Source organism: Tamandua tetradactyla, chromosome 11 (assembly GCF_023851605.1).
Source record: "Tamandua tetradactyla isolate mTamTet1 chromosome 11, mTamTet1.pri, whole genome shotgun sequence".
Classification (NCBI taxonomy): Eukaryota; Metazoa; Chordata; class Mammalia; order Pilosa; family Myrmecophagidae; genus Tamandua; species Tamandua tetradactyla.
This window is the reverse complement of record NC_135337.1, coordinates 97,696,295-97,768,383: the sequence shown is the minus strand read 5'-3', so window position 1 is coordinate 97,768,383 and position 72,089 is coordinate 97,696,295. Positions and strand designations below refer to the sequence as shown.

The 72,089-nt window shown below is 35.8% G+C and overlaps 1 protein-coding gene and 4 pseudogenes across 1 annotated transcript; 3 read left to right on the top strand and 2 right to left on the bottom strand.

The window, feature by feature from the left end:
• The first annotated feature begins 13,385 nt into the window (after positions 1-13,385).
• Positions 13,386-14,330, top strand: LOC143649300 (olfactory receptor 5L1-like; annotated as a pseudogene).
• A 4,067-nt stretch (positions 14,331-18,397) lies between these two features.
• Positions 18,398-22,287, top strand: LOC143649299 (olfactory receptor 5L1-like). The gene is made up of 2 exons (XM_077119430.1): positions 18,398-18,421; positions 21,100-22,287. Exons 1-2 carry the CDS (start codon positions 18,398-18,400, stop codon positions 22,030-22,032), a joined length of 957 nt encoding a protein of 318 aa, XP_076975545.1. The 3' UTR covers positions 22,033-22,287.
• Positions 22,288-33,322: 11,035 nt separating this feature from the next.
• On the top strand, positions 33,323-34,305 carry LOC143649298 (olfactory receptor 5AP2-like; annotated as a pseudogene).
• A 3,241-nt stretch (positions 34,306-37,546) lies between these two features.
• LOC143649297 (olfactory receptor 5W2-like) lies at positions 37,547-60,323 on the bottom strand (annotated as a pseudogene).
• A 239-nt stretch (positions 60,324-60,562) lies between these two features.
• Positions 60,563-61,325, bottom strand: LOC143649729 (olfactory receptor-like protein OLF1; annotated as a pseudogene).
• Between the last annotated feature and the right edge of the window lie 10,764 nt (positions 61,326-72,089).

Sequence of the window (72,089 nt, the reverse complement as noted above, 5' to 3'; positions counted from 1 at the left end):
ATAGTCAATGTATATAATATCTGACATTTCTTTAGCCTTGTGCTCTTTGTATGCATAAGGATAGGCAAAATTAATTCATAGCTGGTATGGAAATATAGAAATTATTTCCTTGTTTTCAAACCAAAATCCACCACTAAGAGATAACTAACTAGCTCATACTCCAGATATAAGTTTATATTTAGTTTCAAATCTTCATTAGATTCCATTCTTACATTCTTATATTAGATTCCACTCTTACATGAAAACAGAATCTGCTTTCATAGTTCTACCACTAAAAATGGCCTTAATAGAACTGGGGAATCTCCACAGAGTTCATTCACTATTTACTCTGAAGATAACTACTGTAGAAAAAGTTGCAATGCAATTCCTGATAAAGTTTCTGAAAATTGATATTTCTAGGCAATAAATGTACATTGTTAAATGAAACAATAACAATCCCTACCTTCATTGGGCTAAGATTCCCTTAGATAAGTGCAAAAATAAGCAAAATGAGAAATGGAGTATACAGCATGTGAACATAATGATTTATAAGAAAATGACAGAAAACAAGTAGTGAGAATGTGAGACAAACTTTAATAAGCTAGTCCAGAGAGAACTCTGAGAATACAGCAGTCACAAGAAATTGAATGATTGGTTAGATATGTATTAAGAAAAATGTTAGTGTAATAGCTCTTAAGTGATAGTATGACTATACGTTGAGGAAGAACAGAATCAAAGGTTTTTTGTGGCTGGGGACATGACAAGTAAAATATAGGTGATGATAATATATTTTAATGCTAGACTTCACTACGTAAGACTATGCAGGTCATTGTAAAATTTGTTATTTATTCTGATTGGAAAAAATAACCTTAGAAGTATTTTGAGCTAGGAAGAGTTCTGATATATCCTCAGTTACCATCCTGCTACAGCTACTGTGGAAATAATGGGCTATAGAGGACGAAGATGAGAAAATGGAAAAACATTGAGGGGTATTCATTCTATTTTCAAGAGACTGTGGATACAAAGGCCATAATAGAAGCAATCGGGTTGTGAGAAGTGATCATACTATCAACATGCTTTAAAGAAAATATCAATAGTTGCTGTTAATATATTTTGGGATGTAAGTTATTACAAGTGGATTAATGAATAGAAAATAATGGAAATACTAAATCCAGAATGCTCCTCAAGATATGCAGAGTAATCAACAACACTTCAAACTAATCAGAAATATTAAAAACCCTCTTTAGTCTTACAACTGAAATAAGAATTTAAAAACTAAGCCTAAATATTTGATAAATGGATAGTCATTATAAACCACGGACCCTAGGAGCTAAAGGGAACTTTCCATTCTTTATGGAGGGCAACTGAGATGAAACTTATGAATGAATAAATTTACTTACTGCATTAAGATATTTTCCAAACCACCTTGGGAATGGGGGAACACAATCAAAGCCAAACAGAAACCCTAAATCATTAGTCAGAAGAATAATGAACTTGTAGATTTAGTAACAGAAAATACCCAAAATCAAACACAGAGGGCAAAAATAATTAAAATCACATAAAGAGCAATAATGAGCTTTGTAACAACATCCGTCAGCCACATGTATACATAAATGCAGTTCCTAAATGAAGTGGTTATAAATTGTTTAAATGAGTAATAGCTGAAAGTTTTCCAAATGCAAAAATAAACATTAGATTAACAAACTCCAGAAATATGAAATTTATAGAAAACATATTTTGATGCATGCTTTAATCAGATTGTACAGATCCATTGGGGGAAAACTTAGAAAGCAAAAAGGAAAAATGCACTTTGTATGACTAGGACAAAAGATAATTATGATATAAAATTTTTGATCAGAGGCAAAGCAATTGTGAAGATTATGGAGTAACATCACTAAACTACTGAAAAGAATAACCGTAAATTTTGAATTCAATGTCCAGGGATGATATATCTCATGAAGGGTTGCAGAATAATGGCATTTCAGATACACAATGCCAAAAGAATCCATCACTTGCAGGCATTAAGGTAAGATATACTGAACATTGCCCATCCAGAATAAATAAATTGATACCAGATAGAAATATGGATCTAAGCAAAAAGAATGAAGAATACCAGAAAGGATAACTAAACATATGATATTTTAATTAACTATTTCCCTTTTAAAGATAATTAACTGCTTAAGTAAAAATAAAAATATAACAAAAATTGTATGTGGAAATGATATAATTGCCACTAAATGTGGACTGTGACAAGTAAAAGATCTATAGCATCTGTATCAGTAATCCTAAAGCAATTACTAAAAAATACAAAAAATATAGTTTGCAAAGCCACAATAAAAAGACACCATGGAGGGGTGGTGCGATGGTGCCTCAGGGGCAAATTCTCCCCTGCCATGCCAGAGACCCAGGTTCAATTCCTGGTGCGTGTCCATGCAAAAAATAATCACAAAAAAAGATATTATGGAGGCATAAAAAAATGATCAATTAATAAAAAAATAATAATGAAAGAAGAAAAGACAAGAAAACTCCATAAGCTGAATCGAAAGCAAATAATGAGATAGAGGACTTAAACCTAATTTTAAAAATAACATTAAATATGAATAGTCCACATAACCAGAAAAAGTCATAAATTGTTAAATCAGATTTTAAAAAGTAATATCAAACTATATGCTGCCTATAAGACAAAATTTAAATAAAGGGACCATGAATAGAATTAAATAATGGTGAATATATCTCATGCTAATACTTTTCAACAGAAAGCTGCAATAGTAATGTTACTGTCAGACTAGATCAATTTCAAATAAAGAATAACATAGAGGATAAGAAAGGACAATTCCTAATAAAAATTGGTAAGTTAATGAAGAAAACATAGTAGTAATAATTGCCAGTGTTTCTAATAACAGAACTTCAAAAAGCATGAATGAAAATCTGATAGAACTGCCAGTACAAATTGATATACAAAATTACAGTAGAAATTCCAAAAACCCTCTCTTGATAATAGAGAGAAAATAGTCTGTAATTCAGAATGTTTTTAGCAGAGTTGCTCAGTGTTATTAACCAACTTGACATAACTGACATTTAAAGAGCCTTCTACTAAACAACAGCAAGTACATATTCTGTTTGTAAGAGCAAACTACTTAGGTAGCCCAAATTCTGGCATATAATCCTGAATGCATGTTGTTCTGGTTTGAAAGGATGTATGGACCCTAGAAAAGCCATGTTTTTATCAAAATCCCATTATAAAGGCAGAATAATCCCTACTCAATACTATATGTTTGAATCTGTAATTAGATCATCTGCTTGGAGATGTAACCCAATCAAGAGTGGTTGTTAAACTGGATTAGGGGAGATATGTCTCCACCCAGTTGGGTAGGTCTTGACTGGTTTACTGGAGTCCTATAAAAGTGGAAACATTTTGGAGAATGAGAGATTCAGAGAGAGCAGAGAATGCTGCAGCACCACGAAGCAGAGACCATCAGCCAGCGACCTTTGGAAATGAAAAGAAAAACACCTCCCAGGGAGCCTCATGAAACAAGAAGCCAGCAGAGAAAGTTAGCAGATGATGCCATGTTCGCAATGTGCCCTTCCAGCTGAAAGAGAAACCCTGACTGTGTTTGCCATGTGCCTTCTCACTAGAGAGATAGACCCTGAATTTCATTGGCCTGCTTGAATCAAGGTATCTTTCCATGGATGTCTTTCAGATTGGACCTATCTATAGATTTGCTTTAATTGGGACATTTTCTTGGCCTTAGAGCTGTAAACTAGCAACTTATTAAATTCCCCTTCTTAAAAGCCATTCTGTCTCTGGTATATTGCATTCTGGCAGTTAGCAAACTAGAACATATGTACAACCTCTCAACAGAGGGTCTGCATATGTAAGATTAAAAAAACACATAAAACTGCAAGAAGAAATTGAAAAATCCATTATTACAGTTGGAAATTTAACACTTCTCTACCAATTATTGATACATCCAGTAGGCAGAAAATCAACCAGTACATAGTTGAACTTAAAAGAATAATCAGACAACTGAAAGTTGATATTTTTACAAAACTTCATCCAAATCAAGTAGATTGCACACACTTCTGACTCTGTGTTGATAGGTGCACGTATATTAAGGATTATTAGATCTTCTGGGAGAACTGATCTTTTTATCACTATATAATTCCTCACTTTATCCTTCACAATTTTCTTTGTTCTGAAATCTGCTTTTTCTGAAATTAATATAGCTAATCTAGTTCTTTTGATCAGTGTTAGCATGGCATATCATTTTATATCCCTTTAATTTTTGAATTTTTACCTTTTAAATTTTTTATTAGAGAAGGTGTGGGTTTGAAGAATAATCTTGTGTTAAAAAATGGAACTCCTATACGTCACCCCACCACCAACACCTTGCATTGAAAATAAATAAATGCATCCAAGTTAATAGAATATTTAATCTCTGAACAAGGAACAGAGAGTGAAATTTTCCTCTTTATCATTCCCATTTTTTGTTCAATGTTAAAATGATTTATTATTTTTCTTTTTATTGCATCATTTTATCAAATACACAGTATTTTGTGGGCCCATTGTTATCTTGCATTTTACAGTCAATCTATAATGCAGAAAAATAAACTCAAGGAGCAGATAATAAACTAATTACAACTTGTATTAAAACTTGTTTTAATACAAGTCTTAAAACACATGGAAATAGAATATATGGCACAGCAGTCTCAGAAAAATATAAAAGATTTCTACTTTTCATCACTCTAATTCAGTTCATGTACAAAAACCAAAATGTTTATGTTCATCCAAATATAACATATGGTAAAATTTTTCACATATGATGTTCTTACGCTAGATAGGGTTTTATAAAATTGCCTTTATTATGAACCATAAAATCAAATGAACTTCTGGCATTTCTATTTAATGTGCTCAGCACCCAGAATGTTAGAAAAAAATGTAATTGCCTTAAAAGTGGCACTACTTCCCAAGGACTTGATAGTTATATGAAACATCTATGTGCATGTAAAATGCTTCCAACAGAGAGTAGGTTGAAAAGTAGGCATGACATGTAAAGTGAAGTTAGGGGTTAGTAATAAATAATAGTTATGGCATTTCTTGTCAGGTAAGAAATAAACTGAGACTGAGAGCTATTTGTCTCAGATCAGTGAGTCTATTTCTAACTGGTTATGAATAAAGAGAATACTGAGAGCCAAAAAAGCTAAATATATAATGGATATTTCTGGCTTCAACATACAGAATAGGCAATAATTTGATTATATCAGCCTTTAGGCTCCTTATGTTATTGAGTTATTCTATTGACTGATTGATTTTTATTTATGATAAGCATGTTCAGCTTCAACAGCTTCTTTGCATCTGTCTAGGTGTACAGATTGGAAGGGCAACATTAAACCTTGCAGAATTATCAACATTCTATGTTTGCTAAGTGAAATAAGCTCAAGATTGAAAATAAGTATTTTCTTCCTTTTACTTTGGTTTACATATATGTATTTTCTAAAACAAATAATTATTTCTCAAGTATTAGTTTTTTATCCCTCTTAAAATGAATTATCACATATTTAGTGGTTTAAACCAACAATAAAGCTATTATCTCAAAGTTTGGGTGACAGAAATCTAAATTTGTATGCTTCATTTACAATTAAGGTGTTGGCAAGCTGAATTCCTTATGAAGGCTCTGCAGGACAACCTGCCTCCTTGCCTTTTCCAGTGTCTACGGACTGTCCTTGTGGACCTTTTCAACCCAGCAAGCATGCCACACCACCATCTGCTTCTGTCATCTTATCTTTTCTCTGTCTCTGACTATGCTGCCTCCTTTTTCCCTCTAAATTCTTTTGTGATTACCTTGGGGACACGAATACAATTCAGGATAATCACCCCCATCTTAAGATTCTTAACAAATTCCATTAATAAAGTTCATTTTACAATGAAAGGTGACATATTAACATGGGAACTAGGACTTGCCCATTTTTTGGAGGGTGAGTATTATCTCCTTACCACCTTCTATTCAAAACTGCTGTGCCAGATAGGTTTTGTCCCTTTACTGCTTATCAAGGCATTTTTCCCAAGTAATAAGGAATATCTGGATAGGATCAGATTGTTTATACAGCAGTTGTGATGATAAATTCTACCTCATTTCACAAATGAACATGAATTTGGTCTAAGTAAAATGTAAATATCAAAAGTCTTACTTCTTAGGAGCAACTGTAGACACAAAAGCCATTTGAGAAACAATGATAAAAGGTTTCTAATAAGTTTAGTAAAATAAACTTTCCAAAATATGTTCAAAGATGTAAAAGAATACATTTCTGCATATTAGTGGTTAATGTTTACTCAATCACAAAAGGTATTGATTTAGATGTGGATTTGTGATATTCTATCACTCTATTTGGGAACTTTTATGAAATACACGTTAGAAATTTTCACATTCAGAAATGTGTGCTTAGATATTGTTTCTTGATCACCAAATAATCAATATAGCTGCAACCAAATAGTTTTTTGTTTGTAGTGGTTTCTTCTCTTCCAATGTAATCATTTATTCATTTTTGCATTGTCCTTCATGCTTTCTCATTATTTCATCAGTATTTTATTATTCATCAGTTGGAAAGCACAAATTACAAGTTAGAAAACACTTGTGGAAATCCATGTAAGGCAAAAACACAGTAATGGAAGGATGACTAACTGTCAATATGGTTCTGAGATACCCCACAGGTATCTTGCATGAGAAATTTATTATATGTTAACAAACAAATTGCTTACAAACAAACACATTGAATTCTTTAAAATTACATTTCAGAACAGGAACATTAAGTTTTATAATTCTTGAGAAAATAAATTAAGTAGTAATTCTATTTCTGAAATTTTAGATAATCCTATCTTGGATACTTGACATATCAGCATTATAACAGAGGCGTATGTTGCCTCACCTTAGACTTTACACAGGGCTAGTTAACCATGCTTCATGTATCCATCACAATTCTTAATATTTTACTTTAAAGAATGATTTTCAATTGCAGCAATAGGAAACATGTTTCTGGCAGGAAGAAATGCAATGCTGAAGCCACATTTGCCTTCTTGGGCATCTCAGATTGCCCTGAACAAAATGTTCCCTTCTTTTTGGTATTTCTGGCCAGATACAGTGCTACCTTTGTCAGGAATTTTGTAATGAATACAATCATCAAAATTAAGCTATAACTACAAATCCTCATGTACCATTTCCTCAGTTGTCTCTTATTTCTAGCTTTTCTGCTTTTCTCCATCACTGCTCCCAAGATGCTGATGAGGCTACTTTATAAGAAAGATCCATGTTCTTTTTTAGGATGTGTTTTACATTCCTCTTTCTTTAATACACTTATGGTGATGAAATCCACAGTATTAGCTGTGATGGTTTATGACCACTTTGGGGCTATTTGAAACTCTGCTCTATGGAGTTGCCATGTCCCAGAAATTCCGTACAAGGCTGGTAGAGGAACAATATACATGGGGAGTAGCATGATTCTTGATACTTACATGTTCTGCTTTCAAATTATGTTTTAATAGTTTCAACACAATCACTTTTTCTGCATCTTCTTCTCACTTCTCTTTCTCTCTCCTATTCTAATAACTCAACCAGTTGATGCTTTTCATTTTTGCCATCTTTAATGACATGAGCATACTACTCACCTTTCACCCCTCTTAAATTTTCATCATTGTCATGATCCTGAAGACAATTCTACTAGAGGGCAACGCAAAGCCTTTTCCACCTGTGCCTGACACCTGACTACCACTTCCATCTTCCATAGCACAGTTTTCTTCCTATGCTCTGTAGGCTACTCCAAAATCTGAAACTCAAATGGCCTCAGTAGTTTACATGTTGGTTATACCATATTTGCTCCCCTTATCTGCAGCCTGAGAAATAGGTATGTCCATAACACAATCAATAGAATACTCCACAGAAATTATTTTTCATATTGAATGTGCACAAGGGCAAACATTTTCATCAGTTATTGCATAACACCTCTGACTTAAAAAAAAAAACTCTGTACCACAACTTCATTCTTAAATATTTCTTAGATATTCACAAGGAGAAAATATTTTATAATGGAAATAACCTAAGTTTTTGATCAAAAAGATTATACTTGCTTCTGTTTGTATAAGTCAGACAAAATTGTTTGATCTTGGCCTCAGTTGTTATATAAATACTGGGGTAGGACTTACTGTATGAGGTGGCTGTTGTACAAAAGAAAATGTAGACAATATATATATTATATGTGTTCAGTAAGTGCTAGTTCTCTCATACTTTCTTTCCTTGTGCCTAGAAAGTTGTTGGTGATAAGAAACAATCAAATTGCTATTGTAACAATAGTAAAATACATGAGAGTTGAGAGAGTTACATTCAAATCCTTTAATAAAATCCAGTTGCACTAGTGTGACAAACAAAAGTTACTATTTTACAAGGTATAACATATTGACTATCATAATAGGTTTGGTGAAGAGAATTCACATGTGAATATTGGAGGAATTGCTTCATAATTGACATATGGCCTTCAAGAATGGGCAAGATGTTAAAGAAGCAGTAGCATGAGAAAGAAGTCTCAGGCAAGGGCAAAAGGCTGAAACAATATTCAGGAATTAATATTGTTTAATTAAGAAAATGGTTGACGAATATTTTTGAGCTACTGTTTTATGCCATATACATATAAAGCATCCTGTTAGGTGCTTTAAAGTATGGAAACTTGAATTAGATATGACTACTATTCTAAATCATTTAAGTAAAGAGTTCAATTATGGAGGATTCCAAGTAATACAAGAGGTTTAGAAATAGTAGATTGGTCTTCACAATGTTGAGAACAGAAACAGAGATGACATGTTCATGTCCTGTTTTATATTGTGTTCATGTCCTGTGTGAATATGTATTAATCCACTATGGCAGCTTCAGCAAGAGGATAATCTCAATCATCTTCTTATTTAAGACCCTCTGGACAGTGTTCATGAAAAAATTGAATGATGAAATCATAAATATTATGGATAATTGCACTCTTGATTACAACATTGTTACAACTGAACTCTAAAGTCTAAATGCAGTAAATATTTTTATGAAGCCTCCATTGTTCTAGGTATCTAATTTTATAACATCATATTTTATAATATCAAATTTATCTTTTCATATGAACTTTCCAAGTTACTTTTTGAGGCAATATAACTTTGTTACTTATTTTTAATTTTACTCTTACAAAAATAGTCATTTTTACAAAATGTTTTTGACTTAATTAGAAATGTCATTAAGAAAGAAAGATATCCAATTTACTTGAGTCAATGGTGAAAAGTAGCTTAAAATAATTATTATAATCTTGATTGGAATCCATAATGAATACCTGTTTTGAGTTAGGAAATGCTTCTACTTCTCCTCTAGCTTGTCAAAGGATGATTACATTTTTGTGAAAGTAGAGATAAAATCATCTTGATTAGTATTCTGAGGAAATGGAGATCCATGTGGTTTAAATGCTTCAACCAGTGGTTCAAAATTAGTTGATGACATCATAAAGACATCAATTTGGGGCTTCAACCTCACGTGCAGAAACCCTTTTTCAATATTCTTCCATTTTCTAACTTTACTTTCAAATTACCTCTGGTAGTTCCCATAGCTATTTCATAGCACGTGACTTATATCAGTATTTTTCATCATAAGTTTAAATTGAAAAAATAAAGCTCATATCCTTCAGTATATACCATAGCTATTTGATATCCATCATGATTCATTTGAAATAGATGTATCATCATATTTTATTTCAATTCTTTTTATTTCTGAATGCATATTTAGGTTCCACCTTCTGTTCAGAACTATATCCCTTAATAATCACACTAGTATATTCCTTTGTAACAAAACAAAAATATGTAAATTTCCTTTTCTTTCCTATGGTAATATATCTGTATGTGATATTTGTCTACATTGAATTATTCAAACTACTATTCAAACACTTAAATATGTTACAAATTTTGGTTCACATTCCAGAGAAAAATCATTGGAAGTGCATGTGGTAAAAATATTGGCAGGGTTATTTTGTTTGTTCTTTATTTCAAGTAGTCACATTATCCAGGGACAAATTCCTTTTTGCTATATTAATACAGGTTTCCACATCATTGAAGTTGATTATATTGAAGATTTGGAAAGAATAGCATTGTCATTTTTAATAATGTGGACACAAATTTTTTCACATAATCCACATAATATGTTAAAATGGTTATAGTCATTCACCATCTTTGCATATTTCAATAATTAATTAAATTTGATTATGCCCTTTATCTTTTTTCACTGAAGGGAAATCTAGCAATCTCCTATTGTTCAATAGAATTTTTATGGGGTAATTTAGAGGAATTCATTATTTTGTTTTCTGAGAAGATTATATAAAAAGAGCTCTGATGTGACTTATTAAATGGTAATTTGGAAACTTGTTAAAATCTCAAATACTTTGAATCTTCTTTTAAAAATATTATCTGATTTCTGCCTTCAAATAGGAAAATCTAGAAAGAGATTTGCTCCCACTCCTATAGCACATAGAGCTAGATATTCTGCAATTCATGAATTTTCAGGAACCCACCAGATAACTGAGAATACAGGGCAATCAGCCAGCTCAAGCATTATACAAGTAATAGCATCTCTTCTTGGAGAGAGTAAAGAATCTGGAGAGAGATCCTCTCTGAGGTGGAGGTTCAAATGGAAGAACTAAAGCTTAGGTTGGATTTGATATTTTGAATTTCTGACAAACTTGAGAGTATCTTAGAATAAGAACTCCAAGTTTAGGAACATACTTTGACCTAAAAGTAGTATATATGAGACCAAAAGTCTAAACATGTGTTTAAGATGCTTTGATTGAAGAATTCAAAACAAAAGAAAGACTCACATACAACAATTTTCCAACTTATCCCTTTTTTTTCTACATGTTTTTATTTATGGGGATTCTCACCACATATAAATTGGCTAAAACCTTTATCTTTTTCATGAGTTGGGAAAAGGAAGCTGGTTGAAAGAACCAGAATTTCTCAATGTTGGATTCATTCTGTTTGCAGATCAATTTTAGGAACATGTTACATAATTGTCGCAAATATGAAGACAGCTTTACATGGAACTACTTTCTGTTCAGATATACTTTGAAAATGCCTTGAGTATACCCAGGGATATGCAGACATGTGTTGGAACATTGTGACTCAGTTTAACATTATGAAAACAGCACATCCCTAACATATTTTTGAAGGGTTCTCATTTAACGGCTGCCAAACTAAACATTCATTTGGGTAAATGCAGTCCTAGCACTTGCGCTGGGCCATATGGATCAGAAAACCAGAAGTAAGCATGATGCCTTGGCTTTGACATGGCCCAAATTTTAACAAGTTTTTAAAATTATCATTTAATAAATCACTCAACTTGACATCTGCCTGTGTCTCAGTCATCTACAATAGGTGAGTAAGTAGAGTTGACACTGGGTTCGGATATAATAATAATTAACTTCTCATCATGTATAATAGCTATGATCTGTTGGTGAGTTTTTAAGATCAAATGAGTGAATATTTGTCTAGCACATGAGAAGTGCTCAGTTGTAAGCAGTGCAATGGTAGCTCAGTGGCAGAGTTCTCGCCTGCCATGCCGGGGACCTGGGTTCAATTCCAGTGCCTGCCCATGCAAAAAAAGAAGCTCAGTTGTGTAGGCTGTTAAAATAAATTTTCTACCAGAAAGTCAATTATATTTTGTGTATTTGAAAGAATTCTGTTGTGGCTTTAAACCTTATGGTCTGCAGGAAGATAGGAGATTTTGTAATATTACAAGAAGGGGAAAGTTCATTAGAACTATTCATGTAATTTCAGAATATTATGAACTGTGGTTCACATATACAATACTGAGATGCAGAATTCCATAACGCACTGGGAAATGTGGAATGAGGTATGTGTGATGTTAAATAATTGTGCCCCAATTTAGAATTAAAAATATTTCCTCATGATATGCCACAGAGATTAATTGCATCTTTTATCCTCTATAGAGTTATTTTTAGCTTTAATTTTTAACTTATTTGATTCCATGGAGAATAATAGTTGTTTAGAGAACTTAGTATACCCAGTTCCTCGGAGGATAATTAAGGTATAATATCTTAGTTCTAATCTGTATACATCCTGACATCTTCAGGACTAGGAAGGACAGTTCTGTCCATCAAGTTTGTTAGCTAGAACTAGACTCAAGTAACTTGAAAATAGAGATTAATGTACTTTATAAGCAAAAATTATCTTTAAATTATGTCTAATTCAATGCTTCTAATTAGATCATTTTTAACAGAACTCATATTATGGCAAGACAGTCGGTGAAAAATTGGCACAATTTCATCTGAACAACAAACATTGGATAGCATCTACTAGCATAAGAAGGAATACAGGTTTGAACAAAATGGTATATATTTTTCTTCTTTTTTCCCTTTTTCCTCCTTCCCCTTTCCTTCTACACCAATTTCCTTCATAGAATATAGTAAAAATGACCAAGGAGATGCTCCTTACATGTCATACTAACTCTTAAGGTTGAAGTAAGGTGCTCATGAGTTGATCATAGGGAGTCGTGGACTTGGGTCCTATCACTGCTCAAGAAAGGAAATGTATTCTTTTGAACTTTCTATCGTGTTTGCTACAACTTGGTTTTCTACTATTGGCCTAGAAAATTCGGAAGAATAGTTTTTAAGTTCACATTACTCATTTTTTCTCTGGGGCAGGCAAATAATCCATGTTTTTTATTAAGTAGATGAGTAAATCTAACTTCAGAACCATTCTCTGTTTCTATTTCTTGCAGTTTAGTCCAAGATATGGAAAAAATTCTAGGTTATATGATTTCTAGTCTACCCTCTCTTCAATTTATTTGCATTGCACACATGTAAAGTTGAGTGTGTACTCCTCCTACAGTCTGTGATCTCAGATTCTCCAACAACAGGGTTGCAAAGAAGCTTACCTGGGTAAATTTTGTTACTGATAGAATGAATGAAAAAAGATAAGTTATATGGTATCATAATAGCTATGACTGTATAGAGCTTATTACGTTTTTCAGAGAATGGATGTGTTTATTTTCATGGGGTGTTAAGCATGTCATCGGATCTACTTCAAGTCCAACAAACCATCTAACCTCACAGAACTTCCCGATTCTATTGTGGTAATAAATGTGGAGCCACCAGTATGGCTTCTCTGTATGCTAAATTTATTTTTGATCAGTGGACTCCAATGTGATAGTTCACAATTGGAGTAAACTAAAAATTTTATTTTTCATACAACTTATATAAACAGGGTTTGATATCAATTCTCCATATGTCTTAAGTTAATATAAAATAACTTTTCCTGCATTAGTATGTTCCTAGGAAATAGACAAAAATGTTATGTGGTTTCTTCAACGTGCAATATAGTGAAAATGGAGAAGGAAAACTGGAGCACTATTTCAGGATTCATTCTCCTGGGATTATCAGACCTCCCTGAGCTGAGCATCTTCCTCTTCCTCATGTTCCTTCTCATCTATGAGTCACAGTGATGGGCAACCTAGGCATGGTCACAGTGATCCAGGTCAGCTCTCAGCTTCACACCCCCATGTGCTTTTTCCTTAGCCACTTGACCCTTGTAGATTTCTGCTACTCCACCATCATTGTGTCTAAGATGCTGGCCAATATCATAAGCAATGACAAAGCCATTTCCTTCCTGGGATGCACCATGCAATTATTCTTGTTTTGCACGTGTGTGGTCACTGAGGTCATCCTGCTGACTATGATGGCCTATGACTGCTTGTGGCCATCTGTTGCCCACTACTGTACATGGTTGTCATGTTGCAGAAGCTCTGTTTGGGACTGGGGTCTTCCTGCTCTTTCTGTGGAGCAGTGTGTTCTGTGATTCACATTTGTTTAGTCCTTGAGATCCCATCTTATAGATCAAATGTGAGTAACCACTTCTGTGATTTACCCCCTCTCATCCCTTGCTTGCTTTGATGTATCTATGAATGAATTACTCTTATTTATTGTGGACACTTTCTATGAGATCATCACCATATGATCATCTTCACCTCCTTTAGGTTCACTCTCATCACCATCCTGAGAAAGTGCTCTGCCGAGGGAAGGCACAAAGCTTTTTCCACCTGTGCTCCCCATTTCACATTCAGGGTTGTCTTCCATGGAATGATCCTTTTCCTTTATTGCAGGCCTAGCTCTGACTACAGGCTGGAAACTGATAAAGTGGCCACAGTATTCTATACAGCAGTGATTCTCACACTGAAACCCCTGATCTATATAGCCTGCTGAACAAGGATGTGAAAGTGGTTCTCAGGAAACTGGTGGGGTTCAAATTGCTTTCTGCAGGAAAAATTTATTAGTTGTACTTATGGTTTCAAAGTGAAGATTTAAGTAGTAGCGTGTGTTTAGGTAGATGTGGATAAAATGGCAAACTGGGAAGGACATTAAAATTTAGGGGACCCTTTATAACTCTTTGATGACTCCTTGTCTTGAGATTCTTCTTAAAATCCTCTCAATTGGTCAGCACAAAGGAAAAATGCCTGTCAACTTTATTTCACTTCTCTCATCCATAAGTGTTTTAAGTGGCTTTATGGATGGTAATGTTATGCTTCAAGGTTTTGATTTCAGGTAACACAAATATATCTCTAACAAATTCACAAAAAGAGATTTATTTTTATAATCCTAAATATATCTAACTCATTGTTTTGAATTGACTTCATTCTTCTTTCAAGGAATTTCCTGTGTGCTTATTTATATTGATGGGTGTTATCTTTAGGTATTTTGGCTAGTTATTATTCTTTCTTTACTATTTTTTCCATTTTATAAGGTTTATAATTATGAAAATTTTAAAAATATCTCATCTTTAAAATGGAGATAACAATAATAGCCTTCTTATAAAATAAATTTGTAATGAAATTTATTTAAATTATCTTAAATCTCTGATGCTATTTTAAAATATAAAAATCAATTACAAGTGCACTAGATGCTGTTATTAATATTGGTTTTGCTTTTACTTTTTGTTCCATATTTCACATTGATTCTTGATTAAACAACATCAGGAAATGCATTTCCTTTCTTTTTAAAATTTCCATGACTGTGTTAATGTTTTTGTGTTCTGCCTCATTTTATTTGAACTATTCTATGCATTTCCAAATCTTACTCTGTAATTCGTTTACTATGGCTCCTGAACAAATACCAAAGTCTTGGGTTGCCTGAGACAATAGAAATTTATTTTTCAATGTTCTGGAGTCTGGAAATCTGAAGTTGGTAGCACTGGGCCAAAATCAAGCTGCCTTCAGGGTCTCACGCCATCGTGGGACTCTAAGGGACACTCTATTCCATGCCTGTTCCATCATCTGGTGCTTGTCAGCATTCGATGGCTTGTGGCTTTAACACAGCAATATTGAAGGCAGCTTCAAATATCCCTCTGCTTCCTCTTTACAAAACTGATGTGTTTGTGTGTATGTGTATGAAATCACCTTAATCCTCTCTGATACAAACACCTACACAATCCAAAATACTGCCCTCATTTGTAAAGATATGTTAAGCATATCAAAAAAGAACCTTCTTCTAAATGCAGCAGCATTTACAAGTTCCAGTTATTAAGATATATAAGATATTTATGTATGTTGTGGCAGTAACAATTTCAAGTTTAATGCACCTATCTTTTAAAAATGAAATAATAACTTGTATTTCCTGAGTCCCTACACTATTATAACCTATTATTTTCCCATTTCCATAAGATATAATTTAGTATTTGTTTATTGCTACATTTTAATTAAATTCAATTATTTATATGCAGAATTGATCCTTGTTGCTATAGTGAATTGGGAAGATCACTTGTCTTGACATTAAACAACTGTGGCCAGGTTCTGATTCTAATCAGTGAATTTGAGCAAGATACTTAAACTCTTTAACTTCAATTTTCTTAGATGTGAGCTGGGAATATGTTTCCAGCCTGAGGAAGTTACTGGAGGGCTCAAATATATTAACAAATCTTTAAGAACTTGGTTGAGGGATATATTATAATAAAGTTTTCCTATAAAAAAAATTTTGAGGTCATTGTTCATGCATTAAGCATTTAGAAATATGCCACAATCCCTGACAAAAATAGCTACTCATACTGCAATGAAATAAATGAATATACACTGGCTCAAAGATAGGTTTCAGTGCTCTCAAAATGAAAATATGGCACTGTTTTTCTTTTCAAATATTTTAAATGAGGTAAGATTTCCATATCATCAGGAACTTGTCATTCATGATGAAGATAAGAAAAATCTTTAGCCTGTGCTTCTTCAACTGAAGAATGGTTTTAAAGCCTTCACACTACTGATATTTTGGACTAGAGAATCCATTGCTGTGGGTTTCTATCTTGTGCATGTAGGATGTTTACCAATATCCTTGGCTTCTATGCACTAAATGCCAGTATCAGCACTGCTCTGCCTCTATATTTGTGATGAGCAAAAATATCTCAATTTAAATGTCCCCTGGAAACAAATAACCCCTAGTGTGACCCACTGAATTGGAGATTATCAATATATAAAGCTGTATACTCTTCAGAGATCTTTATAATATTGAACTACTTTGTATGTAAGAAGTCTTTTCAGGTAGTCAAATCCCAGTATTTTGCCAAATTACTATCCAATCTTTTCTCCAAATCTGACAATGGCCCCTTATCTTAACATTTTAAGACCTCCAGGACATGCAATTACTGTCATGTTACTAATGATAAGTATCTGCCTTTCAATCTTACTGAAAAATTGCGAGGAGCTTAAAGGCCTATCATTATGCTGTTAGCAAAAAAGGCAACCTGTTTCTTTAGATCTAGCTTTTAAGTCAAGCTTTAAAGAAAGTTTTACATATCGGGTTACTTCATGGGTAACTATCCCAGTTTCTTTGGAAAAATTGACCCATGCTCAATGTTCCCCAAACATGTTTAAAAATGAGATAAAGTGTTTCTCCTTGCATTTCTTTAAGCATTTTTATATCTAATATATTCTGATCATTGCGGAGGGTCAGGAGCAATCAATCAGGCCCAAGCAAGGAGAAGGTATCCAGAGTCACAAGATCCAGTGTGGAAAGTCCCCAAGAGTTAAAAATTGAACAAAAATCATTGTTAAGAAACTAAAAGAAAGGGACGTATTTTGCAAGAACTAACAGCATTTTTCTGCTTCTGTAGTTAAGCTTGCAGTTTTTGCCTTTATAAGCCCCATTGAGAACCTCTCAGGGCTGCTCTCTGAATCTTCCTTCTTGGGGGTTTCTGAGGCAGTTACCAGTTGGCTAAGAAAGACTCCAAATTGGCTTGCAGTTTTTTGAATTGTGTGCTCTCTCTTTGGTGCACCCCACAATCACCTCCTTACTTACAAGCAAGTGAGGATGGCATGCATTCTCATTCTTTTATTAATAGCATCTCAGGTTTCCCTGGTAATCTTGGTGGGTCACTGTCTTTCCACCTACTTAGTTTGGGCAACTGTCAAGGCCAGTTATCAAGAGTCAAGGTGACTGGTATCTGGAAAGACACTAGGGCAATAATGAATTACCTATGAGCAGAGCTCCTTTCTGCTGAGGACAATCCTGTGGGCACTTTGAAGATCAAAATTCCTTTTTGCTCTCTTTGCCAAGAAAAAGGCAAAGCCTGTCTGGAATTAAATTACCAAAGATGAAAGCATAATAGAGAAATAGGGAAAGACACATACATGATGGCATTTTGGTTTTAACACTTGGATCTTCTCTTGACACATTTACATCCAAAATTTTAAGCCATATTAGCAAATATAGGTCAGAAAAAGATCTACATAGAGAAAGAAAGAATTTTTAAAGAAGAAATAACTGACAGTAAAAGAAAAAACTTCTGGTTTCTTTAATCCTCACTCATATACAAAATAACAGTTCATTAAGACATAATAATATATTGGATAATATAGCTTATGGATAAGTGAAATGATATTTATATATAAGTGAAACCAAGAGGAAAAAAGCCTACCCAGGAGTTTAAGGTGACTTGATAGAAAAATTAAGGGTGAAAGAAGGCCTCATGCACAATTCCAAATTATTCTTTTGTTGTGGTCCATGTTTTTACTTATGGAAATTATCACCGCATATGTTTGTGAAGGCATTTATTTTCTAGTGTAATTTGTGAAAGAGATAATAGGAAGAAGAACCAGAATGACTCTTCAACTTCAGGTGCTTTCTCTTGCACATCAACTTTAGGAATGTATGATATGATAGTTGAGAATATGAAAACTGCTTTACTTGAAGTTAAATTTGCTCCTGTACACTTGAAAAGACTGAGTATGTTCAGGGACACACAAGCATATGATCAAACACCATGGCCTAGGTTGGCATTATAAAGAAAAGCATGCCTAGACCCGATACTTGAAATGGTCCCATTTAATGGCTCCCCAGCATCAGAGACTCATTAGGGAAAATGCAGCTCCAACACTGGCTCCAGGTGTGTTAGAGACATGTGGATGAGAAAACTGGAAAACAGCATTATGCTTTATGTTTGACTTTAGCTAAGTCAGAACTTTCTGTGCCTAAGTCATCTCTTTTGAAGTGATCTTTTGTTCAGTTATTTTGATGATTAAATTCTTAAAACTTGTATAATATTTCAGATCTATTTGTGAATTTTTAGGAAAACCAAATGAGTGAATACTTGTCTAATATTTAGTATTGGTTCTGTCACTTAAAAGTGCTCACTAGATGTAAGCTCTTAATATAGTATTTTGATGAGGAGACTAATTGCTTCTCCACTGTTTGAAGGAATTCTGGTGTTGCTTTAGACAGTATGGTCTGAAGAAAGATGGTAAGTTTCATAATATTATGAGAAAGGGACCCATTCATAAGAAATATTTGTGTAATTTCAGAATGATAATATGAGCTGTGGCTCATAAAAATACTAGGATGTAGAATAGCATAATGCAGCAAGAAATTTAGGAGATGGTTAGTTGCAAATAGTTGTTTATCAGATTAGGGTAATTTTTAAATTCCTTATGATATTCCAGAGAGGTTAATTAGTTTTTCTTATAAAATCTATAGAGTTAGTTTTATTTTTATTTTAACCTTTGTTACTTTGGTATTCCATGGAGATTAATAATTGTTTGAGATACTTAAGGGATCTATTTCCCATGAGCTTCAATTAGAACACAAAGTCGCTCACTCTAGTGTGTGCACATCTTGACCTCTTCAGGAACAAGAAGGAAATGTTTGTCCATCAAGTTTGTTAGCTAGAACTTGACTTGGATTACTTAAAAATGAAAATGAATATATATTCTAAGCAAAGTAAAAAAAAATTTTAAAATTATATCAAATTCAGATCTCCTTTAATTAGAGAATTTTTTTCACAGACCCTATATTCCTGTGCAATTGTGGTTTGAAACACTCCTGTCATTGGAGCAATTTATTCTGTAATGCCAAACATTGGCTAATGCCTACTAGTGTAAGAAAGAATACATGCTATAAGTAAATGATAGAACATTTTTCTCTCTCCTTTTTCCTCCTTCTTCCACACCAATGTTCTTCATGGAATTTAGTAAAGATGACCATAAAGATGCTCCTAATTATCACCCTCATTCTGCCGGTTGAATTAATGTGCTTAAAAACTGCTCATAGGAACATGTGAACTCTCTCGACTCAACAAAGGAAATGCATTCTTTTGAAATTTCTATTGGGCTTGACATAGTCCAGTTTCCCTGTACCAGCATAGAAAATTGGAAAGAAAAGTTTCCATTTTTATTTTCCTCTTTTATCTCTTGAGCAGGCAAACAAGTCTTTTTTTAAGTCAGATTCAGAAAGCCATGATTGCAAAACCATGCTTTATTCAACTTTTTAAAATCTACTCCAATATAAGGGTAAATTTCAGGCTGGGTTTGTTGCTAGTTCAGGCTGTCTTAGCTCAATTTTAGTGCACACCTGTCTATGAAGGGAGGTATGTACCTTTTATGCTTTGTAGGAAGGAAGATAGAGAGTAAAATTACTCAATTACTGTATTTCTTTTCTTTAAAAGTCTATTTGGCAGCTTTCACTTATACAGAATACACAACATTCACCCATCCTATTCTCTGACATAACTTGGGAAAGTTTTCATTATTTCCTTTTATGTGGATAAAATATTTATCAGTATGTATTGCAGCCAATTTTAAATAACAGCAGATTATATCTATTTTTCTATTCAGACATCTACATATATATTTGCATCAACATCTACATCTATATATCATGTCTGCTATTAGGTATCTTGTTTTAAATTAGCCATCTTCAAAGTAATTCTAAATAGCATCATTTTTCATCATAGATATGAGAAACAACACTTTTAACAGTTCCTCCATTTTTGTCTGTAAGGTTTTCCTTCTGTTAATATAATAAATAATGCTGCAATGTAGCATTGAACATGCTCTTTATTATACTTTTGTCAATATAACAAAACCTTTCTCATTTTAGACTATTATCTTGCCTCAAAAACATATTACTTAGCTTGTACTGTTTTGGGATTCAAAGTTTAAGTATATGTTGCCTAATGGTTTTCAGTTAAGCTTCCACCAGATTTTCAAGCTTTCTGAATTGTTATTAGCCTTGATCAATAAAAATAGTAAGATTATTTTATTTTTTAAGCAAAAATGATTAGATTTTTAAGTGTTATTTAACTATCCTTTTTTATTTTGCTTCATACTGAAAGCAAAATCACATTATCTTCATGAATCTCAATAACTCTCTTCTGGGTTAAATTTATGTTATTAATGGACATAATTGTCACAATAGATGTAAACCTGATTTGTACAGAGTTCATAAGTTGTTCAGGTAAGATGAGTTGATTTCCCAATGATTATTTATCTTATCATTGAATTCATTTCAAAATCCATCAAACATCCAAATTTAATAGATTATGTCAACCTATCATGATACATAACAGTTGAACACCATTTAAAATTTCTTCTGATGCCTAAAGTATATTTGTTCAATGACTTCTGCTGAGGGATCTGATGCTTTTATTATTAGACAAATATGTTTTTCTTAAACTTTTAAAATGTTGTTTGATAGCAGTGTGTTCTACTTCTCTGAAATAAATGAATCTACTGTTTTCACTTCCTACAAGCAAAAAAATTCATTCTTTTCCCCAAACATGCAATATAGTGGCAAGTGGAGAAAGGAAACTGCAGCACTGTGTCAGAGTTCATTCTCCTGGGATTATCACATGTTCCTGAGCTAAATGTCTTCCTCTTCCTCATGTTCCTTCTCATCTATGGAGTCACAGTGATGGGCAATCTAGGCATGATTGCAGTGATCCAACTCAGCTCTCAGCTTCACACCCCCATGTACTTTTTCCTTAGCCACTTGTCCCTTGTGGATTTCTGCTACTCCACCATCATTGTGCCTAAGATGCTGGACAATATTATAAGCAAAGACAAAACCATTTCCTTCCTGGGTTGCATGACACAGTTCTATTTATTTTGTACTTATGCAATTACTGAGGTCATCCTGCTGGCTGTGATGGCCTATGACCGCTATGTGGCCATCTGTAACCCATTGCTGTACATGGTTATCATGTCCAGGAAGCTCTCTTTGGGACTGGTGTCTGCCTGCTATCTCTGTGGAATAGTGTGCTCTCTGGTTCACATCTGCTTAACTCTTGAGATCCCATCCTATAGATCAAATGTAATTAACCACTTCTTCTGTGATTTACCCCCTCTTTTATCTCTTGCCTGCTCTGATGTTTCTATGAATGAACTGGCTGTGTACATTATGACCACTTTCAATGAGGTCATCACCATCATAATCATTTTCACCTCCTATTTGTTTATTCTCATCACCATCCTGAAGATGAACTCTGCAGAGGGAAGGCGCAAAGCCTTTTCCACCTGTGCTTCCCACTTCACAGCCATTGTTGTCTTCCATGGGACAATCCTTTTCATTTATTGCAGGCCTAGTTCTGACTACAGTCTGGAAACTGATAAAGTAACCACCGTGTTCTATACTGTAGTGATTCCCATGCTGAACCCCCTTATCTATAGCCTGAGGAACAAGGATGTGAAAGAAGCTCTCAGGAAAATGATGGGGTTCAAATGACTCCTTCAAGGGCTGACTCCTTAGCTAGACTCAGAGTTTCAAATTGGAGCTTTAGGGAGGAGCTTTTGTTTGGGTAGATGGCAATGAAATGGTAAAGGGAAATGGATGTTAGTATTTAGGTTCTATTCATCCCTTTTTATTGTTCGGTTGCCTTGATCCTTATTTTAAATAGCCAGTATTGGACTGGGCATAATTCAAAATGCACCCACCAGCTTCGCTGCTCTTCTGCAATTCTTAAGTGCCTTGAATGGGTATCTGGGATGGTTTTTTAAGTCTTAACCCTTGAGGTCTAGGCAATACTAAGTCTAACAAAGTACAACCCAGGAGACAAGACTTCATAACAATAAAATTTGTGAACCATCATACATTGATTTCACTTTCCTTCCATTAAATGAAGGTACATTCATTTCATATTACTTACATTTTCTTTGAAACTATGGACTCAGTTATCCATGGGTTCTATGTATTTGTGAATATTATTTTAGTCATATTTTGGTTATCTTTTTCATTATAAATGTTTCTACTGCAAGGTTTATAATTATAAATTTTAGAAATTTCTCATATCTAAAATTAAAATATGCTGTATCATAAAATTATGATGATTAAATAAATATTGCATGTTAAATTGTTGGTACTATAACTGGTATGTTGTCATTGATTAAATAATTATCTGATATTATTACTATTGCTTTTGCCTTTACTTTTTGCTTTGCATTGCATTTTCATTTTTTCATTATTTGAACAAATCATGTACTTGGAATATCCAAAATCTACTTTGCCCTTGTCATTAGGGTTTCAAGGACACAGAGTATCTTGTTAGTGTGGGTAAATATCTGCCTGTTTCTCCTTCTGAGATATGGGGGTAATGAGTATAAAGACTCAATTTACTCTAGCAAAAAGGCAGTTTGAGTTAGACTCAACTTTGTAAAAGCTTTCAAGTATCAGATGCTTCTTCCTTCCCAATTTCACTTTACAAGTAAAGCCTCCACTTTTCTGAGAATAATGAACTGAAATTGAGTGATCTTCAAAGAGATATATCTGTACCTCCTTGAGTTTCCTTAATCCATTTTATTTTATATATATATAATCCAATCACAATCACCTCATTACTTACAAACTATAAGGGACAATGTGCTTTCCCTACTTCCTTATAAATACAATCCCATTTTTCCTGGAGAGGCCCACACCTCTTGCATTCTCAGTAGGGTTCATTCTCTGCCCTGACTCTGGGTTTGGGAAACTATCACCTGCTGTCTCTAAGACTCACAGTGATTGGTTTATAGGTGGACTCTCGTCTCATTTGAGTTGGTGAGACAACTAGGATTTTTTCAGAAGTATTGTCATAGAGAAGTTTCCTTGTGCTGAGGTCTATCCTCAGGTACATTGAAGCAAAAACATTTGTAGTTCTCTTTGCTAAGAAGAGGAGAAAGTCTGCCTGAGAATTAAGACATCAAGTAGGAAACAATACTAAGGTCTTTAGAAGACACATACCTGATGGCATATTTTTAATATAGTTGGATTCTCTGTTAACTCTGCTATATACAGATTGTTATTTTATTTATTTTATTATTAATTATTTTTTTTGGCATATAGGCACCGGGAAACAAACCTGGGTCTCTGGCATGACAGGTGAGAACTCTGCCTGCTGAGCCACCATGGCCCACCCTACATACAGATTTTTTAAATCATATTAGGAATAAATACCCATTGTTGTTTAAGTCATTTAAAAATGAGTTAGTCACCAAAAGATGACCAAAACACCTAATGGTAAATATCTTCTGTACCATGGAATCAAGTTTATGCCCCTAGAAGTGGAATTAAAGGCCATATTAGTTCCAAAACAAATATCTCTTGGTAGCCATATATATATTCATTAACAACTGACTCTTTCAAATATCATTTTCACATCTTTAAGTATGAACTGCAGTTTACTATCTCCATGGAATTTACTGAGACTTTTGTCTCTCCCTTCTTTCGTTCACTATTCTGTACTTGACAAAAGTCATTCATGCCATCTCACTTTATCCAACTCTTGTGTTTTGTACTTAGAAGTGTGCCCAGCCCAATGTGTGTGACATAAACATTTTGGCTGAATGAAGACTTCCTGACCTGTTCTGGCCATAGATTACCAGAAATTAATTTGAGACAGCTAAAAATATACCATAGCACATATTGGAGACTTTAGTTTCCTTCACAATTTTTCTCTTTAGACAGGTTGAGTGCCAGGATCTTTTTCTCTCTCAATGTATATCTAGATAAATGTCTTGCTTTCTCCCACTTTATTCCACTATCCCTTCATATACAATATCCCAATATTTGTATTTTGAAATAATTGTTTTAAGCTAGTTAAACTAAATTATATAACAAATATTATAACCTAATTTTCAATGACAGCCAAGATATAATTTTTTAGACATTCAGAAGATGCAGAAAAGCACAGTAAATCATTTCATTCTGTATTTAATCAACTTCTGAGTAGAAGAGTTTAATTGTTCATTCATCTTTCCCTTTGGGATTTTTGATACCAGAGTATAGGGCCCTGAGAGCATATGTAGAATCACAGTAATGATTTCAAGAATCTCAAAGCAAAGGACAAAAAGGTCTTACATTTTCCTGAGGAAACTTCCTATGGGAGACAAAATTTTCTCTTATGAACACAGAAGATATGGCTTAAATAAATTCTGATAAATTCTGGAATTTGTTTATTTTTATAATTCTTCATTTTTGTCTCTGAGTGTCAAACTTGATTTTCCCACTAGAAAATTATTTGAAGCTGATAGCAGTGTAGTAAAAAGGTAGATTAAAGAAACTATTAACATGGCAAGAAATCTGACACAATTGTAAAACATTAGAGCTGGATTGTGTTCTAAAGGCTCATCTCCTTATGTTTACTTATTTTTCATGAAGGAACTGATGTTCTGAAAGGAAACGTGCCTGGAATAAGACAGGACATAAATCCCCAAATCTTTTTCAATGATTTTTTATTGAGATATAATCATATAAAGTATATACTACACAGTATCATCATAAACCTATATATTCCTTATTATAATTGACATTTGAATAATTTAATTGCCTCAAAAGATGTAAGCATAAGAACAAAATTTAAAATAAAAGTAAAAAAGAATACCCAAAATATCCCTTAATCCCCCAAATCCCCTGCTGCTTATTTATTTATTTTTTGCCTTTTTTTTCTTACTCATTTGTCCACATACTGGATAAAGGAAGTGTCAGTCACAATGCTTTCATACTTGTGCTGGTTTGAAAGGATGTATGCCTCCTAGAAAAGCCATGTTTTAATCAAAATCCCATTTTGTAAAGGCAGAAAAATCCCTATTCAATACTGTAATCAGATCATCTCCCTGGAGATGCGATTTAATCAAGAGTGGTTGTTAAGCTGGATTAGGTGACATGTTTCCACCCATATGGGTGGGACTTGATTAGTTTCTGAAGTCTTATAAAACAGGAAACATTTTAGAGAATGAATGATTCAGAGAGTGCAGAGCAGAATGACATAGCCATGAGAAGCAGAGTCTACCAGCCAGTGACCTTTGGAGATGAACAAGGAAAAGGCCTCCTGAAGAGCTTCATAAAACAGGAAGCCAGGAGAGGAAGCTAGCAGATGATGCTGTGTTTGCCACGTGCCCTTCCAGATGAGAAAGAAACTCTGACTGTGTTTGTCATGTGCCCATCTCACTTGAGAGAGAAACCCTGAACTTCATCAGCCTTCTTGAACCAAGGTATCTTTCCCTGGTATCTTTCCTTATGTCTATAGACATTTCTATAGACTTGTTTTAATGGGGACATTTTCTCGGCCTTGGAACTGTAAACTAGCATCTAATTAAATTCCCCTTTATAAAATCCATTCTATGTCTGGTATATTGCATTCTGGAAGCTAGCAAACTAGAACAATGCTTAAATATTCATATCTTAAAATCTCTGTAGTTATTCAATTGTCTTCAAGAATCAAGGTTATTGGATTATAGCTCAATAGTTTCCAGTACATGAAAAACTGAACAGGGATATCTATATACTGCATAAGAATAACCTCCAGAAAGAACTCTTTACTCTATTTGAAAACTCTCAGCTACTGAAACTTTATTTTGTTTCATTTATCTTCCCCATTTTTGTCATGAATGATGTCAGGGCCAGGCTTATCCCTGGGAATCATGTTCCACATTTCCAAGGAGATTTACACCCCTGGGACTCATATTCTACATAAGATAGGGCAGTGAGTTTGCCTGTGAAGTTGTCTTAGAGAGAGAGAGGTCACATTTGAGCACCAAAAGAGGTTTACTGGGGTTGCCTCTTAGGCATTATCATAAGTAGGCTTAGCTTCTCCTTCACAGGAATAAGTTCCTTAAGGGCAATCCCTAAAATATAGGGCCTTCCCCATCAAATGGGCAAACTCAATGCTTGTGACATTATCAAATATTCCCCAGGTGTGGAAGTTTCATATTTCCACCTTTTTCCCCAGCCTTCAAGGAAACTTGTAAATACTTTTTAATCTTTTGCCCAATTTACTCTGAGATGTATCAGAGCATCATGCAAAAATGAGCAAACTAACAATATCTCATTCCCTATTCATGGTTACTTGTAATTATGGTGTTCAAATAAGCTGATCTTACAGGTTAAATTAGTGTGCTATTAGCTGAATGTGAGAATGATAGAGGAAGAAGGACTAGGGGCACATATGAAATCAGAAGGAAGGATAGACAATAAAGACTGAGATTCCTGACATTCTTACAAGCAGTGGGGACAACCAAATCCACAAACAGAGCCCTAAATCTTAGGGTTTGTTCCTATGAAACTTAACTCCACAAAGGATAGGTTAATCCTACTTAAAATTAGCCCTAAGAGTCACCCCCAGAGAATCTCTTTTGTTGCTCAGATGTGTATTCTCTCTCTTTCTCCCTCTCTTAGCTAACTCAGCAAGCAAACTCACTGCCCTCTTCTTCTCTACATGGGACATGACTCCCAGGGGTGTAAACCTCCCTGGCAACATGGGATGGAAATTATTGAATGAGTTGGGACTCAGCATCCAGAGATTGAGAAAACCTTGACCAAAAGATGGAAGAGAGAAATAAGACAAAATAGTGTCAGTGGCTGACAAATTTCAAACAGTCAAGAGGTTATCCTGGAGGTTATTCTTACACATTATATAGATATCCCCTTTTTAGTTTAAGATGTATTAGAGTGACTAGAGGGAAGTGTCTGAAATTGTAAAGCTGTATTCCAGTAGCCATGTTCCTTGAAGATGATTGCATAATGATATAGTTTTCACAATGTGACTATGTATGTGAAAACCTTGTGCCTGATGCCCCTTTTATCAACAGTATGGACAGATTAGTAAAAAATATGGATTAGAAAATAAACAAATAAGAGGAAGAACAAATACTAAAAAAAATTAGTGTGCTACCAAAAATATAAATTTTACTTTCAATAAGTATCCCTTCCTCTGGTCTCACACAGCAGTTGAAATGTCAAAATACATTTAATATTATCCTTTACTCTTTAGTCTTACTTACTTTAGTCTTACCCAGATCCACTTAATTAATATCTCTAATGAAGTCTGGTAAGTCTTTAATGTTTTTAACAGTTGCTGCATGGAGTAATGCTGACATTCATAGCTACAGAACTCTAGCTTTGTTTCATGTGTCACTCAAAAATTCCATAGAATGACCAGGTTATACTCAAAGAGCTCAGTATCTCATAATTTAGAAATAACAGTCACATCTCCAGAAACAGATGTGACTGCTGTAAGAACTTACGATCTAGGAATCTTTACTGCAGGTCTTCACCTGATAACCTAATGTTCTTGAGCTCAATTCTCAGAGTCTTCACATATATAGTTAGCCCATTTTAGTGAAGCATTAAAATATTCATCTTTTCATTTCTGGCTTATTTCACCCAACTTACTGTCCTCAAGGTTCATTCACATAGTTGCATGCTTCACAATTTAATTCTTTCTTGCAGTTGTTCAATAGTCCATTGTGTGTATACACCACAGATCCCGCCTCTAGTCTTTAATTGATGTACCCTTAGCTCACCTCCATTCATTGCAAAATCACTGCCACCATAAACACCAGTTTGCAAATGCCCATTCCTCTCCCACTCTTACTTTCTGCCAGTATACACTTAACTATAGGATTGAAATAAAGTTGGGAAAGCTCTGTTTCCCTATGAAAGCACCTGAGCCTCTGAGAAGTGGCTAAAACTTTATTGCCAGCAGATCCAGAGGACTCTCCATCCAAAGTCTGAGCCCTGAATAGTCTTTGTTTCTAGATTGTATAGGCTAGTGAGCAAGGTGGAAGTTACTAAGGGAATGAGTGGTAAACACTGGAAAAGTACAGAGACAGAATTTGCAGGGTAGGAGTTACTAAATGGCCCTTAGCTGAACTCATTTTTCTGAGATAAGGGCAGCTCTTGAACATGACAAGAAACAGGCCTGGAAGCCTCCCTCTTTGCACACTGATATCTTCAAATATGCTTGAGTAAGCCTGGAGGTGATTCACAGCACTGCATACATTCTGCTTTTCTTCCTTTAAGAAAGCTTGCAATTATATTCCTTTATGAATGCATAAATTTATAGGGTGATGCACACAAATACACAGAGTAGTACACAAAAAATTCATAAAGTGATACACATAAATTCATAAAGTTATACAGCAATAATACTGAGGTGATAAACATAAATTCATAAAGTTATACAATAATTCTGAGGTTAAACTTGTAAACTACCTCAATATGTCAGCACCAATCTCAGCCTACTGTGGAGCCACACACTGCCCCCCAGAAGGGCTGCACCACTTTACTTCACAACTGACAGTGAATAGATTTAACTGTCTCCACATTTTTTCTCTTTATCTCACTTGTATCTCTCTATTAATTTTTCAACAGTTTTATTCAGACATCATACAATCAAAACTAACTAAAAGCTCAATGGTTCCTGGTATAATCACGCCATGACATCACCACTACAATCTATAGGAGGGCATGTCCATTTCTTCTGCAAAGAATCCCATAGCTGTCCCCCGCATCCCATGCTTACTGACATTTATCTTTGGCTTATTGCTTTTGCTATGTTCATCATCTATCTGATGGTAGCACAGTATTGTAAGTACACTGAATGAAGATGAGTGTGAATATCATTGAGGGAGGAGGTCTGGCGACATGTATGACACCAGAAGGCAAGATAGAGGGTAAAGACTATGATGTGGGTGTTATAATGTAGCAATGCCTAGAGTGAAAACTGATGGTGACTAAATGTACAAATATAAGAGTGCTTTTTGCATGTGGGAGGCAAATCAATTCAGCATTGTAAGGTTTTGAAAATGACATGTTATATGGGGAAAATACAGTCAATGCTTACTGAGGTGTATATCAGTAACATTGTAATATGCCTCAAAATATTTGTAATAAAAACAATGAAAATAAACAAGCACATTTAGTGCATTGTAGTCAAAGGGCAACTGTCAGCATTAATGGACTATTAGAAATAAACATGTAAACACAATCTTCATTAGCTGTTATTTCTTATTAAAAAAGAGTTGATTTATATAGCAATTGAGGCTGACCTAATTTTTATATCATATTGTTTATTCTATCCTATGGTAATGCAACTGATACCAACAGTTGACACACTTGTTAAAACATTGTAGCTGGGGAGTGAGTCTGACTTAAATGGAATAGAAAAAAATGTTTAAAAAGCAGCTGCTGGGCCCAATACAGAGCACTTGAATCAGAAATACATCATCATCCTGGATGTTTTCAGAAACTTCTCTTGCTGGCTGATAATTGTATAGAAGAACATTAATTGGCTCCTCTTTTGTTTGTTCTTAAACTTTGTTTCCTTTCATTGTTCTATTAGGCTTCTCCTATTTTCCTTCTACATCCCACAAATTTCTTTCAGTCTGTAAGTTTATGACTTCTTTGAAAGATCATTAAAAGTAGTACTCTATGTAAATTGTGTAACCAGTTTCTTCCTAGCATTCAATACTGTGATAAGAACTAAGGGTTTGGGTTGAAAACCACCTTCCAGAAGATATGGGTGTCCCCCATGGCCCAGACCCCAGTTTATTTGAATATTAGTCCTAAAAATGAGCCTTTCTCTTCAATACTTACTTTTCCAAGGGTTGTTCTTCACAGCGACCAAAATAATGGTTGGTGCACAAGGAAGCACTTTACTTTCTGGATACTGGGTATAATTACATTTCTCTCTCACCTTCACAGCAGTGGCCATTGCTCCACTCCTTGTCCAGCTTAAAGTCATTATTTCCATTTTTGTAGACAGGATGGATGGGATGCTACTCTGTGAAAGTTGCAGTTTCCTAAGGATGAAAACAAAAATCCAAAATGTTGAATTTGAGCTCTAAATCCCATCTTTTTTTTTTACTATTTTCTTAATGCTTTTTCTCATTTTTAAAATAGTATTTTAGAGTTTTTAACAGTTGTGTAAGCAAGATTTTCAAGGTGCTTTCATTGTCTGTAAGGATAGTATTTGTTTCCTAAATTCTCTTGTATCATATAACTTTGTTTTTGGATCTCTATATTTTCTGTTGCTTACTATCATTTGAAATGGTTGTTTCTGAACTTTCAGAAAGCAGTGTATTCAGGGTGGCCATTTTAAGTCACAGAATCCCATTTTCTGTTTCTTGCTGGCTTTTTGGTTTTGTTTTCAGAATTACTCTTTCTTTTGAAATTCCTTCACCCACTTCCATGTGATCATTTTGTATTTCCATCTCCATCCTCATCTTTATAAATCCCATCTTTATAAATAAATCTTTTATAGGAGAACAAAGTACATATTCATTGATACTAAAATAATAAATATTTTATTTATATTATATAATTATAGTTATATAATATAAATTATTATATTTATATTTATATTTGATTAATATATTAAATTAATGTAAACCAATTATATTTTACTAATAATAAATATAAATATTATATGTATTTATATTAAGCTCAATCTTGGCACAATTGTTGAATAATGTAACCAAGAAATTAGGATTTATAATAATTACTGAAATATTATATAAACATTCATTTTGCTTTTGAGATTTTGGAACAGACAAAGGGAAGCACAGAGAAGCCCCAGACTATGATGAAGTAGTTTTGGACACCCAGAGGGGTTGTTAAAAGCCCTTGTATTGTACCTGGTGCCTGAGTGGCTATGAGAGCCATAATGCCCCTTGTCTGGTTTTTCTCTAACAAGCCTCAACACTAAGGAAAATAGTAATTAACTAGCCTCAGTCCTTTGCATTTGTACGTTATATCTGCTGGGCTCTGCTATAGAAAGATAGATAGTGCTGCCTTCCTATGTTAACCTATGCTAATAATGTTTTCTTTTTGGCTCTGCTGAGCTCTGCTATTTGGCACTGCTAGGCTCTGCCATTAAAGGATATTTAGCTCCTTTCAGCTTATGTTAAAAGTTATGTTAAAGTTGTAATGTTGTTTTATTCTCACCTTTAAACTCACTATTTTCTTGTAAATGACCTCATCTCCCTTTGCTAGAAACCATAAAAACCTGGAGTCCCCTTTGTTTGGGGAGACAGATTTTGGGCCATTAGGCTGTCTGGTCTCCTGCCACATGTGTAGTAATAAATGCTTTCTCTGTTTGAAATGCTGGTGTCTCAAGAATTGGTTATTAAGCATGTCAGGTAGAAGAATCCATGAACTTTGTCCAGTATCAATAATAATAACTAATACTAATTGATCGGTGTGTGATAATCATCTTCAAAATAATTCATATGTATTAACCCATTTAATCCTCATCACAACCTTAGTGCCACAATAATATACTTTAATTTCAAAAAACTAAGCAATAGGTTTATTAATAATCTGTCCTCAGACACACAAATAAGTGGCAGAAAGTGGATGTAAACCCAAACATACTGACTCCATGGTCTATGCTTTGAATCACTACATCATAAATCTCTGTTACTGTGCTGAAATAGCTAAATCTGCCCACATATCTTAAAAGAAAATTTAACTTAGTTTGCAGCTCATATTGCTGTATCAAACATAGCACAGTGACCTGCCAGGAGAAAATGATACCTACTTAATCTTCTTTTTAGGTTGTGCTATCTCTTCTCAGTTCACTGTTCTATGAAGTCTAGGTTTATTGTAGACATTTATTGTAGACATTTAGTACTCCAATAATATACAATTTCTTGTTTCCCATACTGGTTCTTTCATAGCATAATTATACAACCCAGTGCAATTACCAGGCCACACTTACCTAGAACTCTAATTTAGCCAGCCAGAAACTAGAACAAAAGTAGAAAAATAAATGTTGAATAATAAATAAGGAATTCTTAATCATTATATTATTATATTTCATTCTCAGGGTCTGCATTAAAAACTACTCAAACTGTTTATTTATTCTAATTTTATAGGTAATTTTAATAAGCACCATTAGGCTTATTAAGAATCTGCAAAAAATTGGGGAAAGGGCATCATGTTTAAGATTTAGTAATGTTAGATCAGGTTCTGTGATAATATAGGTAGATGAAAATGCCGTCCTCTATAATGGTCTGGGGATTATATTTGGCCTTCTCAGATTGGTCCCGAGTTGGAAGTGGGGCAAAAAGTATGGAAATGGGAAGTCATTCAACAAGGACTCCTCTTATTTGGTTGATTGTTGTGAATGTTATGGTTTGAACTTCTGTGCTACTTGCTGCAGAGATGAAGGCAAGCTTTTAGGGCATTTGTGTTACCAGAGGGTGGCAGATGAGGGCAAAATGAATTGTATCAGATAAGATCAGACATGGGGAATATGGTAACGAGGCTTGGACAAGAGTCTAGAACTGCAATGAAGCAGGCATTGACTCATGTGGTGTTGGGATTGGGTAGATTGGACAGAGATGGGATATTTTAGTTGTGGAATTGTTGATGCATTGCACATAGTGAAAAAGACTGTTGAAAAAAATCAAGGAAGAAACCTAGATTTAGAGTTCATAACTGATGGTGCCATTTATCATAAAATGGTGGTGCCATTTATCATGAAAGCCAAAAATTTGAAGAATAAGGAGTGTCAAGTTGACCAGTTTAGTTTATGAATAAAGGATTACACTGTTGAAATTTCTGAAAATTTAGGCATTGTGCCACATGCCAAGATGTTATTAGGATGCCCAAGTGAATTTAGGACTACTGTTCTATTTCTTTTATTTTTTTTTCCTTTAGTTAGAGTCTAGGTTATTATTAATATTATCATCATTGCTCTGTCATGACTCCATAAATTCAGGATCACTGAAGAGAGATGGAGGAGGGGAATAGAACTATGAAGACTGAATTGTTTCTCCTAGGATTTTGTGACCACCCAGAACTTCAGAGTTTTCTTTTTGCTGTGATTTTTTTCCATCTACTCATTGACCCTGATGAAGAATTGTGGGATATTTTTTGTTTACAACCAGTTCTTATTTGCACACACCTATGTATTTTTTCCTCTGCATATTGTCCTTAATAGATGCAGGTCATTCTTCTGTTACTGCTCCCAAATTACTTATGGACTTGATTGCTGATAAGAAAACCATTTATTTCAATGGATGTGCTGCACAGTTGCATTTTTCTATTCTTTGGTTGGTGCAGAATCTTTCTTGTTGGCCACCATAGCTTATAACAATACATAGCAATACACACCCCACTGCTTTACACTGTTATTATGTCCAAGATAGTTGGTTGCCAGCTTGCAATTGAAGCATTTTTGCAGGACATCATTAGCTCAATTATTCACAATATTAATGTCATCCATCTGCTCTAAAGAAATTAACCACTTCTTTTGTGATATCTCCCCATTATTCTCTCTGTCCTGTGCTGACATTTACATGCATGTTATTGTTCTGGTGGTCTTTGTTGGTTTGGTTGAAATTATCTGTCTTCTAACAGGTCTTTTTTCTTGTGTCTATATCATCACAGCTATGTTCAAGATGGTCCCTGCCAAGGGAAAAATGAAAGGCTTCTCCACCTGGAATTCCCATATGATCATAGTCACTATATACAATGGAACCCTAATATTCTTATATTTTGTGCCCCAGCATACGTCACTCAGTGACCTCTGTTTTCTAATCATTAATTATATCTATGTTGAATCTTATGATTTACAGTCTAAAGAACAAAGATATCCAAAATGCCTTTAGAAAAATGATCAGCTTTCTTAGGAAGGAAATTGCTTTCTTAGTAAGGAATGAAACTGGACCTGACAAACTTTCAAAAATGTCTGTTGCTTCTGTTATGAAAATTGATGGAAAAGTCCATTTAATGTGAAAGTTTCCCAAATCTGCAAATAATGAAGCCCCAACCAAAGAGTGGGTCCAGGGCATAAAACCCAAGACAACACATTCTCATATCACTTACATTATGTCTATCATTTTAGTGTTGAAATTTAAAATATTTATTTTAGGGGCACATACATCCTTCATTTTGTCTCCTATATTTCATATTCTTACATACTGTCTCTTCTTACCTTATCCTTACACCAAGATTAGTCCCAATATTGCATAAGCCATGGAAAAACTATAACCCCTTTTCTGCAAAAGAGATTAAGTACAATTCACTGAATCTCTTTTCCAATTAATTTTTGTTTCTGTGAATGTATGTGCACATTATAGTTCAATTTTTAAAATTCTACTCACGCTAAGAAGCATTGCTCAAACAGTAAACTTGCATGTTTTTTGCTGTGTCATCCTTCAATTTTCAGGTTATAACCTGTATTCTGAATTTCAATAGAATATGGATCTGAGGTTAGGGTCACATGGGATAACATTAAATCAGATTTTCTTGGATTAATGATCTTAACTCACTTCTTGTGTATGTAAAGTCTGAAACTTAGATGAAGAGCATGGTTCCTGGAATTGGCCATGGCAGCAGACATAACAATGTGGGACCAGCATCGATAACCACGAGGAAACCTTTGCTAAGCTCTAACCAGGAGTGAAGGGAGCATCAGGAGGAACATGTCCCAAAGTAGATGGACAGAGAGCTGCAAACCTGGCCCAACAATAGGATCTATGACAGGAGTCTGCAGTTTTGGTGAGCAAGTTCTAAAAGGAGTAGTGAGCCTGGAGGTCCCCTTTCATGAGATGATAGTGTGGACAGTACACCTTTTCTTCCCACACCAGGGCTATAGCCAAAACTGGATAGCAGTTAGAGGTTAGGGCTCTGCATGTTCTTGGAAGCTCTCTTTGGACATATTTGTTTCTGTAATAATAACCCACATCTTCTGAGGTTGTAACTAAACATCAGATACCCTAATGAAATAGATTGTTTGAAATCTCTCTTTAAAAGGAAAGGATACTGAGGCCTAAGAAGGTTAATTATCTTCAGAATTGTGACACACAATTAGCAGGTCATTAGTAGCACAAGCTGTTAATGCAGATCAGTTTCAATTCTAAGGTCAAGTTCTTATCTTAAACTCTTGTTTGTCTTTATCATTTTCTTAAAATCAGAACAGGAGCAAAAAAATAAAACAATTCCTGGCTTCCTCCCCCGTATAAAGGCTTTCAATTCAGTCTCTTTAAAAGGAAATGTAGAAAAAGTGTAAAGAATATTTTTTTCCTACACATGTATGTGAAAGATGGGAAATAATGTCAATTTCAGATAGCATGCATAGGCTTAGGTTTTATAATCAAGAATATTTTCAATAATTTCTTCTAGTACAGTACATTGAGATGGGAAAGGGTTTAAACAGTGATAGAGACAACCTATGAATAGTATAAATTATTCTATTTTCACTTAAGATATTAGAGATTATAGAAGAAAACAAATGTTTGAGATAATGAAATATTTTTATTTAATACCATTTTCAATCAGTAATATAAGGCAAAATGCTCATTATTGCATGTTTTTAATGAACGATTTGATCCTTAAGATGTTTTTATGTAAAATAAACTCAGTTCATTTTGTACAATAAAGGAATGCATAAGATTAGGGAGGACAACTTGAATGGACAACATCATGCAACCCTCTTATCCCAAGGATCATGAAGAAAGCCTCTATATTCCTTTCATAGCAACAACTACAACAAAATGAATGCATTTGGGCATCTGAAAATGTAAGTTTTTCACAATGAATAAATTGGTAATTGATTATAATAAGAACAACATAAGCAATTATCTTAAGTCATTGGATATGTGATAGGATTATCCTGTAGTGTTTTATAATGGTATGATTAAGTAAAAAATCTGGTCCATGAAGAAAATTATTAACAAAATACAAAAATGACATTATTTGAATAAAGTCATTTTAACCATTTTAATTTATTTTTTGAATAAAGTCATTTTAAATGAATTTAGTAATCTGTTCACTCTACAGGCACACATGTCAATACTCTACACATGCTCATGCAATGCATACTCATAATTATAGTCCATAAGCAGTCATGACCAAACTGCTATTGGAAAACAAAGGTCTATTTTTTGTTCTTTTTTATTTCTAATGCAGCATGTATTTATAATACCCTTTTCAGGTATAAAATAATACAAACAAAATAAAATTAAGATTACTTAATATCCAAACACTTAGAAATGACCACTATTAAACTTTTGTTTTGAATAAGGTTCCAGTTTATTTCTTAGATACACAAACAGATGCAATTTAAGTTATTATAAATAGAAAATGTAAACAGTATTTTTTTCTTTATTTTATTTTCTGCTGAACATATTTCACATTAATTCTTCTTTTAAAGCTTAAACTGTATCAATTGGGCATTTGAGATTTTGATTTTATCATTCATTTGCTTATTTCTCATTTTGATCCTCAGACATGGTACAGATTCTTTGAATAACATGCATGAAATACTCAGATCCTGAGCACATTTTTTCCAAGCTGAAAAAGGGGAAGAAAGAAAGGAAATCTTTTTGGAGGAAGTGATGGGAGTACATTCTGGGATGCATTTTCCTGAAGCTCTTCTCTTTGTTCTTTATAAACTAAGCATGCTGGAATTCATTCCCTCTAACAAGGCAAGATGTCATCTTCTTCAACTCTACTCTAATTGCCAGGACCTCTTACTATAATCCTTTCTTCTACACAAATTGCATCTTTATCATCCTTTATGTCTGAGACAAAATTTCCTTGTTTGGTAAACCTTCCTTTTCAACATACTAGCCGATTTCAGACATTTTGTTTCCAATATATAGCATTTAACCATTTAATTTCATGCTGATTTGAAGCTTTATATGAATTATTTGAATGCTTAATTAATTAATATTTTTTCTCCTACTAGATTATATTATTCCTTAGTATAAAACTACTGGATTCACCTGAAATAGAACACTAAATATCTGAATGCTCAACAGTTATTTAGCAAACACAGTTTCTTAGAGTAATTGAAATGCTAGACAACCAAAAATAGAACAAATAAGAATTTGATGTAACAAGATGTTTAGGTAAATTTTCTACAAGAAGAAAGAAGTGTATATAAATTCAAAATCAATAATTTGAGATTTCCTTTTAGGGAAGCACAAAATAGTGTTATGACCGAAATTATGTACAAATAACCGTTTTTTAATTAATATTTAAAACCACTTTTTATTTTCACTCCTTCCAGGGCCTCTTTCACATCTTTGTTCCACAGGCTATAAATCAGAGTATTTAACATGAGAATCACCCGAGTGTAAAGCAATAAGGTCATTTTGACTTGATTTAAGGAATGAGAAGATCTGGACCAGAAATACATGAAGTACAGAGTTCCTCGGAAAATCACAACAGCAGTCAAGTGGGAAGTACAAGTGGAAAAACTTTGAATTTCCCCTCAGCAGAGTGGATCTTTAAAACTGATAGGATGATATAACAATCAGACACAAGAACTCCAGAAATGGCACTCAGTTTAATCAACCAGAAATGATGAATATCACTAATTCATTGATCTGTGTATCTGAGCAAGATAGCAAAGGTAGAGGAGGTAAATCACAAAAGAAATGATAAATCTCATTTTACTCATTCTCTATTATTCTTTGTTTTTGTTCTAAATTTTAGCAAAAATGATCAAGAAAATAGTAAATCCACCTTTAAATTTCTGGACATCCACAAAATTTATCTGTAAAGCAGAAAGTTATTTGTTTCTGAAAATGTTCTTCTATCCTCAGAAAATATCCAGACAAGTGTCACTTTTAAAGAGATATTATTTTCTTGTCAAAATTCTTTTTAAACGTCGGTAACAAAAGTGAGGAACTTTGATTCTAAATCTACATGCCACTCATGAAATATGTGATGTCTTAGCATCTATTGCCTTATGACATTCAGTAAATTTCACTGAACTGAAAGCTCATGCCAGATCAAAATGATGCCAAGGAAACACCAAGTTAGATAGACAAGACAAGAAAATTTAGCACAAAACATCTCAGATATTTGGAAATATTCTAAAATGTTGAAACCTCATAAACCTACTTTAAATAAGAAAATCTTTCTCACAATGCCTCTGATAGCTGAAAAATAGACTGATCACCTTTTATTTTATCTAATGTCTGTTAGGACTTGAATCCCTAAAGCCCCTTCCTTCACTCTATTGTGCTATGTAAACATGGGATAAATTAGATTTCTGGTTCTTATTTTCCCAGGTGAATTCTGCAACTCCTTTAGCAAAGACTAAACTTTTAATTCTTCACTCTTGTCACTAAATTAATTAATATCAAGAGGGGAACAGAACTGATTTTGATAGTATGGTCCTCAGAAACCCTAAATATATACTCCTCCTCCAGTGTAAGGAAGAGGCCTAATGAAACATTTTAGACCTTCTACTTAATTACTGTCATCTCCTTTACTCTGTTCATCCTGTTTCTTGCATTGCTGAAACAAGCTCCTTCAGTTATGTATTTAGAAATATGACAATTTTTCAATGGCAATCTTAAATGTTAGTTTTTAAATTAAGCATGTATGGTTGCTTTCCTTCAACCATATACAGTCTTTCATCATTTCAATTATTTTATGACTGTATAGCATCCATTATACTTATATATTCTTGAATTATGTTTATTTTATTAACAGACCTGTCTATTCTCAATATTGTAAGCTCCCTAGAAGTAAAATCAGGTTTGGCTAATTTTTTAACATCCTGAATCCTGTAACATGTGAACTTGCATCAGTACTTGTTAATTTAATATTTTTGTTAGAAACATTTTGAGTTTGTTAGATTGGTAGTTGATGGATGAGGATGGAAATAAATAGGTATTGCTGCTTTTCAGCAGACATAGATCATGAATACAAGGATGATTCTTAGAAAACCAAAAGCTGAGTGCACATGTTTCATTTTGTTTTTTTTTTAACAATGTTGGTTCCAAAAATAATGTTTGCCACTTTTCTTTTTTTTCCTAAATTGAGAAGTATTATCAGCATTATCAGCATTAAAAGCACAAGCACACACACATTGCCATACACATTAGTGAAAAACTGATTTTAAAAAAATCTGTGACTGAGAAATTTCAGGGTGCTACAAACTGGCTCATGGTAGATGTGGCAGATTAAAGAGAGTTACAAATTATTTGTCATTTCTACTATGGAGACTGTGTCCTTCTCCACTTCCTGTGTACTTGGACTGGTCCTTGACTTTTTTGATGAAAAGTGTAGCAGAACTAACTCCATGTCAGTTCTGTGATTAGCCTTCAAGAAGATACATCTTCACAGACATTTATTGTAGCAGAGTGCATAGTGACCAAAAACTGAAAGCAAAGAATCCCCATCAATAGGGGAATAGATGACTGGATTAGGGTGGTTCCATAATGTGGCATATTATGGAATCATTAAGTGGAATACATTAGCATTCTTCCTATTGAAGTGGAAGAATTTGCAAAAGCCTATAGTTGTAACATCTTTACATGTGGATGAATCATTTTATATACCTGTATGAAAGGAAATTGTCTCAAAGGATATTAAAAAACTGCTAGCAGTTGAGAAAGAAGATGGATAAGAAAAAGATTGGAATTGCCTTTTAATGTGTTTATAATATACTTTTAAAATCTGAAAGTAATAATACCTCTCATTTAAATTTTGAAAAATGATCAAATAAAAATTTAACTTAGCTTTTACTTGGATAAAATTACATGCAAAATTCTAATTCAAAAATTTTAACCACTTGACTGGTCCATTTGTCAAGCAACTGAGGAAACCTGCCCTGAGACAGAGCTGCAGCAGAGCACAGTTGTGGGGCTTGGCAGATTCTTGAGGAAAAACCTGGATTTTTTTTCTCTGTTTCATGGTGAGATCCAGACCTTGAGACAGACTTTGGTTGCTGGTTGGGTAGCACCCTGTACCCGGACCAGGGCACACACCAAATTCTGCATAGGAGTCTCGTGGGTAAGAAGAGGAACTCCATTCACAGGGAAAAAGCTGCCTTGGGGAATCCAGGGCACGGTGATGAACCCTTTGGCCCAGACCCCAGCATTGTAGGGGGTGTCCAGAGTAGCCCACAGACATTGGCTACCAGACACCTCCAGCATACACTTGGGGCTACTCTATAGTGTTGTCTGGAGACCCACCCTTAAGTTCACTGTCTTCTGATGACTCTGATCTTTCCATGGGTGGGTAAATCTGATGAGGTAGCTGTGCATGCCTGCTTGCCCGAGCTTCTCAGTTGTGAACTCCACTCTCCTCAGGAAAGCATCACACCTCATGCTGAAGCCAAGGAATAGGATCTCTTCCACAAGCTCATTGAGGGCAGAGAGAGCTTAAGGCAGTGCCAGGGGGATATGGTTCCTTACAGGTCCTCAATGGATGCCCCCAAGAGAGGTTCTTGGCATCCCACACAGGGCTTCCAGGCTGAAGCTCTCAGGCATAACTGGCTGGTGACAAGCATAGGTCAGGGTTACACTGCCCAGCAGGTCCCAGGCTCACACTGTGCAGGGTGGAGCAGGGATGTGACAACCCAACAGCCAGGTCTGGTAGCTTTACAGAGAATGCTGGGAAGTTTCCTACCCAACTCTAGCCTCTCCTGGTGGCCCAGGAGACCAAGGAGTACTGGATTTTAAGACTGCACCATGGTGAGAGCCACTTTGGCCCAGGCCTAGCACTGCATCTGTGCCTTTGGTCAGCCACATTCACTGCCACCAGGCAGTAACAGTGCCGATTACCAGGGAATACCTCCAGGTCCGAGGGGCAGAGAGGGCGCACCACCTGGGTGGTCCCTCCCCTAGGATCCTGCCTCCGCAGTTTTGGACATGGGGTTTGAGGCTCTCCTGCTGAGCAGGAAGGCCAGGCACAGGAGTGCCTCTTGTACCTGGACCTCAGCTGCCAGCCAGACTGAGCTGGCCCCCGGGGCTAGGAAGGCCATTGTGTCATAGCCCCTGAGCAGAATATAGTGATGCAATGTGGCCAGACCTGTAATGTCCACTTGTGGGGAGCCTAAGTCCCAGTGCCTGGACAAATGGACCTCAGGGCAATAATTGGAAGTCTCTAGGCAACCAAAGGCCAGAGGTGCCTGCTGCTCTTTTAAGGTGACTCCCAGGGAGGTGGGGAAGACCTGGTGGAGGAAGGTGGGGCTCTCACAGGCAAGGCTGCAGGCAGCAGGGTGCAGGAGCAGAAGGGCAGGCAGGAGGTGGAGGCTTTGGCTGGAATGCTCTGCACAGGCACAGGCCCTGCTCTGAGACCATCATCAGGCTGTAGCCCACCTCCTTGCAGGAGGCACAGCAGGCCTTGGGCACAAGGGCTCCCCATGAGGATCCAAAAAGGCTGTGACATCCCAGCTTCTGCCAGCACACACATACACTTACACATATATGCACACATAAGATATATGCTAAGATTGATAAAATTAAAGTGATTCTAAATCATATTTTTGATGCAAATCTATGAAAGCATAATGATAATATATCTTACATTTGTGTATTAGTGTACAGTTTGCAGCACACCTTTATCCAAATTAAGTCACATTATTTCTATACCAATCTATATACTCCTCATGACAATCTTTACTACTTCTGACATAGATCAATGAATTAATGTAAGTGTTGGAAATCATGGTTCTTTCAGTTAGTTTTTCCAGATAAAGCAAGTCTTCTGATAATATTTTTTGTCCACATTATAATTAAACCCTGTGATAGAGAACATTAAGTGAGAAATGCAGGTAATAAATACACCCTTTTGTCCTTCTCCAAGTTATCACAATGGTGGAGGAGGCAGTGCTTTTGCAAGTTATTGGAGATAACATTCCCATTTCCTCATTTACCCCTCAGGCCCTTTCCACCTTCAATAAACAACCCTGTATGTCACTGACACAGGAATGGACAAGTCTGTTATCTGGAACCCACTGTAGCAGGAACACTCTATCACTGGAAATGAAGATGGAAGAATTCCAAGAGCAATAGGTTAAAGTGACAGATAGAAATATGTCAGGGCTAACCACACCTCTCTTGGAAAGTTGCTGTTGCTCAGGTGAGATAATAAAGAATATTTAAACCTTATGGTAGGGAGCTGGTAGTACAGGTAACAGGGAAGCTGGAAACAGAGGTGGTTTACTGTGTGTCTTCCTCTACTTGAGCTTACTAGAGCTCACGCGGCTTCTATTCACAAACAGATGCAAGGATATTGATAAATGCTTGAAAATAAAAGTCTGTGTAAAATTCTATATCCTTCTTTATTTTTTAAAGAAATGATTTTACTGGAAACAGGGAAAAAGGTCTGAAGAACTCTAAAATATAAAGCATCACCAAAGCAGACAGATACTACCTATTCCAGAAAAAGTAACTTGTCTTTGATATAGCTGTATTCACATGCATTTTGGCATTGTTCCTTAACTGTGTTAGGTCATATAAATATCTCTATGCCTGGGAACTTGGCGTTCAATTCTCAGGAACAACTGAAAGACACAATCATGCAACTTATAATCTGGTATACCATACAGGTGGATGACTAAGAAAGAAATGCAGATCTTTACCATTATATTTTTATTTCTGTCTACACAAATGATTAATATTTTAGTTGATAAACAATAATTATATGCTTTCTAGTCAACCAATATTTATTATTCTTCACAGATCTTAATATTAGGATATTGTTTTAATTCCATATTGCAAACACATATACATGCAGACACATTTATGTGCACCCATTAAATAAATTGGGATAATAAAGGAAGATTTTTTACGAAGATAGAAAAATCTAACTGTAATTATACTGCCTAGTGATAACCTATTTTTCTTGTATATAATACCAGATTTTTAGTTTTTTACCAATATGAGGACATCAAAAACACAATTACATATAAAATATTATGGATAGAGGCATTGCATTCCTTTCTATTGATGTATATTAATTTATTTTATCCATTCTATGGTTTGTATATGATTGTCTATATTAAAAAGAAGACTGGTGAATATAATTATATATGGGTAATTTGTCATTTCCAGGTGTTTCTTTCAAATGAGTTTTTAGAAATGGAGTTGAGACAAAATTATTTGCTTTCTAATATTAGAAAGTTTTGGAGTTCTAAACAAATGCTAGGTACTTTTCATATACTATTTAATATATAACCAGAAACTATCCAATATATCATATATCCAAAGTTTTCATTACCAACCCCATTTTGCAGATATAGATAATAAAATCTAGAGACTCACAGACTGAATTTTCTGGACTGCAAAGCCCCTTGCTCTCAATAAGTCCTAAATACAGATTATTTTATTTAATCTCATAGAAGGTGAATGTGGGTTTATATTAAACTATTTGGGTGGAATTCAAAATTAACATTCCACAATTTTTTGTTTACTTGTTTCTAAGTGAACAGAGAAAGCATCCAAGTACCATGTCTAAACCAAGGCAGGTCTCCAGGATAGATGATTGGGGGCTGAGTGCAGCATAAATGAAGGGCTGCTGTATTGGAGGTAGATGGCTTTATTCATTTCCATCGAAGACTGAAATATTAAAATAGTGATGAAGAGCAAGTGACATTGAAGGGCATTATATTACACAATTCCATGGTGTAAATAGAAACTATGGAAAAGGTGTCTTTGAATGTATACAAAGTAGCAGCCTAGGGGGACACTCTCTGAATTGTTCATGTATGTAATGGTATTTTATAATATGTGAATCATTTCCATATCAACAAGCACAGATTGCCATGTGTTCATGAAACATGCACTCCATATTTACATATAAAAATAAAGTACAAAAGCCAAGTACACACCCCATAAAACTGTCTTAATTTACTTGATTTATTTGCCACTAAATAGTCAATGTGAAATTTGAAAGAAAAAAAAAGATTAGGCATAGACCATTTTATGAATTCCAACACTGAAGATCTTTTCCTGTTTCTTTTAAAACCCCACCTGGGAAAAATAAATTAATTAAAATTAAAAATAAATTTAAAAAAAGGAAAAAGAAAATTCCAGTTGAGTAAAGAAGAATATGGTTTTGTTGTTGTTTATCTTGCTTTCTATAACATCTCATGACGTTAACATCCATGAAATTAGTCTATTATTAATTTTGAGGGAAGTGATTTAGATGAATTTTAATGTTCTTTCACATTTTATTGCCATTATGTGTGACACTCTCCATACTAAATTATCAAATGATTCTTGTGGGAAAGAGTGTTGAGGCAAAGCTCAAGCCACCTGTGTAATCACTAATAATTGTCTACCAGGTAACCACAGAAACATGATATGTTTGTGACACCCAAGAGCTTTACTATCATCATCTCTTTCTCTAGTGCATATTGGGAGGGGATGGGGTCATCCTTGTTCACCTTCTTTTGATTTCTATCCAGACTCATTTTCACTTCACATGTTTCTATGTGTCCAGGTACATCACACCCATTAAGGATACACTCCCTTTAGGGAGGACCCAGACTTAGCTTCCTATTTAGGAATTTAGATTTAGCCTCTACCCATCATAGAGGCTCACTGCCCTCCAGCCCTCTCCCTTAAAATCCAAGCTTTCATAGCTGCACCATATATTACAAATTAAATATCTTAATTGGTTTTCCAATGGGATTTGTGTTTTACATCAGAATGGCTCTCTTCTAATTGAAATGTAGGCAGCAGAGAAAAGCGAATGAGAAACATACTTCTATGTTTAAAGCTTTTCTGGTGACCTAGCTGCTGCCACTAGAATAAAACTATGTAGCCAACTAACTATATACAAGACCACCTTCTTCAGAAATTGCTACCTGCCCTGATGCTTGAACTGTTATAAAACAGAGCTCATTGTATGATATGAGTATGAAAGTGCATTGTCTCCCTTCTCATGGAAAGTGAATAGAAGTGTCCATGCATTGATAAAGACATTATCATTCTACTAGCAAAGCAGCACATTTTGAGTAACATAAAATGTGATTACTGATTGATATATTTCATGAAATTCATGGTCTTCATTAAATTTTTAAAAATATTTGAATACTTATTGTATATAAGAAACTACTAGAGATTGAAGAAAAATTGAATTCTTAAAGTCCAATATAATAGTAAATATACCTTTTTTCTGGAAACCTTTCAGGGAATTATTATATAATTATTATACACAAAGTCAATTTTTAGGAAATGAATCATCCTTGTATCCAGAACCCAGACTACAAAACAAGACTTTAATAATCAGCCCAGATATCATCCACACATCCCATCAAAAATTGGCATCTAATGCAAGAGATTAGTTTGTATGTTTTTGAACCATGTGGAAGTGAAATCATACTGTTTTTATACAATTATCCTTTCCTTTTTTCACTAAAGTGTATATTTGTGAGGTTCCACCATTTTGTTGTTTGTTGTGTTGGTTTATTTATTCTCATTGCTCAGTAGTAGTGCAATGTACTGTATACCATAAGATACTTATACAGTGAGAGCAGGGATCAGCAAACTACAACCCATAAAATTTTACTAAAATACACTTATCCCAATTCTTAACATACTGTCTTTGGTTGTTGCAATGCAAGGTGTCATGGTTAGTGACAGGTGTCAACTTGGCCAAGTTATGGTACCTGTTCATCTGATTGGGCAAGCGCTGGCCTGTCTGTTGCAATGAGGACATTTCATAGGATTAGGTCATGATCACGTCAGCTACATCCACAGCTGATTCCATTTGTAATCAGCCAAAGGGGAGTGTCTTCTGCAATTAGTGATGCTAAATCCAATCATGGGAAGCCTTTTAAGGAGGACTCAGAGGAGACAGGTTCCATTCCTGCTTTGGCTGGTGAGCCTCTCCTGTGGAGTTCATCCAGGCCATCCATTGGAGTCATTGGCTTCGCAGCCTGCCCTGTGGATTTTGGACTCTGCGTTCCTACGGTCACGTGAGACACTTTCATAAATTTTATATTTGCAAGTGTTCCCTGTTGATTCTGTTTCTCTAGAGAACCCTAACTAATACATCTTGGTACCAGGAATGGTTCTTAAGGAACAGAATCTTAAAAATGGGTTTTTATGAATGGTTTTCTACTCTGACTGGGCTCAGAGACACTAAGGACTCTGATTCCCCTAATCAGAATGACACTCCCAATCCATGGACTGAGTTGGCAGAGAAGATAGTCAAAATATCATCATTTGATTCTCATAATGCTTCGCTTGTACGAAGCCAGACTCTGGGGGATAATGTTTTTGACACCTTTACAGAGTTTTGTAGAAATAAGAGTTATAGAGATGTTGGTTGGTTGTTGTTAGATACACTGTCTACATTAAAGGGTGAAAGGGATGGGCTTAAGGCTTCAAACAAGAAGCTTAAGTGCCTTCTCAAAGATGTAGAGGTTTCTATGAGTATCCTGAAGGAAAATTTTATTTCCTGTAGCCGTAGACTTGAGATCTCTGAAAATCAGACTCAGAATCTTATTGTTAGAGTAGCAACTTTACAACGTAAACTGAAATCTCAGTCTTGCATGGTGTCTGCTGTTAAAGTGAGGGCATTGATTGGAAAGGAGAAGGACCCTGAAAAATGGGATGGTGACATATGGATTGATAATGATGTTGGGGGTGAGGTTGAAACCCTATACCATGCTGAGCCTTCTTTAGATAACCCTGTAATAGTCTGCCCTGAGGACATAGCCACCCCACCTCCAGCCTGCCTTGAGGAATTGGCCATCCAACCTCCTCCTGAAGGGATTAACCCTAGAGTTATTAATCCTGTTTCACCAGATGAAACTGCAAATGAAAGCCCTGAAGCAAATGGCTTGGAAGATATTTCTAATTCTTTTCATGACCCACCCCCACCACCCCTCATTTCTTCTAGACCTATAACTAGACTCAAGTCCCAACAGGCCCCTAAAGGTGAGGTACAAAGTATCACACATGAGGAGGTACGTTATACTCCAAAAGAACTGTGTGAGTTTTCCAATTTATATAGACAGAAATCAGGGGAATATGTGTGGCAATGGATTTTAAGAGTGTGGGATAATGGTGGGAGGAATATAAGGCTGGATCAGGCTGAATTTATTGATATGGGCCCACTAAGCAGAGATTCTACATTCAATGTTATAGCTAGAGCAGTTAGAAAAGGTGTTAACAGCTTGTTTGGGTGGTTGGTTGAAACATGGATCAAAAGGTGGCCAACATTACCTGAGGTTGAAATGCCAGAACTGCCCTGGTATAATGTAGATGAGGGGATCCAGAGGCTTAGAGAGATTGGGATGTTAGAGTGGATTTATCATGCAAAGCCTGCTCTTACACCCCAGGAATGTCCAGAAGATGCACCTTTTACCAGAACAGTGAGAAATAAGTTTGTGAGACTAGCACCATCATCCCTCAAGAGCTCTGTGGTTGCACTTCTCTGTAGGTCAGATATTACTGTAGGAACTGCTGTCACTGAGCTGGAGTCCTTAAACACAATGGGGATGACAGGATCCCGAGTTGGCAGAAGCCAGGTAGCAGCACTTAATCACCAAAGACAGGGTAGACGTGGGTATTATAACAGACAACAAACTCAAAGGAGGCATCAAAATTATATGACACGCAGATATTTGTGGCATTGGCTAGTAAATCATGGGGTACCTAGAAATACAATAGAGGGGCAGTGATTTGTTCTAACTGGAATAGACACATACTCTGGATATGGGTTTGCTTTCCCTGCACGCAATGCTTCTGCCAAAACTACTATCCGTGGGCTTACAGAATGCCTTATCCATCATCATGGTATTCCACATAGCATTGCTTTGGATCAAGGAACACACTTCACAGCAAATGAAGTGCGGGAATGGGCACATGCTCATGGAATTCTCTGGTCTTACCATGTTCCCCATCATCCAGAAGCAGCTGGATTGATAGAACGGTGGAATGGCCTTTTGAAAACTCAATTACAGTGCCAACTAGGTGGCAAAAACTTGAAAGGCTGGGGTAAGGTTCTCCAGGAAGCTGTGTATGCTCTGAATCAGCGTCCGCTGTATGGTGCTGTTTCTCCCATAGCCAGGATCCATGGGTCCAGGAACCAAGGGGTGGAAATGGGTGTGGTGCCACTCACTATTACTCCTAGTGATCCACTAGGAAAATTTCTGCTTCCTGTCCCTGCTACCCTGAGTTCTGCTGGTCTACAAACAGGTTTTAGTTCCAAAACGGGGTGTGCTTTCTCCAGGAGAAACAACAGTGATACCACTGAACTGGAAGTTAAGATTGCCACCTGGCCACTTTGGGCTACTTATGCCTCTGGATCAACACACCAAGAAGGGGATTACATTATTGTCTGGGGTAATTGACCCTGACTATCAGAAGGAAGTAGAACTGCAACTACATAATGGAGGTAAAGAAGAGTTTTCTTGGAATATAGGAGATCCCCTGGGGCGTCTATTAGTACTACCATGCCCTGTGATCAAAATCAATGGAAAACTGCAACAACACAATCCAGGCAGGACCACTAATGGCTCTGAGACTTCAGGAATGAAGGTTTGGGTCACCCCACCAGGCAAAGAACCACGGCCAGCTGAAGTGCTTGCTGAGGGGAAAGGGAACATGGAATGGGTAGTGGAAGAAGGTAGTGATAAATATGAACTTTGACCACGTGATCAGTTACAGAAACGAGGACTGTAATGCTGTTTTGTTTGTGTTATACTATTTAAGTTGTAAGATATCAAGTTGAAGAATGAATGTTGCCCAAGGATTTGCATGCTATTCTGGAGAGATTTAATGTGTTTCCAGTTATATGCAGGACAGTTGAGTATTGTCAGGTAAAAGAAAAAATGTGTGCTTATTTGTTTTCATTTGGAAATTAAGTATGGTCTAAGGTATAGGTGCCAAGTTGACAAGGGGTGGACTGTCATGGTTAGGGACAGGTGTCTACTTTGCCAAGTTGTGGTACCTGTTCATCTGATTGGGCAAGCGCTGGCCTGTCTGTTGCAATGAGGACATTTCATAGGATTAGGTCATGATCACGTCAGCTACATCCACAGCTGATTCCATTTGTAATCAGCCAAAGGGGAGTGTCTTCTGCAATTAGTGATGCTAAATCCAATCATGGGAAGCCTTTTAAGGAGGACTCAGAGGAGACAGGTTCCATTCTTGCTTTGGCTGGTGAGCCTCTCCTGTGGAGTTCATCCAGGCCATCCATTGGAGTCATTGGCTTCGCAGCCTGCCCTGTGGATTTTGGACTCTGCGTTCCTACGGTCACGTGAGACACTTTCATAAATTTTATATTTGCAAGTGTTCCCTGTTGATTCTGTTTCTCTAGAGAACCCTAACTAATACACAAGGGAAAATTGATGACAGAGGCTCTATAACCTACAAAACCTAAACTATATTTATCTGACCTTTAAAAAAATCAACTCTGAATCAAGGTGTTAACAGAGATCTGACATTTTCAGTTGTATAGTCTTGCATATAATGATACTGTGAAAATTTCTGTCATACCTTTGGTTGGATTTTCACTGCTTTTTCTTGGATATAAAGCTAGGAACCCAATTTTTGAGTTTGACATGTTTATGTCCAGCTGTAGTAAATAATACTATATAGCTTTCAAAACAAGGATGGCAAATCTCTATTGTCCTACTTATGTGTGATAAGTAAGACATATACTCACCAATAGTTGTTAGCTTTAATTACTGTCGTTTCGACCATTCTGTTGAGTCAGGATATCTCATTGAGCTTTTAATATTTACTTAGTTGAACAATAATGAAGTCGGAAAGCCACTGCTATGAATATCTATGAATGTAAGAATATGAATAAGAGACCAGGTAAAAGGGCAGTGTTCAAAAGTATTTAGCCTTGGACTTCCAGAGAAGATGGTGGGGACTTCCGGAGAAGATGGTGGCTTAGTAAGACATGCGGATCTTAGTTTCTCCTCCAGGACAGCTACTAGGGGAGTAGAAATGATACAGAACAGCTCCCAAAGCCATGACAGAGATAAAAAAGACAGCGTACCCCATCCTGGAATGGCTGGCTGGCTGAGAGAACCCGCTCTGGTAAGATCTCTGAGGGGCGCGGGCTTCACCGGGCGGGGCGGCAGGCAGCCGGCGTCACTCCCTTCCCCCTTCCCGGGCTGGCTGGGAGAATTGGACAGGTGGTCCCCTCAAACCACGGTGGCTGGCGCCTACCCCACGCGCGGCCCCCAGACCAACTGAGAGAATTGGATCGGAAATCCCCAGGCGGCGGAGAACGGTGATGGGGGGCCCCTTCCAAACCCGTGACTCCCTGGGAACGTGCACTCTCCTGGGCGGGCCGCTGCGGCTGGCGCCCTCCCGCCATGCTTGGCGCCCCAGACCGACTAGGAAATTCGGATGGGCACTTTCTCGGGCTGCAGCGGCCAGTGACCCTCCCCGCGTTCGGACCCCGGGCCGGCTGGCACTCTTCCAAGCCGCTTCGGCTAGCGAACCTCCCAAACGGCGAGAGTTTTCCAAAGTTAAAGGACCCACAGCACCTTTTACTGGTGGAACCCGCAGACAAATGTGTGCCACGAGCACCACCTACTGGGCAGGATAAGAAAAACACAACCCAGAGATTTCGCAGAAAAATCTTACAACCTTGCAGGGTCCAACACCCAGGGAAATCTGACTAAATGCCCAGACGCCAGCAGCAGAAGATAACTGTCCACGCTCAGAAGATTGAGAATATAGCCCAGTCAAAGGAACAAACCAATAGCTCAAGTGAGATACAAGAGCTGAGACAACTAATGCTGAATATACGAACAGAAACGGAAAACCTCTTCAAAAATGAAATCGATAAATTGAGGGAGGACATGAAGAAGGCATGGGCTGAACATAAAGAAGAAATAGAAAAATGGAAAAAACAAATCACAGAACTTATGGAAGTGAAGGATAAAGTAGAAAAGATGGAAAAAACAATGGATACCTACAATGATAGATTTAAAGAGACAGAAGATAGAATTAGTGATTTGGAGGATGGAACATCTGAATTTCAAAAAAAACAGAAACTATCAGGAAAAGAATGGAAAAATTTGAACAGGGTGTCAGGGAACTCAAGGACAATATGAACCGCACAAATATACGTGTTGTGGGCGTCCCAGAAGGAGAAGAGAAGGGAAAAGGAGGAGAAAAACTAATGGAAGAAATTATCACTGAAAATTTCCCAACTCTTATGAAAGACCTGAAATTACAGATCCAAGAAGTGCAGCACACCCCAAAGAGATTAGACCCAAATAGGCATTCTCCAAGACACTTACTAGTTAGAATGTCAGAGCTCAAAGACAAAGAGAGGATCTTGAAAGCAGCAAGAGAAAAGCAATCCATCACATACAAGGGAAACCCAATAAGACTATGTGTAGATTTCTCGGCAGAAACCATGGAAGCTAGAAGACAGTGGGATGATATATTTAAATTACTAAAAGAGAAAAACCGCCAACCAAGACTCCTATATCCAGCAAAATTATCCTTCAAAAATGAGGGAGAAATTAAAACATTCTCAGACAAAAAGTCACTGAGAGAATTTGTGACCAAGAGACCAGCTCTGCAAGAAATACTAAAGGGAGCACTAGAGGCAGATACAAAAAGACAGAAGAGAGAGGTATGGAGAAGAGTGTAGAAAGAAGGAAAATCAGATATGATATATATAATACAAAAGGCAAAATGTTAGAGGAAAATATTATCCAAACAGTAATAACACTAAATGTCAATGGACTGAATTCCCCAATCAAAAGACATAGATTGGCAGAATGGATTAAAAAACAGGATCCTTCTATATGCTGTCTACAGGAAACACATCTTAGACCCAAAGATAAACATAGGTTGAAAGTGAAAGGTTGGGAAAAGATATTTCATGCAAATATCTTTTCATACAACCAGAAAAGAGCAGGAGTGGCTACACTAATATCCAACAAATTAGACTTCAAATGTAAAGCAGTTAAAAGACACAAAGAAAGACACTATATACTAATAAAAGGAACAATTAAACAAGAAGACATAACAATAATAAATATTTACGCACTGAACCAGAATGCCCCAAAATACGTGAGGAATACACTGCAAACACTGAAAAGGGAAATAGACTCATATACCATAATAGTTGGAGACTTCAATTCACCACTCTCATCAATGGACAGAACATCTAGACAGAAGATCAATAAAGAAATAGAGAATCTGAATATTACTATAAAGGAGCTAGACTTAACAGACATTTATAGGACATTACATCCCACAACAGCAGGATACACCTTTTTCTCAAGTGCTCATGGATCATTCTCAAAGATAGACCATATGCTGACTCACAAAGCAAGTCTTAACAAATTTAAAAAGACTGAAATCATACACAACACTTTCTCGGATCATAAAGGAATGAAGTTGGAAATCAATAATAGGCAGAGTGCCAGAAAATTCACAAATACGTGGAGGCTCAACAACACACTCCTAAACAACGAGTGGGTCAAAGAAGAAATTGCTAGAGAAATTAGCAAATACCTCGAGGTGAATGAAAATGAAAACACAGCATATCAAAACTTATGGGACGCAGAAAAGGCAGTGCTAAGAGGGAAATTTATTGCCCTAAATGCCTATATCAGAAAAGAAGAAAAGGCAAAAATGCAGGAATTAACTGTCCACTTGGAAGAACTGGAGAAAGAACAGCAAACTAATCCCAAAGCAAGCAAAAGGAAAGAAATAACAAAGATTAGAGCAGAAATAAATGAAATTGAAAACATGAAAACAATAGAGAAAATCAATAAGACCAGAAGTTGGTCCTATGAGAAAATCAGTAAGATTGATGGGCCCTTAGCAAGATTGACAAAAAGAAGAAGAGAGAAGATGCAAATAAATAAGATCAGAAATGGAAGAGGAGACATAACTACTGACCTCACAGAAATAAAGGAGGTAATAACAGGATACTATGAACAACTTTATGCTAATAAATACAACAATTTAGAGGAAATGGATGGGTTCCTGGAAAGACATGAACAACCAACTTTGACTCAAGAAGACATAGATGACCTCAACAAACCAATCACAAGTAAAGAAATTGAATCAGTCATTCAAAAGCTTCCTAAAAAGAAAAGTCCAGGACCAGACGGCTTCACATGTGAATTCTATCAAACATTCCAGAAAGAATTAGTACCAACTATCCTCAAACTCTTCAAAAAAATCGAAGTGGAGGGAAAACTACCTAATTCATTCTATGAAGCCAACATCACCCTCATACCAAAACCAGGCAAAGATATTACAAAAAAAGAAAACTACAGGCCAATCTCTCTAATGAAAATAGATGCAAAAATCCTCAATAAAATTCTAGCAAATTGTATCCAACAACACATTAAAAGAATTATACATCATGACCAAGTAGGATTCATCCCAGGTATGCAAGGATGGTTCAACATAAGAAAATCAATTAATGTAATACACCATATCAACAAATCAAAGCAGAAAAATCACATGATCATCTCAATTGATGCAGAGAAGGCATTTGACAAGATTCAACATCCTTTCCTGTTGAAAACACTTCAAAGGATAGGAATACAAGGGAACATCCTTAAAATTATAGAGGGAATATATGAAAAACCCACAGCTAATATCATCCTTAATGGGGAAAAATTGAAAACTTTCCCCCTAAGATCAGGAACAAGACAAGGATGTCCACTATCACCACTATTATTCAACATTGTGTTGGAGGTTCTAGCCAGAGCAATTAGACAAGAAAAAGAAATACAAGGCATCAAAATTGGAAAGGAAGAAGTAAAACTATCACTGTTTGCAGACGATATGATACTATACGTCAAAAACCCGGAAAAATCCACAACAAAACTACTAGAGCTAATAAATGAGTACAGCAAAGTAGCAGGTTACAAGATCAACACTCAAAAATCTGTAGCATCTCTATACACTAGCAATGAACAAGCGGAGGGGGAAATCAAGAAACGAATCCCATTTACAATTGCAACTAAAAGAATAAAATACCTAGGAATAAATTTAACTAAAGAGACAAAAAAACCTATATAAAGAAAACTACAAAAAACTGCTAAAAGAAATCACAGAAGACCTAAATAGATGGAAGATCATTCCATATTCATGGATTGGAAGACTAAATATAGTTAAGATGTCAATCCTACCTAAATTGATTTACAGATTCAATGCAATACCAATCAAAATCCCAACAACTTATTTTTCAGAAATAGAAAAACCAATAAGCAAATTTCTCTGGAAGGGCAGTGTGCCCCAAATTGCTAAAAACATCTTGAGGAAAAAAACGAAGCTGGAGGTCTTGCACTGCCTGACTTTAAGGAATATTATGAAGCCACAGTGGTCAAAACAGCATGGTATTGGCATAAAGATAGATATATCGACCAATGGAATCAAATCGAGTGCTCAGATATAGACCCTCTCATCTATGGACATTTGATCTTTGATAAGGCAGTCAAGCCAACTCATTGGGACAGAACAGTCTCTTCAATAAATGGTGCCTAGAGAACTGGATATCCATATGCAAAAGAATGAAAGAAGACCTATATCTCACACTCTACACAAAAGTTAACTCAAAATGGATCAAACATCTAAACATTAGGTCTAAGACCCTAAAACAGTTAGAGGAAAATGTAGGGAGATATCTTATGAATCTTACAATTGGAGGCAGTTTTATGGACCTTAAAGCTAAAGCAAGAGCACTGAAGAAGGAAATAAATAAATGGGAACTCCTCAAAATTAAACACTTTTGTGCATCAAAGAACTTCATCAAGAAAGTAGAAAGACAGCCTACACAATGGGAATCAATATTTGGAAACGACATATCAGATAAAGTTCTAGTATACAGAATTTATAATGAGATTGTTCAACTCAACAACAAAAAGACAGCCAGCCCAATTACAAAATGGGAAAAAGACTTGAATAGACACCTCTCAGAGGAGGAAATACAAATGGCCAAAAGGCACATGAAGAGATGCTCAATGTCCCTGGCCATTAGAGAAATGCAAATCAAAACCACAATGAGGTATCATCTCACACCCACCAGAATGGCCATTATCAACAAAACAGAAAATGACAAGTGCTGGAGAGGATGCGGAGAAAGAGGCACACTTATCCACTGTTGGTGGGAATGTCAAATGGTGCAAACACTGTGGAAGGCAGTTTGGCAGTTCCTCAAAAAGCTGAATATAGAATTGCCATATGACCCAGCAATACCATTGCTGGGAATCTACTCAAAGGAATTAAGGGCAAAAACTCAAACGGACATTTGCACACCAATGTTTATAGCAGCGTTATTTACAATTGCAAAGGGATGGAAACAGCCAAAATGTCCATCAACAGACGAGTGGCTAAACAAACTGTGGTATATACATACGATGGAATATTATGCGGCTTTAAGGCAGGATAAAATTATGAAGCATGTAATAACATGGATGGACCTAGAGAACATTATGCTGAGTGAGTCTAGCCAAAAACTAAAAGGCAAATACTGTATGGTCCCAATGATGTGAATCGACACTCGAGAATAAACTTGGAATATGTCATTGGTAACAGAGTTCAGCAGGAGTTAGAAACAGGGTAAGATAATGGGTAATTGGAGCTGATGGGATACAGACTGTGCAGCAGGACTAGATACAAAAACTCAAAAATGGACAGCACAATAATACCTAATTGTAAAGTAATCATGTTAAAACACTGAATGAAGCTGCATCCGAGCTATAGGTTTTTGTTTTGTTTTGTTTTGTTTTGTTTTGTTCTTACTATTATTACTTTTATTTTTTTCTCTATATTAACATTCTATATCTCTTTCGGTTATATTGCTAGTTCTTCTAAACCAATGCAAATGTACTAAGAAACGATGATCATGCATCTATGTGATGATGTTAAGAATTACTGGTTGCATATGTAGAATGGTATGATTTCTAAAAAAAAAAAAAAAAAAAATGGACAGCACAATACTACCTAATTGTAATGTAATTATGTTAAAACACTGAATGAAGCTGCATCTGAGCTGTAGTTTTTTTTTTATATATTTTTGTATTTTTTAGTTTTATTTTTATTTTTTCTCTATATTATCATTTTATTTCTTTTTCTGTTGTCTTGCTATTTCTTTTTCTAAATCGATGCATATGTACTAAGAAATGATGATCATACATCTATGTGATGATATTAAGAATTACTGATTGCATATGTAGAATGGAATGTTTCCTAAATATTGTGTTAGTTAATTTTTTTAATTAATAAAAAAAAAAGTATTTAGCCTTGTGATAATCCCAGTATCTCACTGATGTCCATACCATGCTGTATCAGGTCAACTCCATCTAGAGAAATCATTCCTGTCTTTTATTAAAGAGGTAAACCAACTTTTTTTCCTATCATATGCACCCAATAAAGGAGGGGTTTAAACAGTATTAGAATCATAAGTATTAATTGAGACAAAGGTGGCAGTGGAAAATAATTCAGTGATATTAAATTGAGCCTCTTTTTTACAGAGAGAACTGAAGTCTGTCAAGGGAAAGGGAATTATTAAAGGTCACAGTGAAATGAGTGGTTTTGGGCCCCTGGTTCATTGCCTGTTCCTAAAGAGGGATTTCTTCAAGGAAAGAAATGCTGCTGCTTCTGGCTTAAATGCCTCCCTCCCAGTAACTGGGTCACTGAGCACTATTACTGCCTTTTCTCACGACTGTGGCTAAGAAGGGAACCGCCATCATGTGCCCATCTATTTGCTGTTTTATACACTTAACCAAATCTGTCAACACCATTCTGTTCCTGTTTTTAGGGATTTCAGTGCCAAGGCTTAATAAAGGATTACAGATATAAGAGCATGCCTGCAATATTTACACACTACAAACACATATTGTTAATATTATTTGGAAAAGAGAATACCGTTACTTGTTGGTAAATATATGAAAAAGTGTGAGATACAGAAAAAGAATAAAGGGAGTAATGAAGAATGACAGGTAGACTAGACAAAAGTTTTTTGATGCTATGTTCCTACTGAGTCTGTATAATTTTGAGGTGGATAGGTCACACTATACGCCATATTACCAATTTTAGGAGTCACGAACCTCCTAAAAATATTTCCAATAACTGCTTATTCAGCCTCTGTGCAATTACAAGAAAGGGAGCACAATAACAAATGAGTGAATTCAATTTCTGGCCATATGTTTATAGGGTTTATAATTTCCTTATCATTAAGTCACACCCAATAGGTCTAATAAAATTCATGAAATCAGAGTATTTGTTATTTTGAAGAAGTGATTTAGGTGACAATTTTAATGCCTTTTCACATTTCATTGGCATTCTTTCTGTAATTGATCCTGGTATTAAAACAAAAAAATATTTCTGAGGGGAATAGTATTATGGCAAAGCTCAAACCACCTGAGAAATTGGTAATAACTGTCCACCAGGTAAGCACAAGAAACTGTGCATTTGCATTATCCAAGAGCTTTACTTCCATTATTATGCACTTCTCTAGTGCATACTTGGGGGATATGAAGTCATCCTTGCTCACCTTCTGATTCTGTTCCAATCACATTTTCCCTGTAGGTTTTCCCCCTACTCCAAGGATGGTTAATCCCTTCAGGATACACTCTGTTTAGGCAGGACCCAGATTTAGCTCCCTATACATGACTGTCCCTGCAGATCACATAATCTCACTTCCCTCTAGCTCTCCCCATAAAAACCTGAGCTTGCATAGCTACATCCTGTTTACAAACTGGATTTCAGTTTGCTTATTTAAAAACAAGTGTTGTCCTCCTCAAGTCCTCTCTAATTGACATTTCTTCTGCCTATAATCCTTTCCTTTCCTCCAATTTGCATCTTTGCTCATCCTTCAGATATCTGACAAAATTACTCCATTGAGGGAAATCTTCCTTCTCTGCATACCAAAGTCAGACGTTTCATTTCAGATTTTCATTTGTCTTTCTATTTTGTGGTGATTTGCAGTTTGTTATGAATTTTTGAAAACTTTAACAATTAATGCTTGCTTTTCCACTAAACTACTCATTAGTATAAGAACAACTGGATTCATTATGAAATATTAAGTACTTAAATATGCAAAGCACAATTAACAAACATGCACTACACTTTAGAATAATTAAAACAGTACACAAATGAAAGTTTGAACAGATAAAGTTTGATACAACAAGGCTGTCAGTCAAGTTTATACTATGAGGGAATTATACATATATATAAATTCAAGGCATATAACGAAGCAAAAATACTTAAGGAAATGCACAATTTTGGCACAATTGTAATTTAGTGCAGACACTTTTAAAAATTAGTATTTGAAACAACTTGTTTCTTATGTATTTTCATATGATTTTATGAAAACAAGCACAAGCATATACGCACACATACCCATATATATGTATATATACATACATACACAAATACATATGTATTTATTTAACATAAATATTTAAAACCACCTTTTATTTTTCAGTCTTTCTAAAGTCTCTTTCACATCTTTATTCTGCAGGCTATAAATCAGAGGGTTTAACCTGGGATCACAGGAGTATAAAACAAGGAGGTCATGTTGTCTTGATCTAAGGAGTAGGAAGAACTGGGCTGGAAACACATGATGACCACAGTTCATGGACAATTGCAAAAACAGTCTAGTGGGAAAGGGAGGTAGAGAAAGCTTTGAATCCAATCAGCAAATTGGATCTTGAAAACTGATAGGATGATATAACAATAAGACAAAGGACTGCTGAAATAGTGCTCAGTTCTATTAACCCAAAAATGGTGAATATCAGTTCACTGACCTATATATCAGAATATAAAAGGAGGTAAAGAAGAGCCAAATCACAGAAGAAATGATTAATCTCATTTGACCCACAGAAACATAAGTGGAATGCTAAGGTTGTATGTGTCAGAGCATCCATCCTTCCTACCAGGTAAACCCCAGCCATGAGCATGGATCACACCCTGCTGGACATGTTAACTGCATGCAGCAAGGGATTGTTAATGGCCTTGTGACTCTCAAAGGTAGAGCAGCAGATACTCAGGATCTACAAAGATACAGAAAACACAGAATTGCAGAGCCCATCCAGAAAAGGCAATTGTATTGTTGGTGGTAAAGAGGTCCATCAGTGTCTTGGGCCCAATTGCTGTGGAATAACAGAGGTCACAGAAGTCCAGGTGGCTGAGGAAAGAGTCCATCAGTGTGTGAGGCTGGGAATTCATTCTAGTTAAAATGGTCATTCCAAGGTCTGCCAGAATATTGAGATAAACAATTAAAAGTATGATGAAGAGAATCACTTTGATCTCAGAGTTAGTAGTTATTCCCATAGAAACGAATTCAGTCAAGGAGGAGCAATTTCGCTTGTCCACTGTACTTTATTCTTGTGCAAAACTATTGCAGAAATAATCAAGAAAATGGTATATCAGTGCTTAACTCTCTGGACATCAATAAGCAAGTCAAGAAGTTATTTATTTCTTGTAAAGTTTCATCTTTTTCCTCAGAATATTATTCAGACATGTGTCACTCTCTAAAGCAGTATTCCTAACTATATGACAATGATGGAAATCATCTGTGATCAGAATTGAGAAACTTTGATCTTCCCGTAGATGCTACTCATGAAGTATGTGATTTTCCTCAAATTCCTCAATTTCTCTTGGCCTTCACTTCTTTATATCAGGGGGTTTGATTAGATTAACTTAAATTTCATTCCATTGTCAAAATATTGTGGTGACAACACCATGTTGAAGAGACGAGGCTTGAAGTTACAAGACCAGTGATCTTGTATGTCATTTGGGTCTTATATATTAGACCCAAATGTCTAATATATATTGGCTTATATGGAAAAAACTAGTTTAAAGAACTGGAAAAAAAGAGAATTTTATTATGTTGATAAAGGATGATGCATATTTATTATTCTTTAATAATATGTTTGTTTTCTTTTATCAGTGTTCCTTTTATAGTAGGATATGGGTAATTTCCATGCACTTTGAGACAGCTGTAATCTCAAATTCATTTGAATATATATCACATATACATATACACAATATTCTAAGGCATTTACTATATTCCTTAGACAACCTAGTACAACCCATTTTAATACAACCCCCAAGCTAAAGATCATTAAATAGTAATCTGACCGTTATTTAGGAATAATTGTGAAACTTTATTTTTTTTTATATACTGGGCTTTTGATATGCAATTGGCTTTATATGAAAAAAATAATTTATAAAATCCCTTGTGTGAAAAATTGCATGTGTGATGGTGAGGTAGTTGCAGGCTTGCAGTTGAAGATTGCATTTGGGGAATGAGGTGAGTCTCAGGACCTTAAATCTCATGAGGAATTTCCTTTTGGTCTTAGTATTTTCTTAACTGCATCTTTTACATCTTTGTTTCTCAAACTGTTTATCAATGGATTCAGCACTGGAATGATAATGGTGTAGAAAATGGAGATAATTTTATCAGTGTTGGGAAAATACAGGTAGCTAGGTTGTGAGTAAATAAAGAGAATAGTCCCTTGATAGATGGCCACAGATGTCAGAGGAGAGACACATGTGGAAAAGTTTTTCTTCCTCCCACTAGAAGAGCAGATCTTTAAGACTGAGAGAAGAATAAAGAAGTAGGAGACAATGATAACTTGTCAGATAACTTCCACAGAGCTGTCATATGTGGAGAGCAGCCACTCATTAACTGAGGTATCTGTGTAAGATAGCTTAAGCAGGGGAGGGAGGTCACCTAAAAAAATGATTAATAATATTTTTGTCACAGTATTTCAGAACAAAGGCAAAGGATGTGTGAATCAGGGAACTCATGTTGCTGCCAACATAAGATAAGACATTCAGCCATGTACAGATGCCCAAGGACATCACAACTGTATACAGCAAAGGGTTACAGATGGTGACATAGCAGTCATAGGCCATGGCCACCAAAATAAAGGATTCAGTATCTGCAAAAGTACAGGAAAAATAAAACTTCAGGGCACAGCCATAATAGAAAATAGATTTGACCTCTGAGAGGAAATTAACCAGCATTTTAGGAGCAACAACTGAAGAATAACAAAGGTCAACAAAAGACAGGTTGCTAAGGAAAAAATACATATGGGGTTTGAAGCTGGGGGAGCAAAGTTTGGGGCGGCCCTTGTTGTGAGCGGCCCAGCCCCTTGCCGGGCGTCCAGCCCATATCTAACATCATGTTCGTTACTGGCTGATTGTTTCCTTTTAAAGTTTGAGTAGTCAGGACTGCTCCCATGGCATTAAGAACATCTCTGCCCCACAGGTTAACGGGCAGATCCGGCACTATGTAAGGTTGGAACTATCTTAGGCAAAATCCATTGCGTTAATTTTTAAAAATTGTAAAAGTTTTGACATAGCAAATGATTATTCATTTGTCCTTTAAAGTCACTTAATGCTATTTGCCAAGAGGTATTGAAAATATATAGACTTTGAACCTCTTCCTTTGTGAGATCACACACTATGCAATTAGGGATCATGACCTCTTAATTGATAATATCTTTGGTGACCTTTGACTATTAAAGAAATAATCTTTTGCAAGTATGTATTTAAACATTTTTGTCAATTGTTTGGTAAAAAAATTCATTTTAAAACACTGTCTTACTAAAATAGGCCTGTGGGAGATTGCAAGGTAAAGAAAATAATAAAATCAACAGGCTTTTTTAGATCTATTTGAACAAGCTGTCCTTTTTGAATGCATTGTTCAATTAATTGTAACTCTCATTCAGCTGCAGCTGTTAACTGCCTTTTGCTTAATAAATCAGAATCTCCTTGTAAAATATCAAACAAGTTTTGTAACATATGATTAGGAATCCCTAAAGTGGCAGGTAGCAAAAATGAAAGCAGGGTGTCAATAGTGACGTGTATCCATAGTAAATGACCAGATTTTTAAAATTGAATTCATTGGATTGATTAAAAAGGAATGCAAGAATGTGGATTCTTTATAATTGGTTGTGCATTTTTGCTAATTTTAAATTTATTGCATGCAGTTTTTATGGTATTTTCTCACAGTAGCGGCCAAATTTCGGTTTGCTTACATGACGGGGCCCAGTTGGGTCCTCTGGGAACTGGCTAGGGACCAAGAGGAGCTTCCTGGGACCTAGCTATCTTTATTAAAGTACACCTCCTTCTGGGGGGATAGCCAGTCCTCCCAGCTAGAGTGCACATTTTAACTATTTTTTACCAAGGTCATGTGATAGCAATATCAGTTGCATATAATGGCAACATCAGGTGAACAAAAAAGACTCCACAAGTATAGAATATGATTGCCATCAATAAGACTTTTATTCTTATGAGCCCTAAATGCTTTCTTGCAGTACTTGTAGGCAAATTCTGCGTAAGGCTCAGAGGGTCCCTGAATAATCTGGGAAACCTCCTGTTCTCCTCCCTTTGTTGGGAGGGTTTTCCAGGCCTTAGTGGCCGCAGTGGCGATTTGTGTGTAGGTGCTGCGGACTATTTCAGCACAACATTCCTGGAATTCACTTTGCCACAAAAGGAAATCTCCCCCGCTCAAGGTGGCCCTGCACAATTGCTGCCAGTCACTAGGTGTTAGCCAAGTTTCTTAACTGCCTTTTTTAATTGTTTCATCGCTTTGAATGTAAGTGGATAATTGAAGGGTCTATCACTTTTCCCAAATCTAGAGACCTCAACCTCTTTTTTAATTTTTTGATATCCTTTTTTAGTTCTTTAGATTCTAAATCATCCTCCGAACCACTTTCATTTTCAGTCTCAGAGGCGGAGGATGTCACGGACTCCCTCCTCCCTGGTCCCCTTTTAATTTGGACCTCCTCTATTTCACTAAGATTATCCTCCTGGAGGGATCTATTTGTCTCTTCCTCTTGTATTTCTCCAAAAGTTTTAACTGTTCTTTAATTATAACATGACTTGTGAGGAGAGCATCTTTCACAAGCCTCCAAAGGGAGAAGGTCGCGATGGGGACTTCGTTGGGACCTCGCTCCCTGAGAGCCTTTTGTAATTCAATTTTAATCTGCTCCCAATCTGTAATGTTAAAATTTCCCCCTGTCAGGAACCAGGGACTAACATCTCCTATGATTTTAATAAAATCGAGTGCGGCACTTGACTTAATTATAGTTCCCTGTTTTCTTAATGTTTTCTTCAGTTCTTTTAGTTCCTTTAGTTCCTTCAGTTCGGAAGCCAGCCGAACTCGTGAGGCGTAATTCCCCATTATTTTTATTTAACTTCCTTTTAAGACTATCAGGCGCGCCTACCCGGGACTCTTTCCCGATCCTCCCCCGGTCCTTACCGTGGAGCCTCGTCCGATGATCCCTCGTTCCCGATCTCGGTGGGACCTCCAATTGCCGCGTCCAGCTCTTGAAGCCGAGTCAGGAGAGGGGCGTCGAGGTTGACTTAAGAAATCAGCACTCAGGAGACAAGTATGGTTCCATCACTCAGGGCTCCCTGCTTCTTGGGAGTCAGATCTTTATTCTGTTTTCTTGCCTCCCCTTTGTATCCTCAGAGCTTCCCTTATCTAGCGGGTCACCACCCCCAGGTCACACCCGTTTCCTCCCTACCCCCTTGACAGGGGGCAATCTTCTCGGAAACTTCTGCATGCAATAATCCAGGAAGTTTTACTCCCTCCAGCCCGAGGGTAAACAACAATTGCAAGTCAACTGGAACATTTGTTAGCTGTTTGCTCAACAGAGCTTGTAAAAGAGCTTATAGAAAGGCTTAACCTCATGAATGCCTGCAACTTCTCAAGACAGGGGAAATAGGGGAATTACTTTATTCCCAGGCACAGATGTCCCTCTGGCCAGGAGGCAACAATTTAGTAGCAGTTATTCATTTTAGGATAAAACTATTCTGTTTTCCTATTAATAAAAATATGTCTTTCATATTTTTCATACTTAAATCATTATTTTGAACAGATATTTTACCATATATAATTACCATCAAAATAAAATTTGTTAGAATAATATTAAATACTTAAAATACTTTAATGTTTCAAATATGCATTAACTATCAATGTATGGTTTTTAACAAGAAATTTTAGTTTTAAAGTTCTTAAAATATATTTCTTTTTAAAATACGAATAGGAGCTAAACTCATGGCCAGTTTTCAAATTGCTGTTTGTTGAGAATCTAAGTTAACTAAAGGAGATGGGGTTACCATTCCCATTCCTTATCACAAGATTTATAGCATAGGTATAATTTCAGTAGAATAATTATTTAGATTAAACCAAGGTAACTTAACAGAACACTTTGAGTCACAACTACAATCCTGAATTGCATACCCCTTAGGGGACTGATCTATCATAATTCTACAGACACCATTAATTAGTACTGACTTTTGTTTGGTATGGCATTGTTCCTTTTGAATATGTTGTCTCAGGTATATATGAATTTTTATATAAAGGCAGCTCATATTGATGTAAAATTTTTATAATTATGCATCCCATCTTAAGTTATTTATTTGCTGTCCTTTTCCCTTGCCTCAGGTTCACACTTCTGTATTTCTGTTTTGAAGATTTCTTCAGATCTTCTAACATAGTCTCCATATCCTCATTTTGTTTGTCCTTTCTCTCCTTTAATTACTCCAAATATTCTCTCAATTATTCTATTTTTTTTTTAGAAATAGCTTCTTTTTTGAAGAAGCTTTTTTAACCTCTTTTCCCAACTACAGTTACCTTGTCCCTGGCTATTATTTCCTGGCTGTGTCATCTTTATGCTATTAACTATTTCCCTTTACTATTTTCTTCCTAACAACAAGAACCTATTGTTTATCTTTATTTTTTCTAAACCTATCTTTATTTTTCCTAAACTCCCTTCTGTTATTGCCTCATGTGGCCTCACTTTATTGTTATGAAAAAATGTCAATTCAGAACTTTCTTCACTTGTTTTCCCTCAATGTCTCCCATCTCATTATGGGGAGTCTACTTTAGACTCTTCTCTGCTTCATCCACAAAGTCTTTTTCTTTAAAATACAAATAACTCTTACACTATATTAGAACCTTATTTTAGTAATGGCACCCTAATGATGTTTTCAACACACAAACATACATGCATACATACTCCATACACCTCCAGCCACCTATTGTGATTACCCATTACCCTGATGCTCCAAGGAAAATGCTTACTTACCAATATGATTCGAGTCCTCTTCTATCCACTAGACATGCATGCATCTAGTGAGACTTTTCCTTGGTTCCTTAATATTGATTTGGAGTCTTCTTCTTCTAGCTCCACGTTGGGCACCATATGTTGCTTCTTATGAAACAGAGTTCGAAGGATATTAAGGAATGATGAGAAAGAAAGGAAGAAAGGAGAGAAAGAAAGAAAGACAAAGACAGGCTCAAGGGGTCTGAATCTTGAGTTTACATCAGACAAACTTCAGACAACTTTATTCTTATCTGGATCCTGCTTAAATACTGCAAGGTGACAAAAGGCATGCATGCATTTCTTGAAAGAACAGAGAGCTTATTTTTCAGCACTCTCTTCCTTCATACATAACCATTTGGGGTAAACATTCTCTTCCTTCCAGACTGCTCTACATAACAATCTCCACAGTTTACTGCCATCACCACCCTAATGTCATCTACTCCCAAATACTTCCCCAGGTCTTATGTTAATCCTATCTCCTACAAGGGCGAGTTGCAAATCCTAGGAGAATAAATTCAGTCACAAGTGTGTAGTTTCCTTCTATCAGTTCCATCTCTCTGTTTTTCTTTATTTCCTTTTACGAGACTGCTCATACCCTAAAATTTTATATTGATGAAAAGAGAAGAAGAATTCAATGTGATTGATTGGTGAATTTATTGTTTCACCAAACAAACAATAAAATCATGAAACTAGAACTCAAACTGCACTTCAAATATAAAATGAGAGATAGAGTTCAGAATTTAGTAGTTGTAGGATTTCATAATTGTAAGTTTTACTTTGTGTGATTAATAACTATTTCTTCCATTAGAAAGTTGGGTCCATATGAGAAGAGATCATGTGTGTTTTTATCTACTTTTTGTACTACCAAATGTAGCATGATAACTGGAATAGAGGATTAAGCAAATTAAAGAATGAATGAATGGGCAGAGGATTATATAAAGGAAAGAAATATATATATATATATATGTATATATAAACAAATATCAAATATAAACATGTAAAAAAAACATTAACTTGTAGAGAATGCCATTTAATGAAGAGAACTATGGAACCATTTTTTTTGTCAATTTATTAAGATACACTAGCATACTCTATCTCTTGATGTAGTGAATAGAAGGGTGTAAGGAAACATATACCAACTAATTGTAAGCAGAAGTGATATAATTGAAAGGAAAACAAATATCACTAAATAACAGTTTTGAGTTTACTGTTGTTTTGTTTGGAAAGAATTTGGTTTAGGGTAATTCCTTAAAACCTACTAAGTTACTAAACCAAGCTTATTAAACTAGTTGAATATCTATTCCAATAATTTTGTCCTCATCCCAATGCCTAGCTATTAGTAACATTCTATGAATACAATATGATGAATGACTAAAGAAGGCAAATAAATAGTTATATGTTATAGCTATAGTTATGTGACTTACTCTATATGACCTCCTCACTGATAAAATATAATTAGCAAATAAAAATAGTTGGCATTTATTTTAATGTTTTATTTTGCATGGGTAGGTACCAGGAATTGAATGCAGGTCTCCAGCATGGCAGGTGAGAATTCTTCCACTGAACCACCATTGCACCACCAGACATTTATTTTTATGCTGGTATAATCCAAGGTGTTAAGTCTGAAATATTATTCAAACATTGCTTCTGTCATTTCAAAATATTCCTAGAACTAGAAAGAATTTAAACTTGACTTTGAAGTATATGAATTTTGAATTTGACCTTGAAAAATGACTTGGAAATATGCAACACAAACAAAGCAGCCAATGAAGTATATTAGTGTTACCAAAGAGATCCTGGAATGGAATTAAAAATGTTTTGGGGTCACGCTCTCCTTTATGCATTAAATACCAAGACAATGACAGTGCTAAGAACTCTACTCTTTTTCTAATTTCATCATTAAAACTACCTTATGACATAAGCAAAAGACATCTATTGAGAAATAAAAGGGTTAATCACATTTCTAATATGCTGCCTTATGTTATTGCCTCAGAGAATGTGAATGAGATAAAGGAAAACCAGGAAAGCCATTGATTTAGTCTTATTTTGTCTGTTTTCAAAATAACTAAGGTATTAGAAAAGACCTTGACTTTATAGTTAGAAAGAATTTGATGGGAATTTCATTTTGGTCACATGTGGGCTTGTGACTTTGGACAATTATGTATAAATTCTTTTATCTCTAATATAAGAATGACAACAAATATCTCACAGTGTTGCTGAATGGATATAATGAGGAAAATATCTGCCTATCATCTATCTGTGATCATTTATCTACCTATTAGAATAGTCACACTGTGTAGAGAAGACAGAAGTAGCTAAATAGAAAAAATTGTCAATTGTTCCACTGCTCTCCTTTTTTCTCAGCTTATTGCCAGTGCTGTGAAGCATGGTTGATCTAATAGTGACTAATATTTAGTAGTGTTTCTCATGTTTAAGTAAACAGTCTAGACAGTTTACATATAACTTATATAATTGACACAATAAAAATAGCAAATTTTGATGTAGGTTCCATTCTTATTATATTCCTTTTACAGATGGAGGATTAAGGCACCCAGAGTTGAAACCTAGGGTTCAGTGGAGACAGGATTAGAATCTAAACTCCTGACTCCAAGACCTTGTGACACATTGTATCTTTAAGGAGGTAAATTATCTTTTAAGTAATTTCCTAAATTTAAAGTGATTTCCTAGAGTCATGTACTTCACAGCTACCATCCAAATTCAGATGTGTTCAAAGTCAAAGCCCATGCTGTTAGCCATGAGGGTAGTTAGAAATTAATATGGCCATTGTGAGACAGACTGGGGCATATAGAGCAGCTGATGGAAGGAGAGACAGCTCAGATATTTGCTGAAACAGCAGGGCAGGTACTCTTGGGAACTTTTCATTGACCATTCCTTCTAGTAGTCTGAGGATTCAAGATTTATTTAGAAAGGGGAGAAAGAAGAGAAAAAAATTAAGCATAGAAGTAGTGGAAGATAGGGGTCTTGAGGTTCTTCCTTTAAATAAGAGTTAAGAAAATGTCACAGCTCAAAATGCTGTGATTCACTAAAGTCTTCCAAATCTATAACAACGTGACCTTAGGATAGAAAAAGTTTAAATTCAAACCATCAAATAGCCAGTCACGTTTCAGTTCTCTATAACAAAAGGTTTATTTTATCCAAATTTGTTTGGATCCTCAGAGAAGCTACATCAGAAAGATGGATAAAAATTAGACATGTGAGTACAGAACTGACTGATGAAAGTGCTTCCCTAATTGTTTGTACATAAGCCAATGGTTCTTGCTTTCAGAGGCCACAAAAATGAACTTTTACACCACTAAAGTATGATGCCTGCCTACCCAGGAAGGAGCTGTTTCCAATCACCTACATGGATACTTTCAACATTACAACCAAGCCTTTTCACATGTGTTCTTATGACTCTGGGGACCTAATAATTGAAGGATTCCAAACATACTGATTTCAATAGGGCACTTAGGGAATAATTAACAGGGTATTGACATTATGCATTTTTTTCTTCCTAAACTACATTTCAGGTAATTATAAAAGAAATACTATTGTTGTTAATTTGAATAGCAGCTCTCCTCTCAGTAATATTGGGGTGGTTTTCTTTGACATCTGGTGTCCTCCATAAGACTGCCCTTCTGGTAGAGAGTCTTTGCAAATAGTTCGACTGTTTGAAAATGTTAACTATTGCCATTTAACTTATTTCACAAACCTCACAGAAGCTCAAAATTGTTACCTATTATCATCAATACTGGAAATTAATGAATACTTTTTTCCAGTATAAAAGAGTGAATGAGGTGGAGGCTTCTGTAGAATTTGGTATCAGCTGGTGTTTTCTGAGAAGTTGGCAAGATTTAAAGATAAATATCTTATGCCAAAAAGCATCAAGCTTCTGGCAACAATATACCGTAGCAAGTAATAGTCTTATCACATATTTAATACTCTGATAATTCATTTTACACAGTAGTTTCATTAAAACAATCACATTAAAGGGCTAGCTTAATAGTAGAACTCCTTATATATAACAAACTCTAAAAGCTGTTTATAGTATAGGATGGATTTCATAATATACACTATATCTAATGAATCTTAATGGATATCTAGATAGGATTTCTAAGGGACAGCATGTTGAAAGGGTTGAAGAACTGCAATTACCCTTTTAAGTGAAAGATAAAGTTAGACCTTTCAGCATAATATGGATAAACAAGGAATTTAATATTTCCTGTTTACTGTGATGATAATGATAATGATAATGCAAAAAAATTTTAAATATGTTGTAATAATTTTCTGCACAAGCAATTTTCCTGAGAAGCATCTTTTACACATTTATGTGTTAAATTTTTAAAAATATAGTAATTTTAGAATTTCACATAATAAAGACAAAAATCTCAGGAAAATTGTTTATGCAGAAAACAATTTTCTTTCCTTTTCTCTTCTCTTCAGAATGGGTGGTTACAACCTAACACTCTAATACTTTATTGATCCATTAGAATCTGTGGACAGAGGCCAAGTTTCTTAGATTATTGTTACAAAAGATCATTCTCTCCTGTAATTGCAGCTTTGTCTCTGTAGAAAAAGAATTGCAATTCATTTCATTCCTGGGACTTTGTACCACTCTCCATTGTGACTTTAAATTTCTCTGACATCATATCTGAGGTGATGAAAGGATAAAGGAAACCTATTTTATACCATTAGGCTAAGTGGAAGCCAAGCATTCTAGAAAAGCATACTTTTGAGGCATATAGTTGAGACAACTTTTAAACATCATATTGTACTATTTGTGTTAATTTTAGGTTTGAGTATGTAAAGAAGGCCCTACAGATGGTCTGCATTTATGTTTCTTGAAATCAACAAACTGCTCAGGACCAGCTTTGGCATTGCAGGCATCTGAATATGTTTTTCCCTTGTGTGGAAAGCCTCAATACATAAAGAAGGTGCTAAATAAAATCCTTTGACTCCCTTGCCTCACACCAATCCCCTTGTGTGAAAAAACAACCCATATCCAAACTTTCCATCCTTAATTAATTCTGGCCTTGCCATCCCTGCTCTGAGATACTGCCTGGGTTTTGTGAGACAATATTCTTCCTAAGATAAGCAGTATTCTAGGCTTCTTCTTATCATCTGGTCATGTCTGTGATAAAAATGAGTCAGTTTTCACATCATATATGTAAAACAATATGGACTGGACTGAATATAATCAAGTGAGAGTGAAACTGTTTGGAGGTGAGCAGAAGGCCTGAAGATGTCCCTACAGGCATTGACCTATTGTAGGTGTGGTTGGGAAGCTGAGTGCATAGACTGGTCCAGAATTTTGGGTAGTCACATAGTGCTGGAAAACCAAAACTGGAGAAATGATGAACCTCCAACAAAAGGTTGATTTCCTTCTCAGGATGTTTTCTGAAATCTAAAGCATCACCTGCAATAATCTAAAGGCACTAAAAATATGTAACACAAAATGCAATGAATCCAGGGTAGTCCAAATGTGGTTCAGTGGCAGAATTCTTGTCTGTTATGCCAAGAGACCCATGTTCAATTCCTGGTGCCTGCCCATGCAAAAAAAGAGAGAGAGAGAGAAAGAAAGAACGAATAAAATAAAATAAAAAGGGAATGAACCCAATTTCTGGTTTTCAGATAGAAAGATCTGCTTCAGATTTTGTTCTGAGAACAAAAGACAAGCATGGAAACCTCCGGAACAAGTGGTCATTTGATACTGACAACCTATAAACATATCCTTGAGATACTTGCTGATCTAGGCACATGTATGCTGGTCTAGGGCTAGGTACCCTTTCTGCACATTTGAAGAGCTGTGACAGCAGGTCAGGGTTATGCCTTTCTGGGTTAGGGGTGGATGTGACCCAGCTGCACAGGTTAATGCTTTCTCAGAGCTGCGAAGCATGACTGAGTGCTGTGTGCATACACGGGTCTAGGAGTGCCTAAAACTGATGCACTTCAGAGGTCATGAGGTTGTGCAACACTATGGACAGGGGGTGGAGGTAGCCTGGGTATGAAGGTAGACACCAGCAGTTTTATGCATTGTCAACAGCTTGCAGGGTACAGACAGGGGGAGGTAATGCTTGGGAGAGGTGCAGGAGAGGTGGGTTGGACTACCCTTGGGGTAGGGGGTCAGGGGCGATGGGGATGTGCACTAGGGGTGGTGTGGTGGGTGTGCCTGGAGCACGGGGAGTGGGGGTAGGTGACAGGGTTCAGGTGCATGGGATGTGGTGAGTTGTGGATCACGGGGCCACACTGGTGAGGGTAGTACATTTAAAGAATGTGGCCTGACTTACTTCTTAGCCCCATCTCCCTGTCCAGGACAGGCTCATGCTTTCTGCTTCTCAGTTCCTCAGCTTCTTCAACCTGGGCCACCCTATGTAGTGCAGAAGGCTCTCCAGGTCAGTTGCACTCTTGAACCAAAATCTCAGTCGCCCTCCAGTCCCTTCTTTAATTTTCCTGTGGAGCAGGGCTGAACACAAGCTACCCTATTTGGCCATCTTCCCGGGGGTCCTGCAGAGTCTTTCATTACAATTGGTATATGGCATATATTAACTAAATAAATTACTAAACATGGGACTAGGCAAGACCTTATAACCAAAAAAACAAAAGAAAAATACTAGAAAGAAATGCATATTTTATCTAGAACATGGAGTTTGGAAAAAAGTGACTTTAAAATAGCAAGGGATAAGCCAGAAAGGGAAAGTCAGAACAGTTTATGTAAAGAATCTTTGCTTGGCACTAA

Coding starts and splice junctions, on each gene's coding strand:
- LOC143649299 (XM_077119430.1), top strand. CDS start 18,398: ATGCAGCTCCAACACTGGCTCCAG. Junction 18,422..21,099: donor AGCTCCAACACTGGCTCCAG/GTGTGTTAGAGA, acceptor CATGCAATATAG/TGGCAAGTGGAGAAAGGAAA.